The following is a 63320-nucleotide window of genomic DNA, read 5'->3' as shown; positions in this document are numbered from 1 at the left end:
TTTTTTTTTTTCCTTCTGGTAGGTTTCTGTGAGTAGTCCAGAAAATATGTAAAATTCATGTTACAGATAAAATCTCTCTTTCCTTATGACTTAACAAGTTTTTTTGAAATAGTGTTTTTTCAGTGCTTGTTCTTGGACTGGTTTCTTCAATCCTTCCAAGGGCCATCTTTGTATTTGAGGTTAAACCAGACAAATTCATCATCCTCAAGGGAAGCATGGGATGTTCTTAGTTTTTTTGAATAATGCTTGTTAAGCTGGAGTAGTTTTCAATGTAGAAGAATTTCTCCTGTCTTGTCAGCATGGCTACCACAGCATGGCTTTCTGTAATTGGTCAATTGTTAATTTTCCAAGAATCTCCAGATACCATCTACTCTTTCCTTATGAAGTTTTGAGAGTTCTGCTCATGTTATTTTTGTCCATCCTCATAAACTACCCATTGAATTGCACAAGCAGCTCACGTCTGTCTCTTGCATTCTTAGAGAAAAAAAGTGTGTGTGGTCTGTAGCTTTTGCTTCTGAAGTTCAGGGTAATGAGATTAATGAACTACATGTGCTGTCAAATTTAAGGATACAGTCAGTCTTTCTGGGGATAAATTAACAGACTCTTAGAATCGTTATGGTTGGAAAAGACCTTCAAGGTCATCAAGTCCAACCATTATCTAATTTTACCAGGTCCACTTCTGAAGTCTGTTCCTGAGCACCCTATCTAGATGGCTTTTACATACATCCAAGGATGGCAATACAACCACTTCACTGAGCAGCCTATTCCAGTCTTTGTTAAACCTTTCAGTATAGAAGTTCTTCCTAACGTCTAACCTAAATGTCCCCTGGCATAACTTAAAGCCATTTCCTCTTGTCCTATTAGTTCTAACTTGTGAGAAGAGACCAACACCCAACTCTCTACAACCAGCTTTCAGGTAGTTGTAGAGAGTAATAACATCTTCCCTCAGCTTTCTTCAGACTAAACAACCGGAAGTCCCTCAGCTACTCCTCATAAGACATTCTTGAGACCCTTCACCAGCTTTATTGCCCTCCTCTAGACATCCTCCAGGCACCCCAGTGTCTTTCTTACACTGTGATGCCCAAAACTCAATGCAGGACTCAAGATATGTTCTCACCAGCATCAAGTACAGGGGTACAATCACTGTCCTGCTCCTACTGGCCACACCATTCCTGATACAGGCTAGGATGCCATTGACCTTCTTGGCCACCTGGGCACAATACTGCCTCATTGATCAATGCACCGAAGTGACTTTTCTTCTGGGCAGCTTTCTAGCCACTCCTCCCCAAGCCTGTAGCAGTACCAGGGGTTGTTGTGGTCCAAGTATAGGACTTGGCACTTGGCCTTGTTGAGCCTCGTACAGTAGGCTTCAACCCATCGATCTAACCTGTCCATGCCCCTCTGTAGAGCCTTCCTACCCTCAAGGAGATCAACTAACTTGGTGTCATCTGCAGCGTTACTGAGGATGCTCTCAATCTCTGTGTCAAGATCATTGTTAAAGATATTAAACAAGACTAGCCCTAACACTGAGCCCTCGGGAAGAACACTTGTGACGGGCCACCAGCTGGACTGAACTTTTTTCACCATCACTCTCTGGGCTTGGCCACCCAACAAGCATTTGATCCAGCAGAGTGTACGCCTGTCCAAGCATTGGGCAGCCAGTTTCTTCATGAGGATGCTGTGAGGAACAGTACTGAAGGCTTTACTAAAGTCAAGGTAAACAACATCCACAGCCTTTCCTTCATCCATCAAGTGGGTCACCGTGTCATAGAAGGAGATCAGGTTGGTTAAGCAGGACCTGCCCTTCATTAACCCATGTTGACTGGGCCTGAGCATCTGGCATCATCTTGAGATGATTTGTTCCATGACCTTCCGTAGCATCGAGGTCAGACTGACAGGTCTGTAGTTCCGCAGATCTTCTTTCTGGCCCTTCCTGTAGATAGATTTATAGAAATTATGTCTATGACTTTTGAAAGTCCTTAACTTCTGAAATGGAGAACTGCAATGTATTTTTTCTTTATAGCTGTTTAGGAAATGAGTGGGATTGTGAACACATGGGTCATGTTGAGCTTTGATATAGCTACAAATAAAGTGCTAAAAATAGAGGACTGTTAATTCTTTAAACTGGGAGTTATGCATTGGTAAAACAGTTTGATTCTTGGGATTTTTAGCATGTTTGACATTTTAATGCCTGTATTTTTATATCTGCAGTTGTTCTTTTTAACTTTCATCAGAACTGTTCTCTCAAATACTCTGTATTTTAGCACATTCTTATTTTAATGTTGTTACAAGATGTTTTATCTTAGATATCTGTGCTCAGTAATGTTTTTTAGTACAAGATTCTCTTGCTAAGATTCCTTTCGGCCTCACAGAAAGTTCATGAAGTATATGAGTTCCTCACTTAAATTTTTTAAACAATTTTAGTTGATGGATTTCATCATATTAGACGCCAGTTCCCCAAAGTGGTATTCATGTACACTTGAGTTTCCTTAGCAAATAGTTTGTCAGAGCACTTTATTCTATGAACTGTGCTAGTTTCTTAGACAAGCAAAGACCTTTTATCGCAAGAAGTACTCTTAAGTGGAGTACTGCCTGCACACGGAATAATGCTGTCCAGTTGTTACCATATGGTGCTCTACTGACCTTTCAGGTGTGGAACTTTTTCCACAACTCTGTTTTTTTTCTAAACACTTAGAAATTAAAAATTACACTGCACTAAGTTAGTGACAGAGATATGAGTCTTTAAGGCCTGAATTACTCTACTATGAGTATGAATATTCTGAGAATCAAGGGATGGTAATAGTAAATGTAAGGTAATTACAGGCGTTTTTGATGGTAGCTTAAACATCTGTTAAAAATTTTTTCACACTGTTAGAACTTCCTAAGTTTTACCACAGGTTCCACTCTTTACATTTTAAATTGGTAATTTTAGTTAAAAATTGTGAAAATCCATAAGTAGTAATTTTCCAGCTAAGTTTTTCAGAATCTCTTAAAGATACTTTATTAGGTTATTCAGACCAGCACAAAGATCATGGTTAAATAGTGAATTACAATGCTGCATTCATTAATGTTTTGTTCCTTGTGAGAAACTTTGAACTAGATATATGAAGCTATTTCTTTGAGAAGCTAAGCGGTTTTGTTTACATTAGTTCTGGTCCAAGAAGATGACATTGGAAGAACTCCTAAAAAACCCTACCCTTAGAAAGAAAAACACCAACAAAAGGTTGTTTTTTAGTGACTATATTTCTTTGTCTGGATTGACTGTAGGAAATACCTGAAGATATGTATTTGTTGTGGCTGAGACTGGGAAATACAGTTCTTATAGTAATGATATCAGCTGCATTAGGAACTTCAATATTAGTGTTTACAGGGAAGTAAGTACTTGTGTTACTGAAATGCAACAAGAACCTTCAACAGCTTTCCCCTGTTCCTCTAAACTGGATAATTCTGTTTAACACTTATTTCCAAGGAAGACAGGTTTACTCTCCCCTGTTTTGTTCGGGTTTGTACTTTTTTCAGTATAAAAAAGAATTTATGCCTACTTAAAGCATCTGTTTTGTGTGTTAATTTGATATCTGAATAAACCTCATCTGATATCCAAACAATACTTTTCATTACTTGGAATCACCTGCTGATTCAGACAATTACTCCTAGCAGCTTCCACCAACAGAATTTTTTGAAAAAAAAAAATCTTCTGTGTTTTCAGAGAATGCAAACCTTTCCACGAAAGTTAACACAGTTAAATGGTGTTTTAGTTAACAGAGCTTGAAGAAACAGCCTGTCCTTAACGATTTTCTTAGTCCAGACACCTAAATTTTCAGAGGTCCATAAAGATAGGTAGTGGAAGTTAAACTTTATCTCAGATGGACATCAATATACTCAGTTCTCTTGAGGTTATGACGTGGGGTGGGCATGTACTGCCTTATCTATTCCTATGCCTTTTTTATTCTTTGAAGCATACAAGTATCAGTAACATTGGTGAATATCAGTGATTGCTTTCACCAGATCCCTTCAGAGAGAATACAAGAGCCTTTGATCTACTTACCTTTGAAGGCTGTGGTCCTTGGACTCCAGACAATGTCAGGAGCTTGTTTTTTTCTTTTAAGCCATGATTTGGCATCCTAACATATTTTCCCTTTTTCTGGAGGAGTCCTGCAACTTGGTTTTTAAGCCTTAGTCTCTGGAAAGTCTCGGAGACTTTCATTGGTAGAACAGTTGTCTGTGTTTTTAGCTGGACTTGACGTAGGATAAATGATACCAAAGTTGGAAGGTATACAAAGCTATGAGAATTTATTTTCTCAGAAAAAGATGCTTGTAATAACTGAAACCAAGCAAACAGGCTTTTCTGGGTTGCATAATTTATTAATTAGCTCTGAACCCTGTAGCACTATGTAAATTGGAAGTAACGTGGGATTTGGGTCTCCATGTGAATTTACTTTCCTTGAAGAGTGAGAGCATGTCATAGAATGAATTGGAACTGCTTTTGCTGTGTTTCTAAAAGCTGTGGGAGTAGAAGCTACTTTGGGAGACTGAAACAGTCAAGTTCTTTCTCTAAAAAGTAACCATCTAAAGCTGAAAGGAAAAAATCAGCCAGGCTGAAGCAGAAGCACATAGGTATTTTGAGAATTGATAAAGTAGTCCTTCAGCTAAAGAGATATATTGATACAAGATACATTGATCTATCAGAAATAAGTAAATGTTGGTAAGTGACAATATTGATTCAAAAGTTTCAAAGTTAGAAGAACTTTGAGTCGTTTGCATTACTTTCAGTTCTAGTGAGACAAGTGATAGCAGAAACAAAGATAATGAAAGATAGCTACATGTTCCCACTGTTAAGAGTTACATCAAAGAATAGTTCAGGTTGAGGGCGATAGTCCAACCTTCTGCTCAAAGCAGGATCAGCTATGAGATCAGGTTGCTTAGGGCTTTATCCAATTAGATATTGAAAACTTCCTGGAATAGAGATGACACAACCTCTCCAGGAACCTGTTCCGCTGTTTTACTGGTATGAGCATGGAAAAATATTTCTACTGGTCAACCTCTTTGGATTTGATTTATGACTGTTGTCTCTTGTCCTCTAGCCATACATTGTACTGAAGTGACTGGCTGCATCTTCTTAATAACCTTCTTTTAGATATTGGGGGTCCTCTTATGCACCTTGAAGTTCTCTCTTCTACATCCTGAACATAACAAATTCCCTCAGTTCTGTTTCAGCCCCTGACGATGTTGGTGACTGCTTTGAGTTCACTCCAACTTTTTTCCTGTTACAGGGAAGGTGTGTGTTTAAAACTGGTCATTATCCTAGATATGTTGTAATGAGTGCCAAATAAAAGGTGATTAATCACTTTCCTTGATCTTCTGGCTATGCTACTTCTGATACAGCCTAGGATGTTGTATGCTGCTTGTATGCCGTGCAGCTGATTGGTGGGTAGCTTGCTGTCTACCAAGATTACTAGGTCCATTTTGAGCATGGCTGCCAGTCACCAGACATATCTCTTGAGAGGGCTTCTTGCTTTCTAAATTAAGGTCTTTGGACCTGTCGTTGTTGAGTCTCAGAAGATTCATGCTGGCTTGTTCCTTCTCCCCATCTAGGTTCTAGGCAATGACAGCCCTTCGCTTGAGTGTATTGTGTTGTGTCATGACCTACTCCCACCCAGTTCACTGTTGTCTGCACACTTATGAGACTGCACTCTTCATGTAATCCACGTGATGAAAAGATGTTAAAAGACTGTAACACAGATTCCTACAGTATTCCAGTTGTTACCAACCACTACCATCTAAGTTTTACCATCAAACTATTTTTATCAGTATTGTAGTTTGCATATCTAGAGTGAATGTGGCTATAAAGATACTGTGTGAGACAGTGCCAAAAGCCTTGCTAAAGTTGAGCTATGTTGAATCTACTTGCCCTCCTTTTGTCTGTCTGTTTTATCTTGGAATATAACTGGACTGACCAGACATGAGTTAGCCTTGGTAAATACTCACTGACTGTTCTCAGTCACCTTTTTGTCTTTTGTGAATGCAGAAATTTGTTATAAGATGGCTTGCATCATGACATTCCTGGGACTGAAATAAAACTATCTGGTCTATAGTTCCTTGGCCTGTACTTTTGCCATTTTCCAAATACAGGTGTGACGTTTGCCTTTCTCGGTTTGCCTGGGGCCTCCTCCAATCTCTGTGACCTTTCAAAGATGATAATGAGCAGCCTTGCTGTGACATTGGCCAGCTTAGTCAGAATCTCTGAGTGTAGGTGAGCTGGTCCTTTCAGTTTCTGTGTGTTAAGTTCTGACAAGTTACCCCAGACTCAATCCTTATTTATTGCTAGCAGCGCTTCACCTCTTTGAGCCCTTTTACCAGTCACAGAGACTGGGAGACCTTGTTAATGAAACTGAGGCAAAATAGACATTGAGTGTGATGACCTTCTCTGTGTCGACTGTAGATGAGTTACCTAGTCTGTATAGAAGCAAGTCCTTCTTTCCTTTCCTACCTTAAGATAGTGGTAAAATCTCTTGTTGTCTTTGTCATCCTTTGCAAATATCAGTTGTAGGTTGAGCTTTTGGATTTGCTGACACCATGACTACATACTCAGGCAATCTTTTCAAATTCTTCCCTGGATTCCTGTCCCTTCTTCTGTCTCCTGTATGCTGTTTTTTGGCCTTGTTGATTTTTTATGAGTTGTCTTTTTAGCTACACCAAACTCTTTATGTAAGTTTTCCTCAGTACAAGGATAAAGAGCTGTTTCAAATTTTGGAAACGGTCTGCAGATGGAAAAAGATGAAGTCATACCATTCTGAGGAGAATATAGGAGCAATTTTTTTACTTGAAATCAGGGTTGATAATGCAAGATGAGACGTGATCTTTCTGAAGAGAGCTATTGCGTTTTTAAAAATATGAGTAATTCTGCTAATTATATGTGATTTGGAGGCCATATCTAAATGGCCAAATAAATTTATGGTTGGAGACCTACAAGCCTCGGTAACTGAACATAATCACTTCTTGAAAAGCCTTTCTTCATCAGGTAAAAAAAAAGGCAAATTTAGAAGCCATATGGTGTGCTAATTATGTGCCACATCTGTTGATCATCTTAAAAAATAACAAGGAGACTTGACAGAAGTATTTTTGCTAAAAATGTTCTAATGCTGAAACTTTCAGGTTAGAAACAGAGTTGTTCTCCACAAACAAGCAAATGAATGAGAAGATTGAGGAAGAGAAGGTGGTAATCAAAGACCTCTCTGACAGACTAAGGAATAGTGAAAAAACCTGCAGAGAATTACAGAAGGAGCTTGCAATGGTAAGACAAAAGGCCTTTGGCACTCATTGTTTACGGTTTTTTAAATGTGAACACAATTGCATTTGCTGTGATGAGCCTTGGAAGAACTCTGCCATTGTGTTACTCTGATTTTGCTTATGTTACTTTCTTTTGTAATCCATGGGTAATACACTGGAGAAGTTACTTTGAAAATGCATTTGAAGTTGTACACTGTGTATTTAACTGAAGAGTTATTGCATAAAACTTGCAGAGATGTGGCTATGAGTAAAGAGTAACTTGTGCTTGCATTCCTAGCGAAGAAGACAATTTGTAGATATGTATTATGATTCCTTGTGGAGAATATTCTATGTTTCTACTCAAACTTTTTTCTTCAAGTCTTATTAGCTACCACTGTAGGATTATTTATTTCTGTTTTATGTAACATTTTTAGTGGAAGCATTTGACTGCAAAAATTGCTTGAAGGTTGCTTATTTGAAGGTGAGAAAGCAAGAGTGAATTTTTTTTTTTTTTTAACATGGATTTGGCATGTGGACGTGTTTTTCTGGACTATTTTTTTAAATGTTTCTTCTTTTATATTACCAGTTGGGGCTCTCCCACTGTCTCTGTCCACCTCAGCTTTGAATAACAATTTTACCATCCTGTTGCATAGCAGCAGGGACAAAACAAAAAATCTTTGGATATCTAGAAAATATTCTGTCCTTCTATTTTGTGGTAGCATTTACAGTATTTTTATACTTAGTGTAAACTTTTTTTTGATACTGGCTTGCACGTTTTTTCCTCTTTCTCTCTCTTGGAGCTGAGAGTTTGGAAGTTAAATGTGGTCTGTTCCCTGCTGCTGACAGGCACTGTGCTTATCAGTGAGCTGGAGCAGACACCCGCATCAGTGAATATTCAGACTTGTCGGAATCTTCTGTTCAGCTGGACTTATTCCATACAGTGTCTTAGTGTTATCCACTTCCCAGACAGATTGGTAAATAATACTAATTGGTAACTAATAACTAATTGAAGGAAAATCAAAGCCCTCTCTTCGTTTTGGGAGAATCACAGCTTCTTCCCTGCAAACATTAATGTATTAAAAGGCATTTGCTGGCCTAGTTAACCTGAGAAAAGACATCTTACCAAGCACAAAAGGAATACAAATAGGCAAAACCAACTGTCTCCCTAACTACAGTCAGTATTTACTGATATAAAATACAATTCCAAGCTGAAAAATTTCCACTAGGCACCTAGAATGCTTGCTAGTTATTCCTGTGATAGTTTTTCATTTTATATTCCTTAGTAAAATGTTCTTATACCTGACAAGAATTCAGGACAAAATTCTGTTCAGGATCAAGTTTTCTGGAAATGACAACAGAATTAAATGGTGTACTCAAAATGAACATTACTGAGCAGTGAAAAATAGAATATATGGTCGCAGTTAAAAGAACTGTCTTATTCATAGAGCCAGTTGTTTTAATTGTTTTACTGGAAGGATTTCAAACCACAAGACTGTCTTGAACAGGTAATAAAAATACTCATTTTCTGAGGAGTTGTATTAGTGGTTCCCTATGGGATTAGATTTTTATCACCTTGGATGGCTTTGTATTTTTCCTGAAGACTTTTGTATTTGTTTGGGAAGCAGGAGTGCCTGTGTGTGGTCTTGTTTACTCAGTGTGGACAGCTTTTTGTTATTTTTCTTTCCAAAATGAAAAAGCCAAATACTGTAGCAGAAGCTAAATATAGATAACGTTTCATATACTGTTATTAGTGTTCCCTATATCTATACTGAAATTGTGCAAAAATGTCAGTGTGCTTTCTTCATTTCCTCCTCCTACTTTCTTGATCTATTAATTACTTTCTTATATTTTATACTATTGTTAGATATCCTGAATATGTTCTTTCCACTCTAGTCTGAATATTTCATATTGGTTTGCCGCTGTATTGCTGCAATACAAGTTAAAGTTTTTGTCAGTAAAATATCTGGGAAATATAATCAAACTGATGAAAACACTTGTTTTCAGAGAAGTGGACCTATGCAGGAAAAAAATACGTTATTTGAAAGCTTTCTGTGAAAAAGAACTTTTTTTTTATGACTCAGTTGAATGTATAGTAAAGTAGTTATGCTACTTTTAATTTTAAATATCAGCATGTGGCAGAAGTTTGCCAGAAATTTGCATGGATCAAATGCGGTAGGATCTGTTGGTATCAAACAGAACTGCTTATGAATGTTCAGCATGAACAGGCTCTCAAGATTTCCTCTAAGATTTCCACTATGTTTTTCTGAGGAAATTGGTCTCAAGCTTGTCATTATTTCCAGCTAGGATTTTAGCATTTTTAAGCTTGTAGAATAGGAATTTGGAAGAATGGCCATTGTGATTCAGACCTTGTCTTAAATTTAAATAGCCCCAGCTGTATTCCTGCCCCATGGAAGGAATAAAAGGTGTCTTTAATGGTTTTAAAATTTACTCAGGATATTTACAATTCTGGCACCTAGTAGTGGATGTTCTTTAATTCTTAGTACCTTTATTTTATGAGAAATATTTTGAAATTTGGGAAACTTGTCAATTCACCAGAATGCATATTAGGAAATTGAAGTAATTAAAAATAGGGTATTGCAGGATAAATTCCTTTAGTTTGGAAGAACTATATGTGTATTTCCCCCCTTTTATGTAGGTACTATCAGGAGTGGCATAATTAATGTGTAAGTGGTGTAATAGATTCCACCTAGAGTAGGTCTTTTTCTGTGTGGCATATACATATTTCTCTTATAGCCATGCCTGGAGTCATGTGCTGTATATGTCTAGGCTGTCTGTAACAGCATTGTAGGTTATCATAAGCTGAAAGTCAGAAGAGAAGTGTTTGAGAATGTAGTTCCTGGGCATAGGCATTAACCATTATTCTTTAGTAGAAGTGTCTTAAGTGCTGACTGAACAGACAGTAGAACACCCTGAAGAGTATGATTCTGTTCTACAAATTCTGTGGATTAGAATCAGTACTGGTACTCAGTAGCAAAGATTTGTATCTCATCCAGATGATTTATTGTGAACAGAGCTTTTTCTGTCAATTTAAAAAAAGCTGAAACACAGTCTTCATTATCTTTGTGCTACTGATTGTTAAATATTATGTTACCTCGGTTCTTGGCTTGCTTGCCTTAATTCAGGGGTAGAGTGTTCCTACCCAGGTGCTACTTCTATTATTGTCCTAATTTAAGAAGATTGATCAATCTGAAGCGTACGCTTAAATGATCTTCTACAAATAAACCAATTTTGTGATTTATTCTAGAAGTGGAGACGTCGCTTAAGCTGTGATGTCTCACTGCTTGAAGACAGGCATCTAAAAATGCTTTTAAAGTTGCCAGTTCTCAAAAAAAATTTATCTGACTAAAAAAACCCCACCAAAAGCAAAACTTCCGAAGGGATACTTCCTAACATTCTCTCCTACCAAAAGATTGTTACAAATCTCTCTTTAGGGGACTAGATTAGTTCCACACAAAACTTGTACATTTTTGATTAATTTGATTTTGGGTGATTAAAAGTGAGACACTAGATTTCTTGAGAAAATGTATTTAATTGACACATGGCTAAACACGTTTTAAAGACTCCTCTATAGACTTTGGAAAATTCTAGCTAATATAGGAAAACAAGGAAAGTCTATTATGTGTTTGATGGTTAGACAGCGTGAGCAAATATAAATGGTAGCCTAAGGAGGGAGATTGTCAGTGAGGGTTTTGTTCATTTTTTTCTACTGCAATTTATGCTTGGTTGCTTCAAGTTTTGTGCCACAGTTGTATACAGAGCTTCACTCAAGTAAAACTCATTTTTTGTTAACTGTGGAGCAGTCATTTGAGCCTATTTCCATAAATGATTTGATTTGGTTCCCTCATAGAACAAGGCCATGCCTGGTAAACGCTTTGATGCTTTTGTAAAGAATTTACCCAAATATTTTTCAAGGAGTATTTGAACATACTGCTTTTTGGTGGCCGTGTGGATACTTCTGTCTTCGGCGCTTGCTCTACCATCACCAGATGGTGTTGGTACTGTTGGTACCTTTTTCTAGTAATGTTGTCTGGGAGGCAAACTCTCAGTAAAGGCTTTAACGCTTTGTCACCTGATTTGCCTTTTGAGTAGTTCTGCAGGAATGGCGTCACCTAACACACATATGATGATGGATGGAGTTGCCAAGAGGAAAGTAAACTCATCTCCTGGAATGGTTGGTTCTGGCAGAAGATATCTTTGAGCAGCTGCAGTTGATTATGTTTGACTCCTACACTTGAGCACTCCATTTTGCTTTTAAAAGTAAAGTTCTGTGCACTTGCTGTGTTTGTTCAGACTAAAACAAAGTAAAGGAAGTTGTAGCTACTGTCATGAACTATCAAATGGCTGCTTATGGAGAAGACGGAGCTACACTCTCCTTAGAACTGTGCAGTGAAAGTATGAGAGAAAACAGAAGATTTAGAAAGGGAAATTTTAATTACCTGTAAGGGGTAAAAAGAACACTTCACAGCGAGAATTCTGAGATACTGGAGCAGCTTGCCAGAAGGGGTTGTTGAAACTCCATCCTTGAGGATACTCAGAACTTGACTGGTCAAGACTTTGAGCAAACTAACCTGACTTTATGCACGGCTCTGCTTTGAGTGGGAAATGGGACCAGATGACCTCCAGAGATCCTGTCAGCTTAAATTATTCCATGATTTTATGGCTCTACACATTCTTATTAGGTACCTTTCAGTGAGACTTAAGAAATTAGATCGATATGTTCAGATCCTTTAGGACTCTTAACCTGTGCCTGGATTTGCAGCACTGTAGTTTTACAGTATTTTTCTTCAATTACTGATACCAGGGACAGTGGCTGAAAATGGGGATTAGAAAGAAGAAATACTAAATACTTAGCAGCTAAAGTGTAGAGAAACTGGCTAGTCTAAGAAATTTCCTTTTGATCTTTATTGCTGTTGAAAAAGACACTGAAATTGGCTTAGGGAGTGTAGATGCAGCTAGCAAAAGACAGGCAGGTGGCAAAAGCAGAACAGACTGGAATATACTGACTAAACTGTGGTGAATTAACTAAGCCAAATAAAAAAATTATGAGATTTAAAAAAAAAATCTCACATTTGACTTTTTCATGGGAAAAGGCTTTTCTGGGAGGATTTAGTCCAACCTCGGCTGTGCAGGAGTGATTAATGTAAAAAGAGTATTTATTTTATTGTGATGCTGATCATAGCATTAAATTTTCTTGTTTGTAATATGTGAGGTTTTGAGATGGTATCAGGACATGGGAATAAATTATTTTAATGTGTTTGCATCCCATAAAATATTTTTACTGGAGCTCTCCAATTACAAGCTATGTTTATATAGATAATGCTATAGAGTAAGAATAAAAACGTAGTTATTTTTGAATATATGGAAGTGGTTTGGAAATTCTTCATGAAGCATAGTACAAAATCACACACAAGGAAAGGCGTGTAAATGCTACAGGGGACCTAACATTGAAATACACATATGAATAATATATTAGTTGATATACAGTACATGTAATTAAAATTGAAAGAGTAAAGCAAATTTATAAAATATTTAAACTGAATAGTGAAGAACACTGCAGAGAATTAAATGCATCTCTTGGTTTTTTTAGCCTGACCGTTATATGCTACCAATATGAAGCAGTTTTCCTGGGGAGAATGTTTCCCACACTTGAGAACTTGACTGGATCCTTACACGTGCAGTGAAGCATAACTAAAGCAGAGGTTTATAGATAGATATGGTAGAAAACAGTAGGATTTTTCTCAATACAAAAAGGGTAGCCTTCCATCACCAAGCAGAAATGGAAATAAATGTTAGAATTTATAATAAAAATAAATTGAGAAATAAAAAGTAATGAGACATCTTTAAACATAACCTTTATCATAAGAAAATCATGAAGGAATTTAAATGTAGTTTCCTCTTGATTTGGGGGGAGGGATTCTTGGGGTTTTGGATTTGGTTTTTGTTTTCTAAACTGCTGAGATGTATTACTTTTTGTCAGTCAGCTGCTAAAATTGCTCATTTCTTTGAGAAATCAGAATCATGTATGTCCAAGAGGATCGTGATTTTGTCTAGGATTACTGATGCATATCTTCAAAAACTGCATGTTTTGATATCATATATGAATTGAAGGAACGATTTGATACAGTCTTTCTTTTATAGTGGTGAAAAAATCTGCTGTAATACCTCTCTGCCCTCAGAATAAAGCCAGATTTTAACAATAGGCTGCACTTAGTGAACAGCTTTCTTTAAGAAAATTCAGTGATAGAAGCTGAAGGACTCTGCTGCTTTATATTCTGTGCATAAGGAAGAGTTTTTTGATATTGAAGAAATCATTTTCAAGCATAGGAGATACTAACAATTAAAGTAGGCAGGTTTGAAATGAGAATAGGTGAGGAATTTGACTGAGTGCCAAATCATGAATTTCTAGCCTGTCTGCCAGTACTTTGGTGTCTTTCTCGATGCCCTTGTAGGGTGTAACAATAGATTTTATTGCTTGCATAGATGGGGAGCAGCTAATTAATGTTCATTCATATATTTTTAAAGCAGAAGACAATCAAGAATAGATTTAATATAACAGTTCTTTCTTTTTATTCTGACTAACTGAAACCTTTAATTCTATTTTAAATGTATTACGGTAATCTGTGTTATGTATTTGTGATATCATGTTAGGTCACTTGGCTTTAGAAAAGAAGTAACAAGAAATATAGCAGAAATTTAAAGGGGAACAAACTTACCATTGTGGTTTGTATTTCTTCTGTTTACTATTTTAATGGGTTTCTTTTTTTCCTCCCCTCTTGTCTTGTCTGTATCTGCTGTCAAATAAAGGCCAAGAAACACCAGGTCTTTCTAACAGAGACGTATGAAAACAACATGAGAGAGCTGGAGTTACTCTTGGACAGCTTTGCTATGTCAGGCCAGCGGACAGCAGGTTAGTTGAAGGTATAAAATGACAGATGCATCTGTCAATGTTCCAAAGTCACTACATTGTGGGAATTCTGCAGATGCCTCTTGCATTCCCTCTTCTCAACATGCTTTGATTTGATGACATGATAAGAGCAGTTCTCACAGCAGTCAAATGGCCTTGCTAGCTGAGAAAGGGTGACGGAATGTGGACCTGCTGTTGTCAGCCCAGAGCTTGATTTACAAATGCTGGGGTGTATATGATCGGTCAGAAAAGGGCTCACTTGCTGTGCTCTAAATCCAACTGAGAAAAAAGTCCTTACAGTATACCTGCAAAGGGAACAGATGTTTTGCCTGAACTGAGCCAAATTCTGAGGCAACCTTCAGCAACTTAAAGGTCATGTATTCAAAAAGGTTGTGTAGGACACCGGATATAACACAATGCTTTTTATTGATTGTGGACTAGTACTATATTGCATTCATTTGATCTAGTACAGAACAAATATTTCTCTCTTTTCATTAAAATTAATTGTAAGTCAGTGGTTGTCACTCTGCTACTTAGTTTTATTTGTAACGATTGAATCGAACTCAACAAACTGCTGCCTGCTTAAACATTTGAAATAGTGGCTATCAAACAGGCTGAATTTTAACATCAAAGCTAGTTATTTTTTTAAGGTGAAAAGAGTTCACTTTAAAAACTACCTGTAAAAGTTTTCTCTATGTGATTCCCACTAGAAAAATCACACTATACACAAAATGCTTCCTACTTACTGGAACATAGCACGCAAAATGTTGCTTAAAGAGCAAATGGGCTTATTTTATGCAAACTATGATGACACGTTTCTGCCCTTTTTATCAACGCTAGACATAAGTGGATCGTATTACACCTTTAAATGAAGATGCATTTTTTTTCTATCTTCACAAAAAAAATATTTTTTGGGGGACCTGGTACTATTAAAATTGAATAAAGGAACTTCTTGAGATTTCTGTTGTCCTTAAAAGCCTAGCCTTGAATCTGTGATGCATTGATTTCCTCACATTTTTTATTTGTGAACTGGTATCAGTTTTATTCTGTAATTACAAATGCAATTCCTGTGAGTAATACCTGTAGGCTTTGCTGTAGATACATCGGACTGAAAAGCTCTTCAAAACTATGTTTTTGTCAATCTTGAGAAGTTCCACGTGCCCACAGGGTCTTCGGCAATTCTGGGGGGAGCTGGATGCTGCTGCTAAAGTGCAGTTTCCAAAGCAGTAGTTGTCTTTTGGGTAGGTTTTCTGTTCTCCCTAGTGGTAGACCTTACAGAAAACAGCTTTGACCTGTTTCTATAATATTAGAGATTCAGTAACAGTAACTTCAGTATTAATTTGCTTTGTTTAAGGTAAACTTTGAAAGGTCTTATATAAAGAGATTTTTTTTTTCCTAAGCTCCAGCATCTCTGAAGAGGCTCAGTTGAGGCAGGAAGTCAAATTTAGCTCTGCTAGGCATTGAGTCTTTATGGTTTTATGTATGAAAATGGATGTTGACTAAGACATTTGTTCTACATATTTACTGTGCTTCCAAGTGTGAAACTTAAATTTTTAATGGTACTGCCTTACTGTTTCTTCTTAACGAATTTATTATGTAATTCCGTTTCTTTTAATTTTAAAAAATATTTGATGTAATCATATTTAAAATGGGAATGCCTAGGTAACAATAAAAGTAAAAATCTTAAGTAAATCTTTATAGCTTAATTAGCAGATAAGGGACTACAAGAGCCACAGTTGACTGGGCAGTCTTTCTTTTCTTGTTGTCATTTTTAGCTTTCAGTGCAAGTGGTTGAGAGATCTACTTTATCTGTCAGTATTAAAGGTCTGGCCCCTTCATTTAAATGCTGATTAAGCTGTGATTAATTGGGCTATACTGGAAAAGAAGAGTTCCTGTTTTTAAGATCCAAAGTATAAAAAAACCCGTATTTCTTCCCTTTTACGTTCCAAAAGAGTAAGCATGAATCCGTGTCTTCTCCTTTTTAAGAGACTCTTGTGATTTTTTTCAGCACTGTTGTTGAACCTGGCGTTTTCCCAGCATTCTTCCCCCAAACTCAAATGCCTCAAGTATTGGGTTCTTTTTTCTTACTGCTGAAGTAGGGCCTCTCCAGCAAGAGAGTGCTATTTGGATTATGTTGTGTATCTCCTGCCTAGTTATGTGAAGACAATGTTTGGCCAGTATTAAGGCCATAGGCTAGTGCAGGAAGGTGGAATCTGGTATTTCTGCTGGCAGACCAGGCTGACTAGAAAACAGGGTTGCAGCAAGGGCAAGGAATGCCACTGTGGAAGGTTTATTGGCAAAGGTCTGGTTTTGGCAAACATGGTGTAAATAAAGATAGTTCAGAAGCGTGTTTCAGTGACAGTGTTGCAAGTTGGGACTTTAGAAATGAAGATGCATTGTTTAGACAGCTTGGTGAAAACTATAGGATGGAAGACAATCCCTATTTTGACTTTATTTTAGACTGAATGAGAATTGTGGGTTACAACTTCTCCAGAACTAGAACTGTGAAGGAATGGTACTTTCTTTTTTCTGTGCAGCCAGATCGCTGCAAAATATTCCCACAATGAGTAGTAGTGAGAAGTTGCTCTTTAATTGAGAAGACAGGAGACTGGAGCTCTGTGCATCCTTAACTATAGCTGTGGTTAAGTGATAAAAATGAGAGTAAGGTGTATTAGTCTCTTTCTCAAATGTGAAACCTGATCTTCTCACACAAGGTCAGATTTTATGAATTCTTCTTAGGTTGTAACATTGCTCTTTGGGGCATCTCTAGGACTCAGATGTTTGGTTAAGGGCACTGGAGTCTCATTAAGATGATTTTGCTTTTCCCTGAATCTGTAGACATCTAGAAACCATGATAAATGTTTTCTAATGATGTGACTGATAGGACAGAACAAAGTCTGTCACCGAGGTGTACGTTCTTTTTAAATTCACTTGCATACTGTGTAGAGCTCTTGTTACTGAAAGCAATCTGGCAAGCCTGCATTGGTTTGTCTAGGTGTGACTTAGACAGTAACAGGTGGCTGAAAGATCAAAGTGAAGAGTTAGTGTCCAATCTGAATAGTACTCTATGCTTTTTGATATTATCAAAGGACTGGGAGCGAGAAGACCAGTTAATGAAAAACTTTTCAGAATGTGTATTTGCAATATTTTCCGACTTGTGTGTAAGTTTTCCACTCACTACCGTTAGTGCATTATGTATAGCCTATGGGACAAACCTATCATTTTTCTATAATGCTTTGAGTAGAATATCATGCTTATTAGATAACACTAGCAACAAGATTCTTAAAAAAACCCAACAACCTGCAAGTCTGTAACTGCACCTCCTCTAGCTGCCAAAGTTTTACGGAGAGCCAAAGAAAAAGCTTAGAATTTAGTATCTGATTTGACTTTATGAGCCACCCTAGGTAAGTTGGTTAGTGACACCATCATTTAGTTCTGCTGAGGATTATGGTTGTGTAGACTCTCTGGAGTTTAAATGACACATTTTTTTTCACTTCTTTTGCAAAATAAGGATGCTATGAGCATTGGTAAAGTTATTTTGTTTATAGAACATGTTAAGACTCGTGGAAAAGATGATACAGTGATTTGTGACAAAATAAGATTATAAATGCTGCATACTAGTATAAATAATGCTGAGAAAAAGAGTCTGTCAACAACCTGGTATTTTGCTGCAACACTAGAAAAAAAGAGAATAGTTTCTTCTTGGAAATTTAATATCAGCTGACATCTTTTGACCTCCTGATCAATACAATGTTGTTTTGCTTTCTTAGCATATTGTACTACAGGCTTTAGAACGCTCAGACTTGTTCATATGTCCCTAATTATGGCAACCAGATCAGAAGTCTCCGTCCAAGGGTTTAATAAATAAGTGTAGTGTGTATATGCTGGATATATCAGCTGTAAGATTTATAATTGAAACGTTATGTAGGACTCTGCTGACAGATAATAATTGTTTTTTAAATTTTCTTTGGATTGAAATTCAAGATCATTTAAAAGTTTTTTAAGACCTCTCCAAGCACAACATAGTCATGTGATCTTTGGCTTAGTAAAGATTTGAGTAAATGAAGTACTACATTATAATACACATGCTTAGTCACAACAGCAAAATAATGCCATGAGAAGTGTAACATGCCTAATTTTCAGGCAACGTGTTTTCCAAAGTGTGTTATTGTGTGGTTTTAAAGTTGACTGATCTGACTGCATGACACAGATTGAGCACAGTAGAGACCGCATACCAAATACATTAGGTAGAAATGTAATCCAGGATTTACAGTTCTGTATCTTATATTAAAGCTTTTACACAAACGTATTGCAGCTGTATTTGCTGTGAAAGTGTGGCTATTCAGCTGCATCTCTTGTGACAAACAAGACTGCTGTTCAGTGTTTTTTACTGTCACTGAAGCCGTAACTAATCTTGATACCTCTCATCCAGGGTGAGTAGTTTTCTCTGTGGCTTTAAGGCTTAATTTTCATTCTGTATTTTTCTTCAGGCACTTGTAAGGACAAAGAAAAACCTCCAAGCCTCTCTGTCCTTGATACTTTGAGGTGTACATTGACAGCTTACCAGAACAAGCTGGAAGATATGTCTAATGAGGTAACACTTGCACTGTTTGGCTCTATATGTATCGCCTTCGGCCTGCAGCACTTCATACACTTTTCTTGTAAAAAAGGTCAGAAGAGTGGGAATGTTGAGTTGACAGCTTCATGTATCCCCAGAGAAATAATCTCTGTCACTACTATTTCTCTAAGCTTGCCCTACAGTGAAGTTTCACTTACATTTGGGGGGACAGGGAGAAGAGAGTCCCTCTCTCTCTTCCTCTCTCCCTCTCTCTCTCAGTAAATATTCTCTTACTGAATCTGCTTGGGTTGTTATTTTCAATAAACATTCAAGAAAACAAGCCAGTCACATCTAGGATTTCAGTTAAAAGGTGATGATTTATGAATTGGATGCTGTATACAGCAATATTCCTAAATACACAATACTCAACAGTCATTGGTATCAGTTATGTAAATATGCATGCCTTTGTACATTTAGAAAGTGGCATAATTTTCTGAGATGAGTGTGTTTACAATAAAATCTCTTTTGGTACTATTTTGAGGTCTTTTCAAGTACAATGCTGTGGCAATACTTCCTTTATGTTATCTAAGACAGTAATGGAAATATTTCCATTTTTGAAGTCTTACCCTTGGAAAAATGAAAATGTTTTCTATGCAGCCCTACTTGCCTTTTATTTCACTGACTGAAAAGTCACAATCTTGCATTTATTTTCTCATTTGTATTGCTAATGTGATTAAATTAATCCTCTTGGGTGTAAATGTTTTATGAATTTGTGGCTTTAAAGGCTGTAGAGAGAAGTTAACTGCACTGTTAAAGCTCTCTGTACAAACTTGTAATTAGCTTATCTTTGGATAAAATTGGCAAATACAGAAAGGCAAGGTCTGAAAATATTGTAAAAATGCCAGTACTGTTTTTTCATTTCTAGGTTTTGTCTTCTGTTTTGACCTGCATGTAGTCTGGCTGGTCACTCACAGTGTTTAAAAAAGAGAAAAAAAATAACAGAAGAAAAGTATGTCCGCTTTGTCCCTTTTGTTGGGAAAAGAATGGTCTCCTGTGAGACCTTTGAGTTTGTTCAATGGACACAAAAATAAGGGACCATGGAAACAATTATACTTTTGTAAACAGCAAGAACTGTTAGGTCTCTCCCAGAGAGATAAGAGAACTGATGTGTATAGTCATTATGAAACTCTTCAGAGACCCAAGTCTGGAAGCTGCAGAGTAACTAGGAACATATTACCCACAGCGAATTGTTACTTAGGAGGAGGAATGTCACGTGATAGGCAGCACAGTTGAAAAGTCGACTCAGCAGGCTTTGGCTTAGTGATGTGCTTTGTTGTGAAACTGTGCCAGAGGCAGCAGTGGGGAGACCAAGGGGATGGCTGCTAAGAAAGCAAAGAGAGTATTCTGACAGAAAGAAGAATGAACTGTCAAGGAAAATAAATCGCCAGCAGAGCAGGACCAACAGATGACCTGCCACAAGACTTCCCAGTAGTACTGTGTGTGACTGACCCTGGAGTTGTCATAGGGAGCCAGAGATCACGGAGCCCCTTCATGGTGCACAGAAAGGGCAGTGCTCTGTCCTTCTTGGTTACCCCAGCCCCCATAGATAATGCTGCTTTTGGCTCTTTACATATTAGACGTGTTTAGTAATAAAACTTTTTAATAATACAATAATGCACAAAGGGACTATGAAGGGCACTGCACAATAAATACAGGATGTTTTAATACACAGCAGTAAGGGTTTAGCTTTGAGTAATTATGTAGTGGTTCTTTTTATAGAGATATTTTCAACAAGACCCCACATGTTGATGGAGTTGTTGATATATGCCAGTATGTATATATGAAATATGCTGGTAAACTTGTCATGTGTCACCTTTAACTTACTGTATTAAACATTAGATTAAAATATCTAGTTCATTTGTTTAAAAGTGTTTTTGGTTTTGATAGATAACAAGCTTTTGACTTTATATAGTGCAGAGGCTAGAATATGTTTGGGAAGAGAGAGAAGGCTAGTAAACTAACACAAAGACTGGAAATATTCCAGCAATATTCTGTAATTTAATGTAATTTATTTCTAAGGGTTCTGCCAGGTCTCCTGATTTGAGATCAAATGAAAATACGATTTCCAAAGCAGCTTGTAGATTTTGTAAATGGGAGATTTTACTTCTGAGTTACTCCGTCAGGTGAAAATGCCAGCAGTAACTTGTGCTATAATACTTTTCTATGCAGTGCTTTTATTTCAGAGGTTTGTATTGATAACCTCATCATCAGGTAACCAAAGGTTCAAATTATGATATGTTGTTATCGTCTTTGAAAGTGGAGTGTGAAGCTGGTAAGCATTACACTCATGAGCTACCTCTAAGGTAGTTGCTTCTAACACCAAAAAGAGTTCAGTAGTCATCATGCCTCTCAGGAACATTGCTGCTTTTTTAAGGTATGTGAGTACTGTCCAACAATCAGTAAAATGTAGAGATCTGCAAACGGTGACTGACTTTGAAAACTTGTTTTCTCAAATCACGCCCCAGACCATAATCAGAATTTATTACATTTTCCAATGTATTTAAAATTCTGTATTTCTATCAGATATTTTGAGAGTTAATGGGAAAGCTAATAGTGGACTCGGTTTGGGATTCTGCCACTGCTGTTTATCTTAAATCATTGTAAAAGAGTTACTTAGTGCTTTTGTAATGGCACATTATTTAGATTGTATGGAGTATAAATACTGTCAAAGAAATTGAAAACAAATATTTTACATTTACATACCTAATTCTTTATATTCAAGTGATTATATAGCTATTCTATAAAAGCTGATTTGACCTCCATATTTTTCACAGCTTAGGAAAATGAAGGCTTTATGTGAAAAAATTACAAAAGAACTTGAGATCTCCAAAGAGGAAATGTGTACTTTAAGACAAGACTTTAAGGTATGGTTTCATGAACTTAACATAATATTGGAAAGTTCTGCAAAAAATATCTTCCTGAATTTAAGGAATCTGTTTTTTTTCTTATCGGAATAAGCCTTTGCCTCGTTATATTCTGTTGAGCAGACTAGTTAACCCGGCAAGCTTGTAAGAGACCGTGCTGCTTTATTCTGGTTACCACCTTGGACTACGTAGCTGACCATTTCAATGAATGCTCTTCCGAAATAATTTGAAATAGATTTATTGATTTGCGAAGTATTGTTTTATGTTGAAATCTGCATCGGTATTTTTTTTTTTTTAAACTGTTTTTCTCAGGAAAATGAGAACTGAATTGCCTTTGTTCCTGTGAAAGCACGTTTTATTAAAGATGTCCTTTCCATTGTTAATTTTTTTTTGTTTGTGTTTATCAGAGAAGTTAATGCATGTGTGAAACATGTAATCCCTAACAGTTATACAGTGTGCCGCCCAAAATTTCTTAGTGTAAAATCTACCTGGGAACTGATAAAAACACTTGAGAACTCTTTTAGTTTCTGAACAAGAATATTTTTGGTCTCTGTTTTCTGGCTGACACACCACTTTTGTAATGTCCTGTCTGGTTACATCGGTGGCCAAGGAGGTGAGGAAGTCCTGAGGTCATGGTTAAACTTAATCTCTCAACCGACAGTGTATTATATTACTGCCAAAATAGAATGTCTCTACTCCCAGTGTTTCTCAGATTCTTTTGCTGGGGATATACTGCTTTATCACTTCAGTTTAGTCAAGAGGTACTTATGCAACACTCATTGAATTGTCATATTAATTGATATTTGTGCATGATCTCCTGTCATCTGATCTGAACTTTCTTTACTGATTTATGTCAAAAGTCACAGCATATTTGTCAGTCACCTAAAAATTTTGCAACCCTTTGCAACAAATACGTGTATTCTTTATGGAAAAACTGACTTTGTTACACGCAGGTAGTGCTGTTTTTTATGCAGTGCACCAGTTTCTGATCTCTTTAAATTTTTGGTAATAAAGTTGTATGTATGAGTAAAAACCAGATCTGATGTGAAAATGTTTGTGTTAGAAATTTAGCATTGCTTTAATCTTGCAATATTTTTATTAAGAAGAATAAAAGATATCATTGCCAGATAAATTTGGGAGTATTTTTTCTGTTATATTTCCTGTATAAGGAGCTACGATTTTATGAGACACAAATAATGCTTTCAGTTTGACCTCTAGCAAGCTTTAGTAGTGCTGGAAGTCCAGTGCTTGTAGGAGAGGAAAGCATGTGTATCTGTCCACAGTAATAAATGTCTTAAGTTCTTTGCTTATCTTGTGAGATTTGGTACTGGTAACATAATGATTGTATTTATGACCCTTTCTGATTATTAGTTTCTTCCCATGGTCAAACCTCCAAAGTGAGTCCTCAAATTTTTTTATCACGCAGATAGAAAATGCAGTGGGTAACAAGAGCTGCATTGCCTACTGACTCAGCTGTAATGGATCAGAATTTACTTAAGAGAATACTATATCATTTCATTTGCTGTGAGAGCTTTCCGCTCTGCAGAGGATAGCTTTCATCCATGCATTCTCTGTCTCAGTTGTGGGGCTGGAAGGGATTCTGAAGCTCACTACATCATGGAGCTTTTCAATCTCAGAGATAGATTTCTGATGCTGTCTGGTTACAAGCTGTGGAGAAGACTGACTGTCAATGTTGAAATTCTGTTGACAAGATAGTCAGCTTAACCTGGAGTCTATATGACCTTTCTTCCTCAGATGCTGAGAACTGGACCAAAGTGACATTTTATAGAGTAAAATTCTTCCCAACATTTCTGTTCCATGCCTCTGTTCTACAGGAAGCTCGGGATAACCTGGCTGATGCCAATGAAGAGTTAAATCATCTGCAAACTAAGTGTGCAGACAGAGGGACTTTAATAGAAACGTTAAAAATGGAACTACAGAATGTACAACAGTGCTGGGAGAAAGAAAAAGTACATGCCACAGAATCTGAGAATGAAATCCAGAATCTTACCAGGGCTTACCAGAAGGATACGAAGGTATTACCAGAGACAAGATGACTGTCAGAAAGAGCCTTTATTTAATCTCAACTTATACATTTACATAAATCAGATGGTTACTCTTAGTCTTAACAGATTTATCCCCAAGATATGATTGTAAGATACGTATTTTGAAATATGTATTTAATATCTATGGAATCTCAGGGCATACTGATTCTCCTTCCTTCTCTATCAGAACTAATAACTTAACCCTTCCATTATTTTGAATTTTTGAACAACTGGGTTTATTTAAAAGCTATGCTTGAGGAACAGTTATTTCTTTCTTTCAGATTGAAAGTTAACGAAAAGGTCGTAGGACTGGAACATACAATAGTGTCATCATCATGTGTTGTTAATTACTGATTCATATGGCAATTGATGGATAACAAATGTGGAATTGAGATAGCTCTGCCTGTGTGCCATAAAATGTAGAAATTCTTATTTGTAACCTGTTGGCTGACTGTGGTGTGCTATATGTGGGAATTACTTCACAAAGTCTTGTTTCAGAACTATTATCTGTTCATATTTGTTTACAGATCTTAATTTTGTTGCTTTCCCTCCACATTAAAGCAGTTCTGTACTTGCAATAGCAATGATATTCTTTATCACAGTTGTCATGCATATTGAGCTCATTACTTCCATGAATTTGGACATGGTTGCCAACTGAGTAAAAACGAAACATTCTTTCCACCTCTTTTACAGTCTGGTATTTGAATAGTGTGCACATGAAGCAGTTGGAATTGTTATACACATCAAATAATGATTAAAGTGAAGGAAACTAGAAGCCTGGCTATATTGTAAAGTCAGCATGTCTGCAACACTGTGGTTGCATTCAACATGTGTGGATGGATTTTGGGACTTGGGATCCCTTTTTCCATACCAAATGGATAATTATCATCCTTGTTTAATCATAGCTAAAATAAAAATGTAATAATAGTGGCACACTGGATTTTCCTTGAAGAATGAAGATATCTGTTAGAAACAAAGTTAAACTAAACTGTACTAAAATTTTCAATTGCCTAAAATACTGTGAAATAATTATGAGAAAATGCACCTAAGTATAATGGAAAGGACTTAGAAGAACCATAGTTCCATGTTTTAGTTACCACAATTTCTTATTGGAAAACAATGGGAACCTTTATGATGGTTTACTGACGTTGCATAAAGGCTCTGTTTCTTGTGGCTTTTGAGGTACAGCTTTTTATTGTCTCCTAGGTTGCATATATGTACTTCTGTTGCATATATACATATTTCTGTTGCATGCCATTGTTGCTAAAGTGTATTTATAATTTGCATCAATTTATTATACTACTGACTGAAATCAGTGTAAATGAATGAGGCATGGCTTGTGAATTTTAACTGATGAAGCTGTAAGTCTACTTTGTCTAGCTATTCAGTCATACATAATCCATACAAAACCAATTTTTAAATTACTTTAGAGGGATAGTTGTATAAACACTGTCTTGTGCTGCCAAGCCAACCAGACAATTTTCTGTGCCCTGTGCAGATCTTGGAAGCTGGTACAGTACGAATGTACCTGGAAGTGTTAAAATGAATAAATTGCATCTACTAATAGCATGGAAATTTTTATCTGTATCAGATCATGGTTGCGACCAGTGCAGGATTGGGCTTTCTTTATTTATGTACTATGTCTATTTAGACAAATTTTGTAACCTTCTTTCTTACTCTGGCTTTAGTAGGTATGACTGCAAATATTAACAAGGATTTGAGGAATTTTGAAAAGATTTGGAAATGACCTTCCTGGGGTTTTGTTCAGATGTGTGCAGCTCACATTACTACACTTATGGTGCATCTCTTTGGATTCTGACCATGTTCGGATACAACAGTTAATTTTTCTTTTTGTCTCAGGAGAAGCTAACCTTCCTCCATAGCTTATACCAGCGTTTGGTAGCAGGCTGTGTGCTTATAAAACAACCAGAAGGCATCCTGGATAGATTCTCCTGGTCTGAGCTTGGTGCAGTCTTGCAGGAGAATGTTGATGCCCTGATCTTAGACCTCAACAGGGCTAATGAGAAGGTAAGTGTCCTTAGGCACCAGCTACCTCTATTAAATTCAGTGGCATTTGTCCACATCACAGTATCATTAAAAAGGACTGACATTCATCTTATTTCAAAAAGAATTTGGACGTTAATAATTCAATACCATTAATTATGGCTTGTCTACAACTCAGTTTGATGCCATTGCTGTGGGCATGTAAATGTGACTGAAGTCTGTATGAAGTCTCTAAGCTCCACTTTCTGTGCAGGACATGCTAATAGTACTAGCCAATATTAGCCACAGGGACCTAATTAAAAGAAAATAAATTAATCTTACTGATGAAGCAATTCAAAGAACTTAGTCATTTACACTAATAAAGCAAGTCTTTATTTTAGCATAAACCAGAAACAAAATGCATTTAGACCAGGAACATAATTTTTAAATTACATGTTTACGATTCAGAGATCTGTCTGAAAAAATGCCAGTGTGTTTTTTTTAGTTTATTTGTAACTTTTTGGACTATGAAATTTGTATTCAGAAATACAATAGAAATAATTATAAGACATGCCAATATTTGTTTAAGGAAGAAGCTGTACTTTTCTGAATTATTTTAATGTGAATAAGCTTATGTGGCCTTTCTCCCCAGAAACCTCCACATTTCTTTTAGGAAAGAAAAGACTTCAGTTTAAGTAACTTAAACTGGCTCCACAGACTAACATATGTCATTGTTTAGAATCTCAGTTCGTTTTCTGGCTGTCCTGCAGCCTAGCAGGGCAACTCTATATCTTGTCTGCTCTGACATTTCGTTCCAGAGGCACAGGAAGGGAAGAGCTCTTTCAGACATTTCTCATGACTGGAATTGTGACCACTCCTCTAGCCCCAGTAAGGAACAGGGCTAGTTACAGTGAATCGTTTTGATTCTGCCTATCATTTAGTAAATGCCACAGTGGGCAATGGAAATTACTAAAGAGGGATAATATAAAATCTGATTATACAGATTGGACTTACATTCTTATTTTTCTTTTAAAGTAAAGCAGGAAAGGGAAAGAAATGAACATTGTTGGCAGTGTTTGAGAGGATTGTATTTTACTGTTTCTTACTTGTAATTTAGCATGGTTGTTGGGATTGATTATGAGGTCTCTAGAGCTCTTTTCATGTAGTTACCAGTTTTTCAGGGATTTGGGGCAGTGTTGTTTCCTGTGTTGCACCTGCTTTCTGAGAACTTTTCCCTCCTGCAGTTTTGTGTGATCTCTTTGGAAGATATCTTGGAGCTATCCTCTAGTAACAAAGTGTAGGCACTTACATTTAGAATTCATTGTTAACTTGAATTATTTCTCCATTTAGTTTGCATGGGAGACACGCTTGTTGAAAACACATCATAAACTAATGAGCTACTTGTGAGAAAAATATTCTGTACAGTAAGATTTCTTGGAACTATTTTAATACGTAATAATATATGGAACACCTTGGCCTTCCAATAAAACAAAAATTAAGGGCTGTTTTCTCAGTATTCCTTCCAATCCTTGCAAACTGCTAAAGTACTGGTACACTCACATTACTAATTTAGAAGTACAAGATTTAATTCACTTGTTTCAAAAGAACACTGGAAGTATAGATTTCAGGTTTATAACAAAGAAGGTAACCAATATCTGCAAGGTGGTATAAGGAGGTCAAAACTAAAACCAAGAAAAATTCGTTATTCCAAAAATATGTCTCCATTTTGTTGCAAGATTCCCCCTCCCTAGAAGTGTTCAAGGCCAGGCTGGATAGGGCTTTGAGCAACTTGGTTTAGTGGGAGGTGTCCCTGCCCATGGCAGCAGTATTGGAACTAGATGATCTTTAAGATACCTTCCAACCAAACTATCTGTAATTCTGTGATTCACGTAAGTAATCTGCTATGAAAGGCTTTTACTTAGTTTTAATATGTTGAAGAAGTTACAATTTAGATTTTATGATGGAATAGTCATGTCTACAAGTAAAAGGTGTGTGGAGAAGTAAAAGAATTTCTTTCTAAATGCTTGTTACACAGATATCTCACCTAGAATATGTTTGTAAGAACAACACCGATAGTATGAAGCAGCTTCAGCAGAGCCAGGAAGATGCTTTTAGCAAAATGGCTGAACAGATGAAAGCAGAGGAAAGCTGTTGGCAGAAACAAAAAAAGTATCTGGAACAGCACTACTCACGTCTCCTTGGGGAAGTTCATGCAAGGGCACAGGTATGGTGCAGTGAACTTCTAATTTTTTTTTTCCTTGTAAATATTTAATGCATTGTTTCAGTAGTTTAAGCTCTTAACAAATTTAAGGTTGCTTGGGAATTTTAGTATATCTCTAAAATAAATAAAAACAACTAACACTCTGCTAGTATTACCTTCACTTACAATAAGAAATAAATGACTTTGATAAAATATTCCAGAAATGAGTTGCTTAAAATCACTTACCAGTGATTTTTTTGAGAATGTTAAAGCTGTAAGATTGAAATTTCTTATTTTAATAATTATATTGGGCAGCAGTTACATTTTCAGTGTCATGCTTTGGAGATACTCTGTAGAGTAACAGTAATGTGGTGTCATCTGGGGATAAATTTAGGTATATATTTTCTGAACCTAAGAATCAATTAGCAATTACAGTAGTAGATTTCAACAGTATTAAAGGATTTCATTATATAGGTACTACAGTGAGCAGTGGTTCAAAAGTATAAAACTGCGGACACCTGTTGTTAGAAAAGTTATTTGCAATCTAAAATCTTCACTGTAACAGTCTTTGTAGTCATGTTCCTTTACTTGTGTTTTAGTTAAAGGTGTTGTGAAATAGAGGAAATAAGATATGCCTTGTTCTTTATGACTGCCATCTAAAACTTACTTCATCAGAAGAATGCTGTGCATGGCTTAGATTTTGGGCTTGGAAATCTTTGCACTCCATAAAAAAAGTATTTATGAAGTATTCTTTAGACCGATTTTTGTTAATTTTCACAGAATGAGTTAGAATGTTTTATGTGTTTTTCAGTTGATATTTACATTTCACGTTGGATATTGGCAGTGCTAAAAACATCCCTGTGAGTGGAATCAGCATCCAGGCTTTAAGTTCCCCTAACATCCTGTTACTTCATCTTAGGAAATCATTGCCAAGAAAAAGAATGATGAGATGAGAAAGCTTAATTTTAATTTTAAAGATGACTTTCCCTTCCTAAAGAAAAAATGCAGTTATGCAGTTTAGATTTCTACCTCCTATGGGTGCTGCACAGAAGAAGGGTCTGAATCAGTACCACGACAGTCTTCGGGAGAGCACTAAGCCTGCCAGTCTTCTCATTTGGATTTCTACAGCAGACAGAGCATAGAGCCAAAACATGGCACCCTCTTGTGGAGCATGCGTTGCTCGTCTCCTTTTCTGGTGAAGACTTTATCCATCAACTTGCTGTACTGGGTTTCTCAAAGGGAATTGTTTTCTTAGAGACATGTGGCCATGTTTTCTAACACAGGTTACATAGTGTTCAAGTACAAGCTGGTGTGATCTACGCAGTACAATGACAATGCAACGTCTATATGCACCTAGAGAACTCAACAGATCTTTGTCATATTTTTTCTCCATCTCACTTTCCAGTTTGCCTTCCTTACCGTTCAGTGCCAGTCTGGGATGAAGACAGTCTAGTTGCTTCTGGATGTAAATTTGTGGCTGACTTTTGACCTGCAAATACCAGATGAAGCCTTTCCCTTTCTGGAATCCATAGGGTCCATAGATATCTGCTGTTAGGGCTGCCTTAGCCTTGATTGCTTGGTTTTTGAAAGACTTGGCTGTCTTTTACCAGTTGCATTTTGAGCCTGTTAAGCAGACTTTTCTGTGAGATCACTACCCTGTTGATTCAGAGGTGTACAGACAGACTAATATTGTAGCCTTATTTTCATGGGAAAGAAGTTGCAGAATATCTTCAAAGGGTCTTTTAGATTTTACTGATTGACAGTGTTTATATTAAGATAAAGAATGCAATATTTATATTTACTTATTTTAACAGTCTTTATTAATTAAATTTTATAGGAAACATATAATCAGTGTAAGTGGAATATAATTTGCCAGTATTCTGTATTTCATTGTAGAACTGTGGATCTCATCACTGTAGGGCAATTTTTCTAGCACTATAAGGAAACTGTGGGCATTTGCTGAATTTTCCATCCAAAGACCTGAGTGTTGATTACAAGCAGTTTAAAGAATTAATCCCTTGTAGATGTTATTTCCTTTCTGGAAAGGGAAGATGAGTGGTTTTTGCTGTCCTGCACCAAGCTAAAAGTATATCGTTGGATGCAACTTTTTATTTGTCTTCAACCAGAGTTCCATGCATTCTTCTAGACATTTTCTTCTCAGAGTTCCTGGGTTGAGACTGTTAGTACATGTGCAAAGGCAAACTGAAGACTAGCAATTCAGAATCTCAGGAGTTAAATGAGAGATCTAACTGCACAGCAATACAAGTAATGTATCTTCAAAATCGTTGTTCCTAGAACTGCAGTGGGGGGTTAGAGCTTTTCAGAATTGTCTCCTTATGATTCTAATCATAACCTGAGGGTTCCGGTGGACAGCAGGATGACCATGAGCCAGCAATGTGCCCTCATGGCCAAGAAGGCCAGTGGCATCCTGGGGTGTATTAGAAGGGGAGTAACTAGTAGGTCGAGGGAGGTCCTCCTGCCCCTCTACTCTGCCCTGGTGAGGCCACATCTGGAATATTTTGTCCACTTCTGGGCCCCTCAGTTCAAGAGAGGCAGGGAACTGCTTGAGAGAGTCCAGTGCAGGGCCACAAAGATGATGAAGGGAGTGGAACATCTCCCTTATAAGGAAAGGTTGAAGGAGCTGGGTCTCTTTAGTTTGGAGAAGAGAAGGCTGAGGGATGACCTCCTGAATGTTTATAAATATGTCAAGGGGGAGTGTCTGGAGGACAGTGATGTCCAATGACAGGACAAGGGGCAATGGATACAAGCTGGAGCATAGGAGTTTGCACAAAAATATTAGGAAGAACTTTTTCACTGTGAGGGTGACAGAGCACTGGCACAGGCTACCCAGGGAGGTTGTGGAGTCTCCTCCTCTGGAGACATTCAAAACCTGCCTGGACACGTTCCTGTGTGACCTACTGTAGGTGATCCTGCTCTGGCAGGGGGGCTGGACTAGATGATCTTTCAAGGTCCCTTCCAACCCCTGACATTCTGTGATTCTGTGATAATATTTGCAAAATCTGGATGTTTTAATAGCAATGACACACCATTTACTATTGCTTCTCTCCCCAACTAGTACTGTTCAGGGTCCCTGACTGCAGGACAGGGTCTATGGATGTTAATGGGTGCTACTTCACAGCTGTTACTGTAGGTCAAATGAATGGTGTAACCAGAAAGCAGTTTCAATGTTTTTCCTTAGGGCAGAATTTCCCAGAGTGGTCTTGTCTCAGATCAGTGATAAACAAGGTACTCTATAGATGCTGCTCTTCTTTGTCCATGGCCTTCATGTTTGGAGAGTCAGTAGAGCTTAAAATGCATAGCCTTTCTCCTTGCCTTTTGTAGCAGGAGTATAGTCCTCTTAATAGTGTGCCATTTTGAAAACATTACTATGCCTGTTCCTTAGCCTCGCACGGATTATTTATTCAGACTGTGTAGTCTCCTAGGAAATGCCCTCTGAATTTTAACTATCAGTTGTTTTTTGTTTATTATGTAGACATTTATTAATCTGTCCCCATTTTTTTGTGGCAGCCGTGTCAAATAGAATGGTTTTGTTCTGGTATGTAAAAACATGTTGTAAGAGAAAAATCATGTAACTACTTAAAAAATGTTAATTTCAACAGAAAAAAATGGAAGGTTGGCTAAATAGGAAAGGGAAAAAACCCTCTAGAGAGGAAAAAAATCTTTTATTGCCTTTTTTTGTGTTTTTTTTGGAAGCCTTTCTTTTACAGCAAGGCTGGTGAATTAGCTAAAGGCTCTGGTATCTTGCAATTGTATTGAAAGTCAGTGAAATCAATGCAAAAGGAGAAGTACATGTAACTAAAATGTTCCTGACCTCTATGTGATTTTGATAGACATGTCCAGTCCATGTACTTAAATCATGGGAAAGAAGTAGGATCAAACTGTTGCTAGTAGCACCTGATTTTTTGTTAAGGCTTCTTGGAGTCCACCAAGCACTGCAACCTAGTGAGGTGTCACTCAAAGCTCAAACACTAAAGCAAGTCAGCTTGCCAGTGTCTAGAAAGAGAATTCTACGTCCCTTTCAAAAACTATGATTTTGAGCTTCAAAGAAAACACTAGAAACAGTGTGGAGTAAGACAAAAGCAATTACTTAGCTGATAAGAGCAAGGAAGTGTATTTTCTTACAAAACTTACGTTTCTGTAGGCAGAGATTGCTTGCTCACTTTTGCATATTACCATATAACCATAAGGATAAAAACACTAAGTTTTTTTAAAAAATAAGCTTTAATTAGCCAGAGCACTGAACATTAGTGTTGCTCTCCAACAGCCCTGCAGGGATCACACTTTGTTTACTCAGATACTGGCCTTTCACCTGTGATAGCCGGAAACCATAAGTTGTTTTCTAAATTCAGCTTACCTCTTCTGTTCCTTCCAGTCATGCTGTCAGATTTTTTTCTGTAAAAATCAAACACTGTAAATAATGCAGTAGCACTGGAAGTATTGTACAAGTTTATACTTAATTTTAGAATAGTAAAGTGACATATGAGGCCTGTAAATTGTACTTAGTAATCAGATCTTTTAGTTGATGACTCTGTTTTTGTATCCCTGAAAGTATTTTAATAAACTTCAAATTCTTCCTCTTAAAAAAAATAAAATATTTATTTAGTCAAAGACATTCTAAACTGACTACTGTACATCTCTATAGAGGCATGGAATCTTTTACTTCTGTTGTAGAGATAGCTGTGTATTTTTTCTCCCTGTTGTGCTTGCAGGATGGAGGAGGGAGAAGAAACTAAGGTGGCCCCACACCACTTGCTTGGGATGTGTACCAAATAGATTATACATGGGAATGTGGCTGGATGACACCATTTTATCCCTCCATTGTCTGTGGCTAACAGGGATAAACTCATCTCTTTTAAACAAAATTGCTTATAGCTCTAAGTGAGGTAGCTAAAGCGTACCATAATGCTTTCTTTTTTTCATCATATGGACTTGTCATTCCATTCGTATTTGCCTTTTTGTGTCCATTTGTGTAACTGGAGCGTAAGCATTTAACTTGAACTTATGGTTCTTTGTGAGCAGTGCCTAAAATTTTTTATCTCCTTATACCACTGTGTCCTGTTTTAATGTAGCCTCAAGTGGTTCCAATCACAGAGGACTCGTATGCATCAAGAAGCCAGTCTAAGTCTCTTGAGGTCTCAGCATAGTGTTTGGATCCTGTACAAGACCTGCGTGTTATCAAAAGCAACCAGTCTGCATGGTCTAAACTTAGTCCTGGCATTCCCTGGCTTTTTAGCGTCTTCATTTTGCTGCGCTCGTTTATGATTTTAAATCTCCCTCTTTCACTATTTCAGAATGTAGAGAGGAAAAGAAGAAATGTTCTGCAAGTTGAAAAATCTGTAATGACACTAGTCAAAATAACATTCTCTGTATTACATTATTCTTTTGAAAACTCAGTTGTGTATGAGACCTAATTAATCTGTGAATATATAAGTAGGGGGTTGATTACAAAGTAATTAAGAGATCACCTTTACTTCCCCTTTCCCAGCTGCTGCCAATCTGTCTAGGTTTATCTTCCAGAGTCTTCCTTCTTTTTTTCCTCTCTCTTATGCTTTCTTTTGTGCTTTGAAAAACAGTGGTACTTTCTGAAATTGGAGCATGTAATTGCTTATTGTTAAGCTAACTCATAAAACAGTATTGCAGACAGCGAGGTACTGTCCAGTCTTCTGTAGACTATCTGTTTTTAGAAATCTGGAGTCCATCTGTAATTGAAGATTGTGCAGATTTTCCTTGTACTATTGATTTGTTTTCATATATCTGGTTCTGTAACTGTTTGCTAGGAGAGATACTTTGACAGTCATTACAAATACTTTTTTTCCTTGAAAGTGTTATTTGAATCTGAAAAAAAAATTTCTTTTAGCTTTTGTATAGAAGAAGTGATTTTGTTATTTAAAAAAGTATTTTCTAGTTAATACTTCCTGTGTATTTTTTTTCTCCCTTAACCCAGGAATACCAAGAAACAGCAGAGAAGAGCAAGGAAAAAATCTGTGTCCTTGAAAAAAGACAAGAGAAATTGGCCCTTGAAAATATTTATGTGAAAAACGCGTTAATGCAGGTTCAGAAGGAGCATTCTTCTCTCTTGGCAGCTTGTGCACTATTGGCAGGTGCCCTGTATCCTCTGTATGGCCGATCATGTGCTATGTCTTCCCAAAGAGACTTTCTGCAGGATCAGGTCTACATTTATGAGTTAGTGAAACAGAAGATTAGGACCCTAGTTCATGCTTTCTCTAGTCTGGAGGAAAACAATCAAGATGAAGCAAAACTGAAGAAAAGAAAATTCAAAAGCCTGATACATATATTCCGAAGAGGCGTGATTGCAGTTTTGGCAGCTAACAGACTTAAAATTTTAGCCCAGACTTCTGGTTCCCTGTTCTCCTGGGTAAATGGCTTCAAAGAAGGCATTCAGATTCTAGTTTGTATAGGAGAATCCGAAGGCAAGCGTAATCTGTCAAGTAAGCTAATTATTTTCTTCTCTGATAAAGTGTTATGTCAAATTACATGGTTAGTGAATAACAAATAGTAATGTTATTATTAATATAGTGTAAAAACAAATTTAACGACATTTTGACAAATGTAATTTCTGGATTTGTTGGCAAATACAGTTTCCCATAAAAGGAAATGCTTAGTCTGTTAAGCATTGAAAGTAGATATACAAGTGTACACATGAACTCATACTGTTTGATATCCTTCATATTTGCGGTACAGATTTCAGAGATAGGTGCTACCGCGTTTTCTCTGTGGTAAATATCTTGTAATGTTCCTAAATGAGTAATGAGCAACATATTTTTTTAAAAAATGTTGCATCTTTTTTATTACTCACTTTAAACATTTATTTTCTACTAAAAGTGCAAAAAGTTGCTTTCTGATTCAGGTAAAATATCAGTATGGGATTCCTAAATTTTCTTTAGATCTTATGTGGTCTTCCTGTCCATTTCTGTTACTAGACCAGCTTATGCTTCGCCCTGCAAGGACAAATGGCATCAAAAATGTTTTCCAGGCTAGAAGGTCTATCTACTTGTCTGTTTCAGTAGTTCTGGAAGCATATTTAATGTGGTCTAAATTGTCATGAAAGAAGAATTGTTTGGTGGCTCATATACTTAGTTGTGATCAATTTATGAAAGAGGTGGAGACAGTATCTCATCTAAGTTATTTGGTTTTATTGCTAGCTACAATTCTATTTCACAGGTCGTGAAGAGGAACAAATTCACTGTGTTGAAGCAGTCAGCTGGTTTACTAGTTCTAACCTCCTTGCTGCAATAATCAGTTCTGTCACTGAATTACAGGATGTTATTCACAAAACAGGTAATTTTAAAAGTATATCCTTGCAGTAGAAGGTAAAAAAATCCTAGTGGGTACATAATTTCCATTTTTCTGAACTCTTCTGGATCAAATCTCTAGAGAGCTGTAATGTTGGAACAGATTAATTTTCTTTGTTGATCTGATACTTCATCATTTCAGTATATAGAATCATGAAAACAGAAGGCTGGAGAGTGCTAGAAAGCGTATAAACAGTTTTTCGTGCTTTGCTCTGAGACTGGAAAACACAATCAGCCTACACCATGCCAATAGATACTTGGTTAACTTGTTGTTATAAGCTTCCAATGAAGTAATATTTACAAGCTTCCTAGTTATCTTATTCCACTGTTCTAATATTGAAAAAGTATTTTACTGGAACTCCACCTAAATTTTTTCCATGTAGAAAATCTATTTAATTTCTGTCTATTTGATCTGTGTATTTCTTAGTGGAAGGCCCTAAGACATATTCAACATGAGACATTCTGCTGCTGACTGAAATGATTCTAGAATTTCCAAATCTGGAAAACAATTTGATCTGGATACTGTTTTCATCAGGTTTACTTGCTATCTTGTGATCTTTGACAGAGAAATAAAATGCTGTCAATTTGCATGATTTTATAGCAGTCCTTAATTTATGTCTCTACTGTCTTCCCTCTCTAAGTATATGCTTAATTATATTTGTGTCTGGACTCTCTCATTTTATCAGTCTCTCCTCATACAGACTTCTGCTATGCCTATGGTAATTTTTTGTGCCAGTCTTTTGAAACTCTTGATACTCACCTGTTAACTATCTTCTTCAATTTCTTTCCAGTGAGGACTGATAAAAGATCTCAGTTGATTCTCCTACATTGCTGTCATCCTTAGTTCTTTGGTACCTGGTAGTTTCAAAGTCCCCGCAATTCTGTCACAGAATAAAGGATATCGAAGGAAGAACAATTTATATTAATAAAGGGAAATAGCAGGACAGAGAGAAGGTGATACATTTCCCAGAAACCTGCACAGTAAACTGATACCAGAAGTCAGTCATTGAATCAAAAGTATTTTGATTCAGTTTTAGGTGCTTTCTTCTTTGATCATCCTGTTTTCAGTAACTTAAATTTGCATCCTTACAAAACAAAATTTAAACTGCATGTCAGAATATTTACAGGTTTTATACTGCTAATGTTCTTCTGTAGAGAGTGTTGAGTGAGAACAGCAAATTGAAAAAGAATAAAGAGAAATTTTACAACAGCATTAATATGCTGAGGTGATTAGTTAGAATTCCATAAACCTCGTGGTATTTTGCTGTTATTGAAGTATACGAGAATTCTGGTGGAATCTACTTACTTGATCTATCTGTACTTAACACAGTTTTGATTCTGAAAATTAAGAAGAGCTAAGCGTAGAATGTTATGGCCACAGTCAGTTTTGTGATTTTTTCACAACTTACCTCTATTTTAAGTAATTTTCACAGAACCTCAAGATCTAACTGCTCATGTATTTCTTGGAATCGTGTTGCTCAGGAGATCGAAAGTTGGCCGAGAACCTTTGATTCAAAAAATAGCAATAAATAATTTAAAGTTTGGCATGAAATTTCCAGAAGTATCGAAGTGATAAGACTCTAAAGAAATATATTTGCAAGGATGCTTGCATACTTAGGAAATTATTTTATGTTCTTTAAGTCATATTTCAAATAGGATTTTAACCTTTGGACTGACTTCAATGAATTTTTTTAAATGTAAGTAGGCAATCTGAGAGGCATCTGCTGTCTTCAGATCCTGAAATAATGGCAGTACCAAGTTAGACTGCACATCGTAGAAGAGAGTAGGCACAAGAAGGGTGTTGTCTGGATCTACAATATGGAATGATTCAGTGTCTTAAGAGTTACTTTTAAAGATAGACAAGTTCTGAGGAACCATTTGAGGCAGTTGAAAGAAACCAAATCCGGATCACTCAGATAAGACTGTCAGTTTAGAGTTTATGCACTCTGGTGGTTTGAGGTATCTTTCTTGAGCTTGTAACTTTTAAAAAAAGCTGGTTTGGTTTGACATTCGTGATCATTTCCCTGTTCAGTAGTTTGATTGCCATTCCAGCATGTCATGGAATGATCTTTTAGCTTCAGTTTGAATACAAAGTGAGTATAAAGTGTAGGGGTTTTGGTTTGTTGGTTTGGTTTTTTTGGTAAGGTTAGTCTTGCAGGATTGTTTGATCAGAATCTGTGCTACGATAAACCAGACAAAGTAAAGGTCAAGCTTTTTGAATACAAATATCATCAACTGTTGTATACACAAAGCTTTTCAACCTTACCATGAAAATTTTAGTCTTGTGTAGTACTACTGAGTCCATCCTCCTATTTTATTTCAGCACAACAGAGTGAACATGAATTCTTTCCTCATCTGTCAGTGAAATGAGATTTGTTGCTTTCCATTTTCTTTTTCTTCATTTTTTTAAAGTAAAAATTAATTGCTCTTTGTGGTATACTTGTGTTTGTGTTAGTAATTTCTTATACACATCACAGTGTACATCATTTAATGCTTCTAGTGAATTCCTTGATCTTTTGTAGATAGTTAAAATATATATACTTAAACCATACGTTCTCTTCCCAATGATTATAGATACAATTCCTTGTGGAATTGCATTATATTTTCATTTTGTCCCTCAAAGCAGTCAGTAACTTGCATCAACATATTTCTGTGTATTTACTCCAACTGCTCTTCATCAGCTCTGTCCCTTTTTCTTTATGATTTGCTTTTTTATTTGCGTTGGTAAGAAAGTGCCTTAAGTTGTGGATGCTGACCTGTACTGAATAATGGGAATACTGGTTATGAAGTGGAATGATTATTTCAAAGTGCTACAACAGAATTGCCTGAACTATTATTATTAATTTATTTGTAATACAGTTAAACTGGAAAGGAGGCTGCCAACCTAGGTACTGCACATACGAAGAAATACTGTCTTTTCTGGCAGGCAAACAATCCCATGTAAAATCAGATACAAGGTGAAAATACCAGGAAAAATAATGAAACAGTAGCTCATTGAGAATATCCTTTTTTTTAATCTGAAAGGTTGCTTTATTGGTTGAATTGCAAGATGAACATGCTGAATAAGATTTTTAGATTTAAAGAAAAATAGAATGCTGTCATAGACATAAAGAAAAATAGAATGCTGTCATAGACATGAAGAAAAGACGATTTTACTACTGACTGGGGTTATGGAGAACATGAACTCAAAAATAGTGCTCAGTTACCAGCTGGAATCATTGGAATGGTGGTATTTTGAAACAAAGTGGGAGAATGGCTCTGAAAAAAGAATATTTGACTTTTTTGTTTGTTTGTTTGCTTACAGATAAATTTGATATGTGTAAACGATAAATTCTCTATGATAAAGTCAAAATCTAAGAATACCAGTAATCATGTTTTGTTTGTTTTGAATGTTTAGCTTTATTCTCACAGTGTATAAAAAGAAATTATTTAACTTAAAAAGCTGTGAAGCTGTGGCTATTTTTTTCTGTTTATGCTCTTATGTAAATATTTTAATTCACTGTAGCAACAGGAGATCTGCTGTACTACTGAATGTAAATAAGCTCTTCCATGCTTGTCATCTTACACTGATAGTATCATAAGACAAGTAATGACAGATTAAGACCTGCCTAGCAGAGGGAAAACTAAATTACAAGACTTTTATTAAGGCATAAATAAACCTATTAACTGTTATCTGGAATACCAATTAGTGGAAGGAGCACTGACAATTTTATTTATCAACATTAAACACAATTATTAATTACAGACCTGACGAATCTAGCAGTAAGCAGGACATGTTGGGTGTGCTGGGGCCTTAAGTCCATTATATGAGAAGGATGATTACCAAAATCCTGTGGGGAAATAAGTAATTGTAGCTGTAAAATTTTAATTGCCTTGGAATAAGGTAAATTATATTCTCTTGTCTCAGAATATAAATAGTATGGCATTAAGGTACCAAGCCTCACTAATTTTGAACGGCAAATGATTTAGACATCTATAGAGGGGAGGGAAGAGGAGTCAGCAAACCCTCAGAAATTTGCATTGTAAATATTACCATAAAGTGATTTACCATGTGCTGTCACATCTGACGTACCTGACCTGGATTGCATTTGCTTGCATCCGTCTCATGTTTTCTGAGTTGTGAAACTAGAACACCCAAGAAAGACTTAAGAAAGTGTAGTATTGGAGGAGAACAGGAACAACTGGAAAATTTTTCTTCAGGAAGTAAATCCTATTTAGAATCCTATCCTGCCTTTCAATCCAAAGATTTGTAGGAGCAGAGTGTTCATCGCTAAATGCAGAATTTATCCCAAAGTCACTATGAGATACACTTGTGAGCTCAGTCTTTCACTCTTTAATGGAAATTTGCTATGGAGTATTTTAAAATTGTTTGTTTGTTTTTGTGGCTCTTTTCCACTGAAAACACATAAAACTAATAACGTACTCAATGTTTCTTTTTTGTTGTTATTTCTTAAAGATCCACAGCCCTGTCTTTCTCGACACTCACTTGTAAGTGCAGCCAGGAACTCCTTTTCAAAACTTATGGACAAGCTGAATGTAATAATGGGGAATGTTCCGTTGGACAGGAGCAGGAACAGTACTTATCTAGAGAAAGACTCCTTGGTACAGAGGCTGGCTCATGGACTTCATAAAATAAATACTCAGGCCCTGGAAGCTGGATTGTGTGACAGACTACCCATTATGGTATGCAGATTTATAGTGCTACTTCATGTAAACAGCAGGTTCACAGCATAAGTGTTAGGTGAAGCTCTCTTGATAGTACTATTAATTTTGTTTCAGGTTGTTTATGAGTCTGCTACATTGGAGTCAAGTACACAGAGAATCAGAATTTGATTTGCAACATCCAACAGCATTAGAGTGTGAATGAATTTTTTGTTTTATTGTCATATTGTCAGAGAATTTTGAGAAGAGGTTTGATATATGCAAGGAAAAGATTTTTTAAAGTTCTACCAAAGTTATATTTGCTTTGTAAGAGCTAACTTGCTTTTGGCTTAAACTAGCTAGAATTAACTAGAATTAATTAAAAGATTTTTTTTTCTTTTTCCATTTTTTCTCCTGCTTACTGTTCCATCTTTAGGTATAGATAACCTTCTCTTAAACTAAAATGAAATAATAAATTCTTTCTCACATAATCTGTCTTTTATTATGGGCCTTATCTAAAAACAACTGCTTCCTGGAAAACAGAATTTTCAGTAACTTTCAACAGTATGTGAAACATGTTCACAAAATAACAGCTTTGTCTTAATTTCCTTGGATAGTAAATGTGATTGATTTTATTACCAAAATAGCATATTTTATAACATATGGATTTGTTTCTGTTTACTAACAGAAAAGTATAGAATTCCTGCAGAAGCAAATATTGGAATTTGCACAAAGACTTCACACAGCAGAGGTGGAACGTCGCTCACTGCGACTAAAATTTGCAGAATTCAAATGGAGTATCAATGAGATGGAAAAAGAAGCTGACAAAGCCCAGAGCCTGCAAGAGCAATTAAATATCATTAAGCAATCTGTAAGTATATTTGATTTAGTGCTTACTAGAGATCCTCCTTTTTACATGTTTTTTGATGTTATATATATATCAATCTACTGTTAACAGAATTTCCCAGAAAGCTTGTCTGGAAATGTCACTGTACAGTAAGTCAAGTGTATTTAGAAGTATCTCATTTCCACAGGAGTTTCTCTTTGCTTTTTAGAATGAGGTATTCTGTGTAAATTATATGCTTGGTCTTCAGCAACTCAAGTTTTCTTTCATATGTTGAAAATGTTGGTATGATTTACTACTCTGAAAGGATTTATAGATTTCATTTCAGCAGAGTAAGGTCAACTGGAATGAGTATCTAGTATGTATGTTCATGAGAAGCTGATAAAAGCGTAAAAGTAGTATTTTAAATTCTGCATGGATATTGGCGAATATTATGATAGATATTTTACTGTGTCTTTGAGTATGGGTTATATGTTGAGATAGTGCAAATTTTAGTGTGGCTGTTCCTTGAAGGAGTAAGTTTATGTCAAGGGGAAAAAAAAAAGCCCTCTTCTACATTCTTAGGAGCACATATGCACAAAATTTCTCTGATCCTTTGCTGTTGCTCTTTGATTAGCTTAAACGCTATGGCTTCCTGTAAATAGCATTGTCTGACAGGAATTAGAAAAGACAACAAAAATGTTCCTTACTCACGTCAAGCCACAGTATGGCGAGCAATGGATGTGGTATTTGAGGGACTAATGCCATTTTGTGGGTTGTTGGTTTGTTCCCTGTCCTCCTCATGAAACTGTGACTTTAGTCCTTATTGGAGGGGAAGAAACTTGTCTTGCTTTTGGCATGCTGGAGCCTCACTGGGCACCTTCCCTCCTATACCGACTTCTTGTAGGTTGCACTCAGAATTGAGCTCACATCTGAGCTATCTGAGAAACTGAGTTGATAAGGATACTTGTACATGCTTTACAGATATACAATGTAACTGAAACAGTTGGGTCCCAGAATGAACAGCATTTTCTCTATCTGTGCCCAGTATTGAACATGAGGCCTCCCTGGTAAACCTGTCATTGTGTCCCAGTCAAAACACTTCCAAGCAGAGAATACTTAATAGATGATTCAGTAGCCACTCTCCTTCCTGTTCCTAGCTGGTAAAATGGATATTTTTTTTTTTTTAAACTCAAATGGACAAGGTTACACCTAATCATCTTCAGGTTTGTTCTTAATGGGTTCTCTTCAATTCTGGGACAGTTAAATAAAATTGTCACAGTTTAGATTGTTGTTGTTCAAATATATTTAATGATTCTTCTTGAAGAATTATTTCTTCTTTCTGCAACCTTTTTAGGAGGGGAGAAAGAGTAGAGGAAGACGTTTACAAAGGTTAATAAGATAGACACTGAAATATGGGACATTGTTCTGCATATTTCCTTCTAAATACCGATTCTTTACAACTTGGGGTGCTAATCTGAATAGAATACTGAATACATACTGTTTAGAGTATCCTGAATGCTTTTCTGAAAAAATACAGTGAATAAAGTTGTCTGCCATTTTACTGTTTGGTGATCTGTCTTCGTGTTTAAAACCCTAAATATTAATCATCAGTACTCTTTTGTTTTAGAATTTGATCTTTGCAAGTGGAACTCTGAAAGTCAAGCAAGTAAACAAGTGAATAGAGTTACGCAATCAAACACAATTTTTATTTCCCTTATCAGACATCGATCACCCGTGAGAGGCTTGAAAATACATGTGAAGGATTGAATGAACAGGTGCAACAGCTACAGGAGTTACATGATAAACTAGAATCGCACTTCAGTGAAGATGCAGATAAAAACAAAGTCTTAAGTGAAGCTGTAGAGGTAAGATGATTATCCTTCTGAAACAGGCACCAAGAATTTACCTTTTGATGAGTAAGCCAGATCTTGCAGTTCTTATGCAAGTAAAATTGCAGGAGTAAATGCACACATACTACTTGGTCTGTTGGAACTCTAGGTTACTCAGAAGATGAAACTTCAAGGTATAACTTACCTTTTCTGCTTTTGGGACTGGGTAGTGTACATCACTATCAATAGTCTCTGAATTGTCTGGATTTTACATAAGAGACAGCTATTCTAGCTATCATGAGGCGTTTGCAGACTTGGAAAAATGAAGGAAGAAATACAGGAATACTTTTTTTTTTTATAGAGTTTATAGGAATAGATAAAAACCTGAGTTAGCTGTTTGTTTCCTGAATATAATTTCAGGGTAGGGAATGCATTTGTCAGTTTGGAGTATTCTAGGTGAAAGAAGAATCCTTTCTCATCAGGATTTTGAATTTTCTCCAGACATAGTAAGTAATAAGGGAAAAGACATTGTTACCAGGGTCTATGGTAGCAAATATAGGAGCAGAGAGAGAATCAGGTTTGAAACCAGTTGGATATCTAACATAGGAAGAGAAGAAGTTTTGCTATGACACGCCAGTAATGTGTGGTGACTCAAGCTGTGGAGTTTTTATTTATTTTTTTATTTAAAGCAAGCTTTGCTCCATATGTCTGCTCTTCAGCCCTACTGTTGTCTTTCTACCTCCCAGTATTCTTTTGTGAATTGATAGTTGAGCAAAAGAGACTGTTGCACTGGTATTTTGAGAAATAGAAGCATTTATGCTTATGAGAAAAATTTATGGAGAAAATTACAAGAAATGTCAAGAGGCAAAAAGGATGCAACTTGCAGAATTAGTAGAAATGTCAGAAATCATTGTTGAAAATCTAACAGTGAAAATGGAGGTCAAGGAGGATGACTTGCAGCAGAGTTGAAGTTTGAAGCGATGTACAGTGGAGGAAGCTGAAGTTAAAAATACGGAGAGTTTTCGTTATCAGTATTATTTAGTAAAAATGCCTTATCTCACCAAGAGTGAAAGACAATGACATTTACAATTTACCTGTTGAGTTTTATCTTTTTTTCTCCCTTCTAATCCCCTGACTTGGTGTGTTTTGTTTCAACGTAAGAATGAACTTGTCTGATATTCAAGTCGGGTTGTTGTATTGCTTTTTTGTTTCAGATGCAACTGCATATAAGCCATTAGACTTTTATTTGATTTCTTACAGAAATGCTTGGTTCAAGACTTTTACATTAGTATTAAGATCATAAAGCAGGGAAGGAATAGAGCACATGTGATTTGAAATCTTCATTAGGGTCTACTCTTAATATGTTAATGCATGGTATTTTACTGTGTTCTACTTTATATGTAAAACATACCCTTGCATTTGTTCAAAAATTAAACAGAAAGTCAATTTGAGACATTTAAAATATAGGGTGGAGTTTTAAACAGATCGATTACAGGGATTATTGAATACTGAATTAGATTTCACAGCTTCTGTTTATTAACTGAAGGCTACATAAAAAGTTTTTGAGAGAGCAGTGATCCTAAAATGCATCATAATTCTGCAAGCCCCTAGCGGTTGTTAGCTACTACAACAACTTGATTTAATGCAAAATGCTGGATTATTTCTGAAAGCTGTAAAGATACTAATAATATAGCTGTTGTGACAGGGTGGAGGCTAAGAAATTGGACAAAGTAAGCCTTAGAGCTGAAACTTAACACTTAGAGTTATGCTGATTTTTTTTTTCCTAAACATTTTACTTCATAATTCTCAATCCTATCACTGAAGGAGTTTTGAACAAAATTTAAGTTATAGACTTTTTGCCATGTACTGCCCCTAAACTTCTGTTTAAATATCAGAAGGCTTATAGATGTCTCAGTTCTTTCATGATATTTACTACCATAATTAGCATAAAATTGCATTGTGGTTGTAAACAGCCTGTATCTATGACTGTATCAAGGAAGGAGACAAGATGGCTTGTGATAGCGTGGCACATGTTCATGATCTAGGGTATCTTTTTTTTTAAGTTCTAAACCTGTGCTCTGCCAGTATTTCCTAAATTCAGGTGGAAATCTAACATAAAGTACTTTGATACCAAGGGGTAAATTTTTAAAATTTTTTCGTATTTTATTTATGTTTGGTTTTTTAAAATTTAAGAAAAAAGTATTTCATAAACATTTTTTCCTGCCACAGTTTATTACAATCTTGCTTTATTAATGACAGGCAGAAATGGTCTTTTTCTCTTGGCTAATCACTTTTTGTGACTTAAAATGATTTTGTTTTGGGTGTCTCTTGTTTTGCAGTATAGTGGAACAATCTTCTCTCTGTAATAATAAATCCTGACCTTATGAAACACTGTTCTCTACAATTGCATAAACTTAGTATAGAATTATGGATAAAAACTGTTGCACTCAAAAAATGCAATAGAAAAATTATGCCTCCATCTTCATCTTAAGATAGAAAATAATTTATTCGTCTAGACTAAGTATATATAAAGAGTTGGAGAATGTGGAGCTGTAAAAGTAATTTTGGATAGAGTAGAGTGGCATGGCATAAAAAAATCGCTTTGAATTCTTTATTCATATTTTTTAAACAGATAAGAAGGGAAAAATGAAATATTAGATACTTTTACTTGTGATAACTTATTTTTAAACTTATTCACACTTCAACAGCAATCAATAAGGAGATATTTTAGTATTCATGTTCTTTCATAAAGTAGGCTTATTAGAGGAGTAATGCTTAATTTCTTAGCTTTATCTGTTCAGATTTTAATCCTGTATATTTTTATCTTCTTAATGGCATATACCATGGAGACATCTAAGGTAGCCAATTACATTCAAGGTCAGCGGGAACTAAGCAACTCTTTTACACCACTTTTTTATTAGGTGAGGTAGATCAGTAGCGCTGATTCCTCTGTGTTTGAAGAGGAACTTGCACACAGTTACTAAACAGGCATCTATAGCAGACATAATTTTTTTTCCTTATATGAGCATATCTTAATTCCAGGAAAATACTTTTTGTTCCTACTGACAGGCACTGACTGTATGTTTACTTCCTTTTAGGTGTGTTAATACCTTTAATAAAAACAATAAAAAAAAAAAGTTTAACTTATAGGAGCATGTCCTATAAATTGTTAATGAAAAACTTTGTATGCTTTTCAGGTGCCACATGCACCTAAATGAAAAGAATCTCATCCAAATGTTTTGCTAACGCTCAGAGAAAAGTGTTTTCTGATGGGAAGGTTTGGAGTGTTTATTTTCACCAGCTATTTCACTTAAATCATTATATGCATATTCTGTGTTCATAATGTGTAGTATTCTTTGCTAAACAGACATATCCAAATTAATTAGATTCTGATGGAGGCTGGGATTTCAAGGCTTGTAAAAAGTGGATGTTTTCCCTGAGCAGGCTCTCTTTTCTTCTTGTGGATTTCAGGTGAAGGTGGTAGACAATTTACTGCATTTTCTTGCTTTTCCTCTTCATATGTTTATAGACACGTATTTTCCCTGAAAAAAAAATTTCAATTATTTATACAATTTCTTTTATTAAACGTTACACACACTTTGCAAGTGAGTTTTATAGTTGGCTATCTGCAAATGATACAGGATTCTAACTTTCAGAAGGATTAGAGGACCTCATGTATATGAGGAAGACCAAGTGATTTTCATGCTTCTCAAATAGAACAGCAAAGATTACAATTGCTATAAGAACAGAAATAGATTTTAGTTTTATTTGGTTTAAACTCTTTGACATCTTAAGTTGGAAGCGCAGTTAGGATTTCGGTGCACTGAGAGATGCTAATGATTCCCAAAAACTTGTTTGTCACTTTGTCAAGAAATGTCATTTCTCTGCATCACTCAGTTAAATTAAAGGCTATTCTTTAAATGAAGTGTTATAACTGATTACCATTACCATCTGACTTAATAGGGAATTTGTATTAATGAAGTTTAGCATGTTAAAGAGAAGCAAACTCCCCTCTGAATAGGTTAGAAACTAAAATTCATAGTTGATTAATTAAATGGTGGTTTTTTTTGTTTTCCACAGACTCTATGTTCTGAACACCTAAATAATTTATAAAGTAGGTAAGAATGGATTAGCATTGCCATCTGCCCTGTTCTTAGTCAAAAGAGGTCATATTTTTTCTCATTGAAATAAATTACAGGTTAAACAGTTTTGCCATGTGTTTCAGTTTGCATTAACACTTTGTAAAATAAGTAAACCAGCTCATTCTCCTTCTGTTACATAACTTCCATTACAGGTAACTTCTTAAATAGATAATCTTCAAAGAGTTTAGGTCAACTAAGCAGTTGCCATGGATCTGTTCCTTTGTGCTTTCTTGTTTAAAGATTGGAGTGCATTGTACATGGAATTTAGACATATGGGAAGGATTAGTCTTCCCAGGCTTCGTTCTAGCAGCCGCTCTCTTTATGTAATTGGAGTGACACATAGAGAGCATCCTGTTGTGGACTGGATCTGAGACCCTCTCTTCACAGAAATAAAGAGAAGATGACTGAAAGAGAAGTCTACATTCTGTTACTCAGTCTGCACTTCAGATGTCTAAACTTAAACGTCACCTTGAATTTCTCTTCTGTGCTTTGTCTATAAAGTCTATTTATTTTATTATCTTACTGTTTACTTTAATACCTTACTTTTTTAAAAATGACAGGCTTATGCGTCAGTTCTTCAGTTGGAGATAAATAATTGCACTCTGCTTCATTCAGCACTTTGAAAGCAGCTCTCTATATTGTGTTGCACAGCTCTCCTTGCTTTGCTTCCCTGGTTAGCCTCTAACATTCAGAGTCCAAGGGCTGCCCTGTTCTTTTTTCGCTTTAGAAATCAGCTCATTAGGAATATTGATCCCTATGTTTCCTCACTGAACTAGCTTATTTCCAGCCAGGTTGTTAGGTCTGTGTATTTCCTTTGTTCTGTGCCTAGAACATTCATCAGTATAAGCATGAGTAGTCTGGAGGGACTGAGGTCAGTATATGGCCTTTAGAAAAGTGTTGTGTTTGCTCCATAGTCACCAGTGAAGCAACCAAGCAACTAGCAGCCAAGTTGTTGAAGGTCTGCCTTAACTTTTCTGAGCTAGGCTTTCTGGAAGATGGGAAAGTGAGAGTAAAATAGGAGAAAGAAATTAAAATTTGTGGTTATGAACTAGTTATGTATGCAGAGCTCAGTACAACAATTCAGAATTTTGCTGTATGAGTCACGCAAACATATTTTAATTAGAAGCTCTTATTTTGAGAGGTTTTTGGCATTATCTTTGTGTCAGTTTCATTCCTCTGCAGTTCCTCTTTTGTCCAGTTTTGCAAGTTGAGTGTTGGTAATGGTTAATTGGTATTTGAACATGTACTCATACCAGGTCAACGTTCTGTGGGGTATTTTTTTTTAAATTATCCTATTACAAAATATTTTATTGGTTAGTAGTAAGAGTATTGTTCAGGCTGGTTTTGTCAGGTAAGTTCTTTAGTATCTTTGTGTAGGAAGAAAATAGTAAAATAACCTCCAAAATTACTTCTACTTTACATTGAGAGAAGCATGAAAGGAATTTACAGTTTAGTACCATTATTTTCAATCTAGTAAGGTGTAATCATTATTTATCTAATAATAAGATACCTCTCTATGTTAGAAAAATTCGTACTTTTATTGTGTTACAGAGCTTAAGGTACCTGAGGAAGTTGCAGTCATTGTTATAACAATTTGGGTGTAATTTAGGTACTAGGAGAGAACACTGGAGTTAGTCATGATTACATAACATCACTTCAGTTAGTCTTTGAAAGCTAATTGTGACCAGGAGTTAATTTCCAAGTAAGAACGAGTTTACCATTCTATAGAAATTTACAGAAATTCAGGAGTTTAGTTCAGCACTCATTTCACTAATCATGCAGTTAAAGACCCTTCTGGTAGTTTGCAGAGAAAGACAGATAACCATGACAGGTAGAGTTGTGCTGAGGGGCAATGGAACTAATGTGGAAAGAAGAGTCAATAATTTGGTCTGCAAGTTACTTCTCAACAGATGACTGAGACCTTGGTTGTTTTGGTCTTATATATTAAGACTGGCACACAATGAACTCTAGAATGCTTTAGTTGTATCTTTGCAGTATAGTAACATTCCCGGTTCTGGAGAATACCTTCGAACTTGAGTCTGTTTGCTGCACTGTGCTATTAAAAAAAAAAACAAAACAAAAAAAAGAAATTCTGACATTCCATCAAAGATTAAATAAAGAAAAAGGAAAACAGTATAAAAAAACTATAACAGGAACTGCATGAACGAGAGCATGTTTGTAGTCTCTTAAAAGTAACTTCCAGTATTTTCTGGGATTCAATTTGTAGGAATTATTTGCCTCCCTTGGGAAAAGGGGGAGAATAAATGAAACAATATTGGGATCTAAAAGCTTAATGGTTTTATTGCTGCATTGTAATTATACTAATAAACACCTCTGTCCATGACCTTGGAATTTATAGTGCAGTGAGAAAGATTTATTGACATGTAATTTGGAAGAAAAATGGGATTATTGTGTAATTACCTTGTGTGGTTATTAAGCATATATACTTAAATACCATTTATCCCTGTTGTTTCAAGACCTTCAACTATGTTTCAGTTTTCACTCAAAAAAATACAGAAAGGCTTCTTGGTAAATCCAGTGCCTGGGAGATCTTTGTTATATTACTGGGTCAACTACAAAGTAACTTTGTTACCTTGAGATGTACAGAGGGGATCAATAGATCTTTAAAACAGCATGTGATGTTTCTAAAGTAATGTTCTAAACTCTGCTTTTCTTAGTAGTTTAGATATCAATGTGTAGGACTTTCTGCTGTAAAGGTTCTTGATATACAAGTCCTTTGCAGATTTGCGTCTTCCTTCTGTTCGTGTAGGATATCTCTAGGGCGCCGTCATTTTTCACCTTAGGGTTTCCCATGATCTCCCTTTCTGTTTTTGTGAAGCTGAGTCTGTGAAGATCTTTGTATCTTCTTGTAAAGCTATAAGTAACTAATTCTCAAAAACCTGTTGGAATATAATTATGTATCTGTCTAACTGGCATAAAGCTAAAGCAAGAGATGCATTCCTTTGCACTTCAGTTCCCTTTCTTGGCTACATACAATGACAACAGCCATATTCGTTTTGAAATTGGTCGCTCTGATTTTGTTAGGTATTTTCTGATTTTCAGGAGAAAGTTTTTTCACAATTTATACCACTTTCAACTTCCAAAATCTATGTCTATGCTATCTTCTTTTAGTCATGAAAAGTATGGACTATATCTCAGTTTGTAGCAGGATAACAAACTCAGAAGAGAAATTATTTTGTTATGTTGCCTAAATTTTTGTTGACCTTTACAATATGTATTTATGAAAAGCCCACTGAAGTTCCTGTTGCTACATGTTGGGGTTTTTTTACTGTCTCTGTTAGAAGGACTTCTAAAAATGTTTTTGAAGCCTTTCAGATAGAGTAAACCCACTGTAATTATTGCTTCTGCGGGCTTTTTTTTGGTGTGTCTGTGGACTATGCAATAAGTGATTAAGTGATTTAAAAATGATGAACTTAATATTCTCAATTCTAAGTAACAGTCTGAGATTTTATTTATAAATAGTACTTGGCTGTTGTACAAGAAAATTTCTTAGATGTAAGAATGAAGAAATAAGTTTTCTTAAAAAGAAAAAGTTAACGCTAACATACTGAATTAATTCATTGTGTTGTATCACCTAATGTGTTTGATAATAAGGCCTATTTATCAGTGTTACTTCTGTAGGTGAGTGAAGCAGGTAATTTTCCAAGTTCTGTATCATCATGGTGTCATTTTATCTTATGCCTAGGAAACATGCCATGAGTGAAAAATATATATAATAATTCAGCTTAACAGTTATAGTAATTTATTGCTGTCAGTGTTTACCGTGTCTGCTTCAGGTTCTTGTATGTGCCATTCTCAGAAAAATGTGTTCCTTGTTTAAATTTGTGCTCTGGGTTGGTGCTGGTTTGGTGCTCAAAACATATCCAGAGGAAAGGGAGACACCCAATCAATACGGCTTTGTAGCGCTTTCATCTCCTTGCTGAATATAGGGATGTAATGTATCTTTGATGCTTTTTCAGCAGAATGATTTAGAAGTTGCCTTTTATATTAGTTAAATTTTGGGTTACTGTATCTGTTATTTATGCTAAGAAGACTACTCTCTAGTTTTTATTGAAGGGAAGGAGTGACCTATATAAAAGAACAGACTTTTTAGTATGAAATTATGTATTTGTTAATCCATTCTTATTTTATTGAGGTTTAAAGAGTAAAAAGGGTAAAGAGAAACATGTATGCATGTTTTCCCCCTGCAGATACTTCATGCAGCAGGATGTGGCTGGCATAATATTAAAATAAAATATGCATACACTAAACAGCATTTGGGGCTGTCTGTGGAAACACATATACCTGAATACAAATGTATGGTTTGGTCAGAACTCTTCTGAAGAACACAGTGTTTGAATGTAAACGAAGTGATAAAAGTAAATAAAGTCATAAATCTGCCAAAGCTTATGTTAAAGTTAGTGCCATGTTAAAACAAGATTTGTCCAATTCATTAATTAAATAAAATGAAAAACTATTGCTGAAGCAAGTTCAAAAGAGTGACATAAATTTACTTCCTTGGCATTGTCTGTATTGCTTAATGTGATGAGTCACATTAATGTGCAGGTGTCTGGTGGAATTGTGCAGCATCCTCTTTGGAGAAACTGCTGCAGAATGACCTGCAGGACTAGAGCAACTTAACTGGCACCAGTAAATTGAGGTCATGAATGGTGTATTTTCTTACTCAGAATGGAACCTTAAGTTCTATTTAGAAAATTTCTTGAAACTATTTTAAGACTCTTTTTTGAACCACTGTCTGAAGACATATAGCCAGTGTACAGTAATGCTTGTTTCTTAAATTTAGATTTGAAGCAGAATGCTGTGTGATTTAATAAGTCATTTAGCCTGAAGATTTTTTAGTCTGTGTCCAGATTGCCACTGACTTCAGATCATCTCCTTTTAAAAATAAACAGTAGGGTTGAAATTGTGGTTATTTAATTTATACATAACATTTCATTGTCATTGTTAATAATTTTATTGCTGTTGTTGATCCTTCATACTGAATTATCTTAATTGTTAATGATTTAGAAATATTCCAAAGGGTGATGCAGAGCCAATGGAAGAGTATTTTTTTGAGAACTTGACATCGTCTGTTCCTGATCTTAGAAATGTCACTGGTAGTGCAAGATCATTAAGACCAGTAGGACATGATGGGATGGTTTTAGCCCAGTTCACCTATAATGAAAGGCAAGAAATTGCTGCAATGTATTGTGTCATCATAGATATGCGGCTAAATATTTCTATGTATGTACATGGGATGTAGCAGCACTTGTAAACCATACTAAAGATAAAGACTTAAATGCTGCTTTTGTCTTGTATGCTGTGTGGTAATGTGCACAATTCAATAATGTATGGCAAAATTAAACAACAGTATTGCAGATGCTTGTGTACAGTGGAGAGCGTGTTACAGAGCAGCATCAGAGTTTCCCTGTAAAGTTTTGTGCCTCACTTACATACAGGTACATGAGAGAAATAGAAAAAATCCTCTTTTGCAGTTCCACGTTTACACCATCTTTTTGAAATCTTGGCACTGTAACAACTGTAAGGCTGAAGGTCTTATCAAGGTAAAAAAATGTAACAGTGAAAAAAATATTATTTATTTTCTGTGGCACTTAAGTAACTGATTTAAAGCAAGACACTGCCAAAGAACAGAAAAGCTGACACTCCTGCAGGGCTGGGTCTTGTGTAGTCTGTAGTTGCACAGGCTTAGGTATTGTGGTGGGAGAGGAATTTACTTTTCTAGGAAGAAAAAAGAAACATCAGACCTGATGTGGTGTGTCAGAGAGTAATGAGGAGTGAATGATCGTGTGCTGTACCACCTCACATGTGATTCTAAACATCAAGGATTATTCTAACAGAGTTAAAACTTACGGTGATAAAGCCTGAGTTTTTCTAAAATTGTTCAATTAAGGTGGTATAATCCTCTGCAGCCTTCCAGTAATACTAATATAATTCACTTAGCTCAGAAGATGATAGAAATTTTTAGATTATCATGTGCATAAATTTTATTATGTACTTTAATATTTTCAAAAATATTGTTTAAAATTAGGGCTTAATTATTATCTCTGATTGGATTAGTGTATGTCTGGAATGCTCAATGCATCTTGGTATTCAAAAGGGTGTCCCTCAACTTGTTTCAACTTTAATTTCTCTTGAAATGCAGCAGTGTACCTAGGTAACACATTTTAACATTGATGCTTTTGTTTGCTAATACTGACAGTCCATGAGGATCTAGCCTGGATGTGGGCAGTTTATATTTTTCGATTATTTCATTTAAAGACTTCCAAAGTTTTCTATGGTTTTCTTTACTTTGAAGCTGAGTGGCGTATGAACGTAGGATGCTTCTTCTGGAGGCATGTGTTTAAATTAATAAACTCTTTTAATTAATAATAACTTTAAAGCATGCACAGCTCAGTGACTTCATAAAGCATTCTCAGTCGTCTTTTGCCAAACATTTTGAGCTAGTGCCATTGAAAAATGCGTTTCTTTTGTGTTGATCAGAATAGATTTTCTCTTGAGAAGATGTCTGCATTGTAGCACAGAGATATTAAACCTAGCTTGAAGTCTTTGAGGCACAGTAATCCAGCCTGAAACACTGCAGGTAAAATGCTTGTGGTACCTAAACTTGCTTGGATGTCTGAGAGCTGTGCTTCAGTCAATAAATAGACTGTTGTCTAGACATACCTCCATAGTGCCATTCACTTTCTCGATGTGGGTGCCTACAATTTCAGATTACATTTGTGAGAAAAATCTCTTCCAAGATGAATGTGCATTTTCCCCATCCAATCCATTGAGAGATTCTTGAATAAATTCCTACTGAGATGTTTCTTAATACGTAAGTTCTACATCCCATAGAATAACTGTATATCACAGCTGCTTTTTAAGCTATCTGCACCATCATTTAACTTAAAATTTTCTTTACATGATTGCTTGACTCTTATGATACTGATTTGGTTAAAGCTTTCTGCTACTGTCGTAGTTTTGTGCTCCAGTATTATGAGGGTTTCTTATATAAAACAATCACCAGCAATTTTATTTTGACATTGTGTAGGAAGAGTGAGAACATGTCTGCCAGTATCCCTTCATTCACACTGGTATTTTGTTTATTTTTTAATATCAGTGTTTTGCTTGGCATTACTTAGTAATAGCGTTTGCTTAGTAGACCCACACCTGCTCTGTCACCCCACTACATAGGGCACTTTCAAAGACCCGAAGAACCCTTTTGCACCTTGTTAGAGACACTGTGGTTTGTGAGCTATGTTTAACTGCTTCCATGCTATGTCACATACTTCAGAGAAGAATCATCAGGTATGTTCTTTCTCAGAATGTGACCACATGGAAATACTGCTGCTGTGTGGATGAGGATTCAGTGGCAAAGAGGTTAAAAAAATATCACTGCTTTTTCTGCGAAGTACTGATGTTTCTTCTCCTAGAGAAGTTTAAAGGGCATGTGAAAGCATTTTTAACTAAAGGGATGTCATGGGTGGTCACCCTGAGGTTATCTCTGCTTTGCAAGAATTTAACAGCCACATAGAGTTCATTTTAAAACTGTTTTGAAACACTACTGCAAGCCACTATGAATGCAAGTATAGTGTGTTGATACTTCAGTTTGGTTTCCAGTTGAGAAGTGTAAACCCATCTTATTTGTTGACATAGGTCTAAATGTATGTCTTAAATGTTCTTTTTTTTGTTTTGTGTATCAATGAGCAGTCTCAGTTAAGATTATTTTTTTTGACATAGAACTTTTCTCCCTGAGATTTTTAATCTCCAGTTTTGATAGAAGTTTCATTTTTAGTTGTTCTTGACAAGTAAGAATTCTTTTCAGAAAGCATCCTGAGGAAATTCAGCAATATAATTTGAGCTAATGTAATTTGGTTTGCATTACAGTCATGCACACTAAAAATACCATTGACATTAAATATTAATGTAACTTCTTGTACCTTTTGGATTTGAACCTTTTGAAGACGCAAGACTTCTCTAGGTTATCTGTAGACTGTCTTCTGAGGGGCACTCGGACACCATGCTGAAGATTATATTTGCCAACAGGGATAATGGGAAGTGTATTTCAAGTAGTGGAGGAATGGATGCTGGCTGAACTTTGTATTCATTTCATGGTGGAATTTTATCAGTTATGTGGACAATCTTTAGGATGTACTTAGTGTACAGATCTTTGAAAAAGTAATGTTTTACATCTAGATGGAAAATGTACATATAAAACTTCATCGTGAACACAAAATCTTTAATTTCACAAATTGGTTCATAATACACATACTGCAGTTTGTTTGCATATCATGTAGTGCAGTGTTGTGTCTGCGTAACAAATCTAATTTGGTAAGCAGTTTGATCTAGCTTTAGTTGATCTTGGAAAATGTGCTCTCAGTATAAATGTGTCACACATGCTTTGCATGAGTTTTAAGTGTGTGACTGTCATAGTCTGTCTAAAATGATTGTCCATCTGTTGTCTTTCCAACAGAGTGCTATTTTACATGTAAAGAATCACAATATTAAACATTGATTTATTTTTGTAACTGATTTTGAAGAGAGAGATTCCTCACTGCAAAGCCTAAGCTTGTTAAAATTATTTGTGAAAGGACCCAGTGACAGATATCCATTGGGATTTTTCTTTAGTGCTATCAGTTACTTGCTATTCTCTCCAGGAGATGGTTTTTCAAGCTGAGTTGATGGGGGAAAAAGCCTAAATCTAAACTGTCTCTAAAAGGAGCTCCTTCTGAGGATTCTGCTGAAAAACTCAACTGATCTATGAGCTTTTGGTGGACTGTAGAGGAAGGGGCATGGTGATGTCTGAATTAACACCTGAAAGTCTGAACATTGAACTAAACAGATAACTGGCATTTTATGGAGGTTCAATAAATTGGAGTTTGGCTTCTAAGGTGCTTCAGATTCACTTGTGCTTGAAAGTGAAAGCTCAGCATCTTCACAAAACTATGTGCAGACTTAGGTTTTTAAAACCTTCATTCTTCTTATCATATTTAGCCTCAACTTCCTAACAATTGTAATTGTCCACAGAAAACACTTCAAGATAAATTTGTTATCAGGTTTTGAAATTTTCTTATTTTTGTAAATACTAAGACCTGGGGGGCAAATAAGGGCTATATTGTGGATTAAGTGAAATATCTCAAGGCTGTGCTTTTCTGATAACTGAACCTGAAGTGACCTTTCTCAGACACAATTACAGAGCTGTATGTTTTTCCTTTAATTTCATCAGGGGTTTAATTAGTATACAAATAAAACTTCCCTTATCTTCCTTTCTACCTAATTGGCTTGTCTTCGCTTATATATGAAGAATGTGAAAATGGGCTGTAATTAGGGTGACCGTGTTAACCTTTTTTTCTCAAACGTACTGTTGCCTAAAGGCCTCAAGGCCTAAAACCAGTGCTTTGGATTATTGCTTTGCAATCACTATGGCTCTCCCATAGGTTTTCTCATGAGCAGAAGGGCTTTGGGTGCTGCAGGTTCCCACTGCTTAACGGGATCTTCATTCTTCTCCCCACTAAATGTTTATTGATTATCTCACTGCTCCACACTCAGCCTCCAACAACTTAATATCAGGTGACAGTCAGGAGAGTTCTCCAAGTAATTAGAGTGGAGCATTGAGGGAACAATTAGGAGCAGAGTTATTAAACTTGATTTATCCTATTCTCTCCTGAACACTTTCTTGGATATCAGAACATCACACTTTCACAATCTACCCTGGCTGAGAAATTAGTGGCTAACCTGCTGCTTATCATTGTTGCCTTGCTGCCTTGAGGCACACCCTCTTGGTTTCAGTCACTCAGCTGGAAATATTAGAGTCCATAAAGTTTATCAAGGGTTTTAATTAGATCAATCTGAGAAAGGAAAAAAAAGAGAGGCTTAGCAGCCATTACTTTAGAATACTCCACACTGTAGTTGAGCAATTTCCAAGGCTTGACTTTAACCCATGATAGCAAGGAACTTCAAGTGAGTGCAGAAACTGCTTTTAGAGAGCTAAAATAACTTTACATTTTACTTGCATTTTGCAATAATATTCATGGGTAAAGTCTGAATCCTTTGGAGATTCTTGTAAAAAGTTGTGCAAGTGTTGAATATAATAAAGCAGGTGCTCAATGAGATATTTGATTAATCAGTCCTATATTGTTTCCTCACCGGTTAGTGTGGATTGCTCATTGTGCCTCTCAAATAGTTAGGCTTCATGCTTTCATCCCTGTTACTGCCTTATTAATAGGCCTATGCTTGGAATTGGTAAGCAAGATTAGTTAGCAGCTCCCAGAAGCCCACCTAGTGGGTCTCTTCATGATTTGTGGTCAGTGATGAAAGCTTTATGTGGGATCAGACGTCTCCTCAGCCCCTGTAGAAGGGTAGCTATCTGATAAAAATGACATAAATATCCATAATATTCCTATTGTCATGTCTTTTTTCACTCCTTTAGACTGCCAAAATCTTGGACCTAGACTGTTCCATCCACTTCTGCATCAAGAGTTGCAAGAGTAATTGTCTGTTCTACATGAGCCAGAGCTCAGTCCTGTGGCTACTTCTTAAAAACAGTTTTTTCAATCAGGTGGGAAGGTGGGGTGGACAGAATGGCACCAAAGTCGTCGCTTTCTGTTCAATAAATTTTGTCAAAAGATGGGAAAGCGGGTGAGAGGGGACGTGACTCAATTTTCAGAGCTGTTTCCTCAGTGCTGATTTAGCCTAAAAGAAACAAACAGTAAACACAATAAATGGGAGAAGATAATGTTCTCCATAAACTGTAAAGGAAGGTCCTTTTATCCCTGTTAATCCACATCTAGTTTCTTGGAATTGGCTCTTTTGAAAATCTAACAGTTCCTAGAGTCAGCTATTCGGACAGACCTCTGATAGCTGCTGATGGCATTAGGGTAGAATTTCTGAAAGCAACACTTCTAGTTTTGGATATCTTTGTGTTAATAAGGCATTGGAAGAGTGAGATCTGTGTGATTTTTTTTTTTTTTTAGGTGAAAAATAGCATTCTTCATTGAAAATAATGGCGTAGGAGGCAGAATAGAGTTACTCAACCTGCAGTAACTTGAGCAAGACTAATACTAGCATTTCTGGGGTTTAGAGTTTCTTAAATAAACTCCTGATTGTTTTCATTTTTCTTACAGCAGTGATTAATCTCAGCCTGGATTTTGTATATTGCTGAACAGAATTCAGGTAGTGGTGCTGTACCTTCGAAGTGTACACTGTTGAAATAACTAATTGGGTTTTGTCTTGGGAAATATTTGAAGAAAACTTACACCAATCCACAGATTTCATTTTATTTTGCAGGATTATGCAGTTTTTTGCTGTACTTTGTAATTTTATAGAAATTTTCACTAGCATATTGTTTTTTGGAATGTCTTTGACTCTTGGCTAAGTCTGAAGCTATTTCAAATCAGTTGAATTTTCAGTGCCCTCCAGATTTTTATCAGCCTTGTTTTATATACATATCCACGGCATAATACATACTCTTGGTGTTCTACAGTCCAGGTCAAGTACTCCTGAGTACAAATTATGCAGAGAATTCTTAGAACTTAAGCAGAAAACATTTCCATAAATTTTCAAAACAAAATGCAAGAGCTCAGTCTTACAACTGTGCAGCCTTCTCTGTCCTTCTCTATTGACTTAGAATCTGTTAGGGAATTTGTATTTTATAAAATAATGTTTATAGCTACCTATTATAATTTCTTTCTAAAAAGGCAATTAACATCTGTAAGTAAAATGTAACATTTAGCAAACTATGAAATCACATTATTAATACTACAGTCTATAAAAGTATTGATTTATCTGAGCAGAAAGGAGTGGCAACTGGCTAGGTTCTGTATTAATTAGTTCTGTGTGCTATTTGTCATCTATTGGGTTAATCTGAATTGAGTCAAAACGTGTTGTGTTAATTCTAAACTGGAGAGAAACATTAAAAAATACATGTATTATTTTGCATGTTGGAAAACCAATGTTAAAAGTAGTGAAAGCGCCATAAAATAGTGATTTATTCTTAGTAAGATTTGCAGCAGCACTGCACTTAATGCACTGAGAATATTAGATTTTTTCCTTAAATGTGACATTTCTGAATAGTGCAGAATATGTAAGTAAACAGTACTTTGTTTATTTCCTTTCTTTCTTTGTTAATTCTTTTCTTTGAGTATATTCTATTCTATTCAATTCAATGCTGTACTCTTATTTCCACTGTCTTTAGGCCTAGTATTTGTAAATATACTACCTGTAGCGTACAGTATATATATCTGTTTGATCAACAAATCACTTTATTTTATAAAATGTATTTGTACATAGGCAATATACTAAAAACTGGGGGTTCTATGTTAGTGGTGTTTCTGCTGGAGAATTCGTAAAACCTTGGCATGTAATGGTCCAAACCTGCTTCACAGTCAGTCTGTTTTCCACTTTGTTTAATAGCCTGTGGCATAAATTGAAGTTAATTATTTGGGCTGACAAGTAACTCTGCTTTCTGTCTGCTTGCAGAGACTCTGTGAGGCAAAGACAGAGCTGAGAAGAAAAGATCAATCTCTGCGCCAGCTCAATAGACTTCTTACCCAGCTGGAGCAGGACAAGTGTCGGCTGAAAGAGAGCATCCATGATGCAGAGAGTGCCCTCTGCATGGCAGCGAAGTGAGCACTGGGACCTTGGGGAGATCACTTAAAACGGACAAAAGATCAATTCTTACTTTCATGCACAGGGTTTTAGCCCCGGCTAATGTAATGCTAGAAAACAAAAGTACATCTGTCTCTCTTTGAAATTCAGTGATAATCTTCTAAAAAGAAAACTTAGTTCAAGATACTAGATGATATGTTTTCTGTAGTTATCCCGTAACAGTGCTCCAAATTCCGGGTCCTGAAATAGCATGGACATTATTGTTTGCCAATTATCTTACTGATTTGACATCATCTCTTTGACAGATCCCTAATGCTCTGTTTAGTTAAGAAATGTTTGCTTGTTGTCTTTATTTCCATGTCATCTTTTTATAGAGAGGTGTGATTGTTTGTAATAGATTGTTTACAATAAATACAGAGACATCAGCTAGATACAGGTCTTAGCTACCAAAGGGGACCTAGTCTCATCTGTGGAACAGGATAGGTCCTAAGCAGTATTCAGCGAGTTTTGGATTTAGATAAAACCCATGGCTTTTGTAGCATATCCTGGAGACTGGAAGGAAATGTTTAGGGACTTGAACTTGATTTGTAGTCAAAAGGTGTTCCATTGACTTAACTGAGATTATGACTTCCTACAGTCATACAGTCAGATAAAAAGATAAATCTTTGCAGACTGTTATCTCTTACTCTTGTTGTACTATGTACTTTGAATATTGTTGGTCCAAGTTTTAAAAACAGTTCAATTTAATATTACATTTTCTCATTAGGCTCGGGATACATTTGACCTCTGAAGAACAATTGGTTAGAAGCTTTAAAGGATTTGATGCACAAGTGAAATAATGTAATTAATATAGTTATCAGTGAAATGCTTAACAAGCTAATTAAAACGACAATAGACTTTTGTCAAGAAAGCCTTATTTTAAAACCTCTTCTGTAACCTGAGTGATTGTAAGCAATGCATGGGTGTCCTTTCAAGTTATTTCCTAAACTTTTGTACAGCTTTAAAGGATAGCAAGATGGCTCATTATGAGAATAGCGATCATGATTTTCTTGCAGTGTTGGCCAACAGTTCTTTTCTACTTTCCTTCAGAATAGGAGGCACTATTAATAAAAATGGCTGATAGCATTGAATTTGACAGAAATTTTGTGGTGTTTTGGTCATTACTCGGCTAGATGGAAACTCCCTATCAAACATTCACCTTAGCTATTGTGTAAAAGATGGTGTAAAGCATGTTCCTCATGCCTCAAATGCATTTCTGAGTAGTAATCCTAAACAATAGTTATGTGATCCAGTTCCAGTTTCCCTTACACAACTAGGATTTGATGAATATATGAAATAAAGATTGAATGCACTGTGGATCCTGGCATGTAGGGGTGCAAAAGATAATTTTTTTAACCTTTTTCCCATGTGCTATAAACAAATGCTACCAGCCTTTTATTTTAAGATGTTACGTAAGATAAGTCAGGTGCAGTGAGAGCACTTTCTGTTGACAAAGATAAGAACCTGAGTCCAAAATGCCAGCTGAAGATAATTTCTTTTTTATGATGAACACCTGAGAATATATGGAGAACAGACTGACTTCTATGTTAGTAACTAACTTAGAAATTAATGGTGTTAGGCTAGCTCTCTAGAACAGACTTCACCCAGAAAAACAGCAGTCCCTGAGGCCAGCAGAGAAGGTGAACGTGTCCTGGTCAATCTAGTCCAAAGAAAGGGAGGTTTCTGAAAAGAGAAAAATCTATGTGACAGTTTTACTAGGAGTGTAAAAGCCAATCTTGCTTTTCTGGCAATCTTCCTGTATTTGCTGTTAAGATAATATGAATAAAGAAAGAAGGAAGCAGTAGTCATTCCAGGCAGAAGAAAGCCATGGTTTTGTCTTCTCTTTTTGGAACTGTTAAGAACTCCAAAAAAAGAAAAAAAGCACATACCTGGCAAGGTAAAAGACTGTCCTGGAATATTAAGGTATATCAGCTTTTCTGACATAGATTCCATTTAATTTCTTACAGTGTTTTGATGGTCATGCTTTTCTGTTTTCCTTAGTCATGTGCTGTTACGCAACTTTTAATTCAATTTCTGTCAGTGCATCAGATGAGACCAGAGGTTTTTTTGCCAGCATAACTGATCAAAGCTCTCTTTCTTAGTGAAGCCCTAATCTACGAAAGTGTATGAAAGTAGTGTTTCATTCTCTGAACTTCCATTTGGTCAGGGATGGGATCCTTGACTGGACTTTTTTTGGAGAAGGACCAGTGAAATGTTCATGTTTAGAGAAGACAGGAAGACTTACATGTGTATAAGTACATAGGTCCATGTAATTGACAAAAAACGAAGAATTTTTCAGTGGTTTCCAGTCTGAGGGTGTAATCGATTCCTGCTAGAGCCTGGACTCCATTCAATATACCCTTTTTAGCCAAGACTGCAAATTTCTTCTCCAAGAACATAATGATAATTATTCATTGATACACCTTTAAATACAGCTGGTTTAACTACTTATCCACAACAGAAACATCTTACATATGGAAACGTACCAAGTAGTGGTCCATAAACTAATTTTTAGAGTTTACATTGAAAATATAAAAAGGATACAAATATAACAGGTTTGGGCTATCAACAATTTTAAAGACAGTTTGGTTATAAACTAGCAAAAAATGAACTTTACATCAGTCGAGCTTCAGTTCTATTAACTACTTTTTTTTTTTTTCTCTTGTAATAGAGACAAAGAATTTATTGTTAGTAATATGAAATCTGTGGAAGCCACTTTTCATAAGGTAAGAATTTGAAGTGTCCCCTCTGCATTTGTATTTCCAAACACATGAAAAGTTTTACAACTGCTTAATTCTCAGTGGAGGGGACTATAAGTTGATAAGTTGCTCTAAAGCAACTTCCTTTCCTTGGAGTTTAAGTTTCCACCTTCAAATTCTTCATCTCCAAAACTGTTCATATTTAGTGAAATAGAATGCAATTTTGTAGTACATAGATCTCTTATTTTAATATAATACCTACTACAAAATTCAGCTTCTTTCCTTCAGCACTATTTCAGGTTGCCAAGTGAAAACTTATGTCATGAAAGCAATTTGCATTTGTTGCTGAGTTAACTCTCTGCATTTGTTGCTGAGTTAACTCTCTGCTGAGTAAGGCAGAGGTCATCTGGTGAGGTCACAGACATGGTGGCCATAAGACATTTAGCTTTTTGCATGCTACTTTAATATTTGATATATGATAAATAAAATTGGGCAAAGACAGCAAGTACCAACCTGTAACCAATAACTTTCTCCACAGTTTTTAAAAACCTTTTTAAAATTGAGTGATAATCTTAAGTTGTCTCTTCTACTATTTTGCCCTGGTATAGTATTCTTTAAACATCCAACAGAGCTGTATATATTAATTATTTGGGAGAAAGGGCTGTAGCTCTAGTGGTTGATTGGTTTATAACTGATTTCAGTCCACAGCAACACAGAGCAAAAGAAGTGTTTTTATTACCTTGGAGTGTTCATTTCCCTTATCACATCTTGAATTCCCTGCAACATGGGAATCTAATCCTTATTTTAGTTTCTGTGTCCACCAAAACTGCTGTTAATTTAATTTTAAGATACTTTTTGAAGTTTCTCTTTCCTTTAACGTTCACAAAAAGTGACAGTACCTAAACTCTGTATTTTACCTGCAGCAAACTGTGCTGATAGGTACTGTCTTCCCTTATGTCCCCTTCTTCATACTGGCTTTGTGTAAGCTTGGGAAATCTATGTAATGCGGAAAGTCCTGTGTTTTCTCGGTAACATGTATGTGTAATGTCCTTGGCTTTGAAAATTTGTTGGTTTGGATTGCAAGTTTACATTCTGATTAAGAAAGCAGTGCTGTATATGCACAAAGATTGAAATTTTTTTGGAAATTCTTTGAAAATTCTGCTTACCACATCTGCCTTTTGGTTTTTGATGTACACAGTTGTTAGGCCCAAATAGCTTGTTACTGAGTAGTGGAGTAATTTATCCTTTCTGGTTTGTCATCCTAAAGAATAAGGAAATATAAGAATTAGCAGTGTCAGGATGC

The 63320-nt window shown here is 36.0% G+C and overlaps 1 protein-coding gene across 1 annotated transcript; it reads left to right on the top strand.

Moving 5' to 3' along the window:
* Positions 1 to 4964: 4964 nt before the first annotated feature.
* Positions 4965 to 62044, top strand: CCDC171 (coiled-coil domain containing 171; the record flags this gene model as incomplete). The annotated part of the gene is made up of 15 exons (XM_009870390.1): positions 4965 to 5005; positions 7153 to 7291; positions 14092 to 14194; positions 18682 to 18785; positions 21584 to 21673; positions 23509 to 23709; positions 25579 to 25746; positions 27737 to 27925; positions 33867 to 34371; positions 35105 to 35221; positions 39692 to 39918; positions 40565 to 40747; positions 42424 to 42567; positions 59151 to 59296; positions 61990 to 62044. Coding segments are annotated over exons 1-15 (2412 nt in total), but the record flags the coding sequence as incomplete, so codon positions are not given.
* Positions 62045 to 63320: the final 1276 nt, after the last annotated feature.

The sequence above is a fragment of the Apaloderma vittatum genome, unplaced genomic scaffold (genome assembly GCF_000703405.1).
Source record: "Apaloderma vittatum isolate BGI_N311 unplaced genomic scaffold, ASM70340v1 scaffold11715, whole genome shotgun sequence".
Taxonomy (NCBI): Eukaryota; Metazoa; Chordata; class Aves; order Trogoniformes; family Trogonidae; genus Apaloderma; species Apaloderma vittatum.
The sequence above is the reverse complement of the archived record's forward strand: the minus strand, read 5'-3'. Positions and strand labels throughout refer to the sequence as shown.